The sequence below is a fragment of the Aegilops tauschii genome, chromosome 3 (assembly GCF_002575655.3).
Source record: "Aegilops tauschii subsp. strangulata cultivar AL8/78 chromosome 3, Aet v6.0, whole genome shotgun sequence".
Classification (NCBI taxonomy): domain Eukaryota; kingdom Viridiplantae; phylum Streptophyta; class Magnoliopsida; order Poales; family Poaceae; genus Aegilops; species Aegilops tauschii.
This window is the reverse complement of record NC_053037.3, coordinates 227288730-227360818: the sequence shown is the minus strand read 5'-3', so window position 1 is coordinate 227360818 and position 72089 is coordinate 227288730.

Genomic DNA, 72089 nt, shown 5'->3' with positions numbered 1-72089 from the left:
ATCTCCCGTCAACTAGCTATTTCTGTCGCCGTTTATTTTGCAATCTTTACTTTCAATCTTTATCGTCAAAATACCAAAAATATTATCTTATCATCTCTATCAGATCTCACTTTTGCAAGTGGCCGTGGAGGGATTGACAACCCCTTTATCGCGTTGGTTGCAAGGTTCTTTTTTGTTTGTGTAGGTACGAGGACTTGCGTGTGGCCTCCTACTGGATTGATACCTTGGTTCTCAAAAACTGAGGGAAATACTTACGCTACTTTGCTGCATCACCCTTTCCTCTTCAAGGGAAAACCAACGCATGCTCAAGAGGTAGCAGAAAGGAAGGGGAGAGGGAGAAGAAAGGGGAGGAAGGAGGGGAAAAGTGGTAGGTGGCTGGCGACCATAGTAGTAGTGCGGGGCGCCAAAGCACGCTACTGCTATGAGTGCCAGCCAAAATATCTACTGGTAAGTAAAACTAGCTATAGCGCTTTTACAGCAACCACGCTACTGGTATAAGTTTACCCATAGAAGAAATAGCAGTAGCGCGTCTAGGTGCACAGGCGCTACAACTATTTTCTTAACAGTAACGCTGGTTAGACTACAAACGCTGCTAATAGTTTTTGGTCGGGTGGTGTGCTGTGGCAAACTTACCAGTAGCGTGGCCTCCAGAATCCCACGTTGCTGCTATGTTGTACCAGTAGCGCACTTTATAACAGACGCTACTGGTAATTATCAGTAGCGTAGGGTCCAGAACACACGCTACTGGTAAACTTCTATGTATAGGCCTTTTCCTAGTAGTGCACCCCTTACTTGGAATTCTATGCACTTATGATCGGAACTATTAGCAAGCATCCGCAACTACTAACGTTCATTAAGGTAAAACCCAACCATAGCATTAAGATATATATGGGTCCCCCTTCAATCCCGTATGGATTAATTTATATGATGGCCTCAAGCTGCTATCACCCTTGCCCTCCAATACATAGTCCTATCAACATACAACTAACCCTATGGTGTGATCCACACGTGTGCTCATATGATGGGCACCAAAGGACGACAACATAACCACAAGCAAATTAAACCAATCATAGCAATTCACCAATCGCCGATAGGACAACAAAAATCTACTCAAACATCATAGGATGGCAACACATCATTGGATAATAATATGAAGCATAAAGCACCATGTTCAAGTAGAGGGTATAGCTGGTTGCAGGAGAGTGGACCGCTGTAGATAGATTGGGGGAAGGTGATGGAGGTGTTGGTGAAGATGAGGGAGTTGTTGGAGTAGATCGCCGTCACACGATGATTGCCCCGACGGCGTTCCGGCGCCACCGGGAGAGAGGGGGAGAGAGCCCCCTCCTTCTTCTTCTTCCTTGCCCCCCCCCAGATGGGAGGAGGGTTTCCCCTCTGGTCCTTGGCCTCCATGGCGGCGGAGGGGCGGGAGTCCCTCCGATATTGGATCTCTCCCTTAGTTTCCTTCTATTTTTGTGTTCCCAGATGCTGCCTTTCACCCTTTCTTAAATTCCTGGAGATCCATAACTCCGATTGGGCTGAAATTTTAACACGATTTTTATCTGGATATTAGCTTTCTTGCGGCTGAAGAAGGGCACCAACTGCCATAGGGGTGGCCACAAGCCTCCCAGGCGCGCCCAGGGTAGGGGGCGCGCCCTAGGGCTTGTGGGCCCCTCGGGCTTCGTCTCGCGTTGATTCTTTTTCCCAAAAAATCACATATATTCCAAAAACAATCTCTTGAAGTTTTTATCACATTTGGACTCCCTTTGATATGGATTTTCTGCAAAACAAAAAACATGCAACAAACAGGAACTAGCACTGGTCACTGGATCAATATGTTAGTCCCAAAAAATGATATAAAATGTTGCCAAAAGTATATGAAATTTGTAAAACATTGGCAGGAAACAATCAAAAATTATAGATATGATGAAGACGTATCACCCAGGTTCGGGCCACCTTGCGGTGTAAAAACCTACTCCCTCTTTATGGTGGATTGGCCTCACGAGGAGTCTGAAGATGAAAAGCCTCACGAGGGCTCAGGAAGTGAGGGTGGAATGGATTCGATCCCCTTCTACGGTGGAGGCTAACCTATATTTATAGTGGCCTTGGTCCTCTTCCCTCGAAACTTAGGCGGGAAGGGATCCCACAATGGCCAATTTGAAAGGGGACAAGTAGTACATGGTATCCCGACGAAAGGTGGTCTTTGCCTGCAAAGCTTCTGGCCATGACGCGGCAATGGACTTGGCGATGACTTCCGTCCTACCCAGCTCATGGTCTTCGTCACACCGGAATGGAAACTTTTGGGGGATTCCTTGGGAACCCGCATTCGTCCTTGTCTCCTTAGCACCAAAGGGGAAACTGCCTCCTCTGCGCCCGCTGGCTCCCGCCTGGCCTCGGTTGTCATGGCTCATGTCATCACAGCCTCGTGAGGCTGGGTGCGTGCATAGGAATCTCCGCTCCTCGGGAGGCAGGCTCGGAGAGCTGTTCCTCAGGAGGTCTTGGCGTCGTTCTCCTCACGAGGCTGGGGGGCCCTCACAAGGGTCTGGACTTGGAGGGTCCTGTAACTGGGCCATACCAAGTTGTGCAAGGAGGCACGCCATGGGCCGCATGCAGGCAAATCTGGGAACCCCAAAACCCAGAACGCTGACAGAACCGAGTTGTACTTGTGCAAGGGCCAGGGCCAATCGGTGGGACCGAAAATCTCAATTCGGTCGATCCAAGATGAGTTCGGCGGAAACATAACCCTAAAATTTTCCTTCGAATCTATTCTGACGAATTTGTCTGCTGGATAGATGAATATCAAATGTGGCAAGATACTAGGCAAATTCCTTGTGCATTGAATCGGAGAAAGAAAGAACGAGGAGATTGTATCTCACCCTAACTCGGTGAAGATCCTCTACGACGGCAACGATGGAGTAGATTCTTCTTGAGCTTGTATTTTTTCCCTTGAAGAGGAAATGGTGATGCATCAAAGTAGAGATAAGTATTTCCCTCAGTTAAGAACCAAGGTATCAATCCAGTAGGAGGCACAAGCAAGTCTCCAATCTATGCACCTGCACAAACTAAGAAACACTTGCACACAATGCGAAAAAGGGGTTGTCAATCCCTTCACGGTCACGAACAAGAGTGATATATTATAGAGATAGGTATAAAAGGTAAATAAAAGAGCAAACTAAAGTAAATATAAATAAATTTCAGCAAGATATTTTTGGGTTTTTTGGTTTATAGATCTGAAAATATATGATGGAAAATAGGTCCGGGGGCCATAGGTTTCACTAGAGGCTTCTCTCTTGAAAGAAAACATATGATGGGTGAACAAATTACTGTCAAGCAATTGATAGAAAAGCGCAAAGTTATGATGATATCTAAGGCAATGATCATGAATATAGGCATCACGTACGTGTCAAGTAGACCAAAACGATTATGCATCTACTACTATTACTCCACACATCGACCGCTATCTAACATGCATCTAGAGCATTAAGTTCATAAGAATGGAGTAACGCCTTAAGTAAGATGACATGATGTAGAGGGATAAGCTCAAGCAAATGATAAAACCCCTATCTTAATATTCTTGATGGCAACAATACAATACGTGCCTCGCTACCCCTACTTTGTCACTGGGTGAGGACACCACAAGATTGAACCCAAAACGAAGCACCTCTCCCATTGCAAGAAAAACCAATCTAGTTGGCCAAACCAAACCGATAATTCGAGGAGAATACAAAGATATTAAATCATGCATAAAAGAGTTCAGAGAAGACTCAAATAATATTCATAGATAATCTGATCATAAATCCACAATTCCTTGGATCGCGACAAACACGCCGCAAAAGAATATTACATCGGATAGAACTCCAAGAACATCGAGGAGAACATTGTATTGAAGATCAAAGAGAGAGAAGAAGCCATCTAGATACTAGATATGGACCTGTAGGTCTATGGTAAACTACTCACGCTTCATCGAAAGGGCAGCAAGGTTTGTGTAGATGCCTGTCGGTGTCAAAACCGGCGGATCTCGGGTAGGGGGTCCCGAACTGTGCGTCTAGGGTTGGTGGTAACAGGAGACGGGGGACACAATGTTACCCAGGTTTGGGCCCTCTCTATGGAGGTAATACCCTACTTCCTGCTTGATTGATCTTGATGAATATGAGTATTACAGGAGTTGATCTACCACGAGATCGTAATGGCTAAAACCCTAGAAGTCTAGCCTGTCTGACTATGATTGTATATATGTTGCCTCTACGGACTAAGCCCTCCGGTTTATATCGACACCGGAGGGATCTAGGGTTACACAAAGTCGGCTGCAGAGAAAGGAATGTTCATATTTTTTTGAGGGTTAGGAATCTTCATATTCGGTCGCCAAGCTTGCCTTCCACGCCAAGGAGAGTCCCATCCGAACAAGGGTAGAGTCTTTGGTCATTATATCGTCTCAGCCCATCAGTCCGGCCCATGGCTAACAGGCCGGACGCCCGAGGACCCCTTAGTCCAGGACTCCCTCAGTAGCCCCCGAACCAGGCTTCAATGACGAGGTGGCTGGCGCGCAGATTGTCTTCGGCATTGCTAGGCGGGTTCCTCCTTTGAAGACTTCAAAGTGATGTATTCGGCCTTCCATTTAATGTCGTACCCATCGGCTTCTGTGTATCAACAACTTCAGCTTCCACGTGTCAAGCGAGTGCGAGCGGTCAGGGTACTTTTGCACATTACACCCCGGCCATGTAAGAAAGAGTGTCTATTTAAAGAGATTGGATCTTAGATCCATTCGGCACCACACGGAAAAATCCTCAGAGATTGCTAGGGAAGACCACTCCGACATGGCTAGCGCTCCCAACTCCTCCCGACCCTGCGTCCCAGAAAAAGGCGATTCGGAGAAATGTTCCGTATCCCTTGGTCAGCTAGAGAAGCTGCAAACACAGGGATTTCTTCCCCCCGCGGATCTGGTCCCTGCTCGGGCAGGGTTGACCTCCTTCAACGACGGGGTCCAGGCGGAGGATTTCCCCATTCCATCTGGGGGGAACGAGTGTGCTTCATCCCCGATTTGCTAAGAGGTATTGGATTTCCAATTCATCCGTTCCTCCGAGGGCTTCTGGAGTATTATGGCCTCCAACTGCACAATTTCACTCCCGCCTCCATCCTGCATATCGCGGGCTACGTCGCTCTTTGCGAGCTATTCGTGGGTTGCGAGGCCCATTTTGAATTGTGGAGAAAGCTCTTCTGTCTCGTCCCGCGCAACCACGAGGGATCAATATTTGATGTGGGCGGAGCCGAAATATGGTGCATCGCCGGGACTGAATACCTGTCCGGCACACCAAAGAAGGCATCTGAAAATGGTCTTCTGAATGGTTCTACATTGAGGACGTCGCACTTCTTGACCTAGTTCGGAGGGGTCTTCCCGAGTTCACAAGCGTTACTTTGAAGAAATGCCACAGCTGGCGCCCTCGGAGCCTTGAGGAGGAAGATAGTGCGGAGGTTCGTCAACTTATGAGCAAGATAAGCACGCTCGCCCAGTCCAGATTATCAATAGTAAAGGTGATGGCGACTTCCATAGTACGGGGGGTTTAGCCACTCCAATATAGACGTCTTCCCATGTGGCACTACAATGGGGAGGATGACGCCTCCCGCTGCGGCCGAAAGGGTCCGGACACCCCTGCCGCTCTGGCCAAGATATTGGCCGAACTATTCATAGGGGAGGAAGAGGAATTTCTTCGTATCAAGCGCAGAGATGGATTTTCCATGTACAATCCTCCCAGCTGGGTAAGTTCCAACCCCTCTACTCTACTCACTCCACTCCGAGAATCACTTTCAATGAATATTAATCCGTCCATTTGTAACAGCACTGGCGAAAGATCTCCCAGGGGCTTTACAGCCCTGCCTCGCAACCATAGGGCCATAATCGGGACCTTGACCCTGGATTCAAAGAGGATCCGGACATATTCGTGGTGCTCTAGGACGGGGTGTTTTATCAGGCGAGCTATGACGGCCATCACCACTGATTATCCCGGTCTTCTCCCTTCTTCACACGTAAGTAATCAGGAGGCATCTCCTCCGAAAAAGTTTCCTTGTTCTACCACACCCACCGCACTGTCTCGTGCTCAAAACACTACAAGGAAAAGGGCTATAGATGGAATGGCTACTAATGGCGCACCAGACATGTGGTGCGCCACTACTATCTAGCAGTGGCGCACCACTGTCTGGTGCGCCATTAGTGTGAAAGACACTAATGGCGCACCAGACGCAAGGTGCGCCATTAGTAACAATTTTTTTTCCTAACATACTAATGGCGCACCAGGGCACAGTGCGCCATTACTAGTACTAACTAGTAATGGCGCACCAGCCTCACAGTGCGCCACTACTATATTTTTTTATTTTTTATTTTTTTGCAAAACTACTAATGGCGCACGAGGGAACAGTGCGCCATTACTAGTTTAAACTAGTAATGGCGCACTGTGCCCTGGTGCGCCATTAGTGTTTTTTGTTGTTGCAAAAGTACTAATGGCGCACCACCAGCAGGTGCGCCATTAGTAACCAGGGTTACTAATGGCGCATTTGTTGCTGGTGCGCCATTAGTAACCTGGGACGAGCTAGATATTTTTGACAGCCACACCTACCCAGTCACTTTCCCCACTTCATTCTCTCCACCTCCTCCTCCAAGCTTGTCTCGGCTGCCTCGTCCTCCTCACCTCATTTGCACCATAAATTCATCCAAATTAAGTGGTTAAATTACCTTTTTTGATAGGTAAGTAAGGGGGAAGCTATCTTTATGTTGTTGTCCCTCCAACAACGTGCACATGCATTTTTTATGGCCTAGCTAGATCTATGTATGTTTGTGGTGTTGCATATATGTTTGTGTTTGCCGGTACCGGTATTTGAAATGCGATAGTTGCCAATATTTTGCCGGAATGTTGATTCATTTCCGTTTCGGCGAGAATTTTGGCACTATGCATTCTTTTTGGTCCTATTTTTAGGGAATGTCATGCCAAATTATTTCTTGGTTCTAAAATATCATTTTGCTCTACCCCGCAGGCGACCATGGTCCGCACGATGACCGAAGGCATCATGAATAGGTTTTTGAGCTCCGCGAAGGCCGAGATGCTTGAAAAGAACGAGACAGAGATAAGATGTCCGTGTCGAAGATGCAAGCTGAAGAGCCTTATTGCGGACCCGGATTTCGCACAGGTGCGGGACCACCTGCTCTTGCGTGGTTTCATGGATGGTTATCGGTGGCAAGGTGATGAAGATGACTATGAAGTCGTCCATGGTGTCCGGGCAAGAAATGAGGAAGGGTAGCAAGACAACCACCGCGTCTCGGGCGGGCGAGAAGACGAAGAATCTCCAAGACATGTTCACGACGGTGATGCTGTACACAGTCATCATGTAGAAGATGCCGGACATGATGATGAGGAAGATGCGGGAGCAGACGAAGGGCATGATCATGAAGATGAAGATGCCGGCGGAGCAGACGACGATGGACCATCGATGGGCTGGGTGCAGGACCCTCATATTAAAGAGCTGCTTCTCAAGCAGACGGATAACGCAAGAGCTGCCGCCCGAGAGAAAGCCAAGCTGGATCAACTGGAGATAGACGCGGTTACTCCATTGTATGAAGGATGCAAGCCCGAGGATACCCGCCTGAAAGTAACGCTCATGGCTCTGGAGATGAAGGTAAAACACAAAATGACCGACGCGTGCTTCGACGAGAACATGTCATTCTGGCACGAACGTCTTCCCAAGGGGAACAAGTGCCCGACCAGTTTCGAGGAGGTGAAGAAAATCGTGTGTCCTCTGGATTTACTGCACGTGAAATACCATGTGTGCATGAACAATTGCATCATTTATCAGGACGAGCACGCGGAGTCTACCATATGTCCGGTGTGCGGCGTCACTCGATACAAGAAGAGGAAGAAAGCTCCTCGAAAAGTGGTGTGGTACTTTCCGATCACTCCTCGTCTGCAGCGGTATTTCGCGGACCCTAAGGTAGCAAAGCTCCTGCGTTGGCACGCGGATAGGGAGGAGAAGAAGCGAGAAGATGACGCAAATGATCCGGAGATAAATAAAAAAGACAAGATGCTGAGTCACCCTAAGGATGGGAGCCAGTGGCAAGCGTTGAACTTCGAACACCGAGAATTTGGGAAGGATCCAAGGAACATCGTGCTGGGCGCCAGCACCGATGGATTCAATCCATTTGGTAGCCAGAGAAGCACACATAGCACCTGGCCTGTGTTTGTGTGGATGTACAACCTTCCCCCCTGGTTGTGCATGAAGAGGAAGTACATTCACATGAGTATGCTAATTGAAGGGCCGAAACAACCACAGAACGACATCAATCTGTATCTGGGGCTGCTGAAAGAGGAGCTAGACACGCTATGGAAAACGCCAGCCAATACGTGGGACGCCGCAGAGAAAGAATATTTCCCTATGAGAGCCGCACTGCTCACGACGGTGCACGACTATCTCGGTTACGGATATCTCCCGAGGCAGGTGGTCCACGGATTTTCTGGATGCGTCAGGTGCATGGATGACACAACATATCACCAGCTAGATAGAGATCCCGGGTCTTCAAAAACCGTGTTCATGGGACATCAAAGGTGGCTTCGCGACGATGACCCGTGGAGGAAACGCAAGGATCTGTTCGATGGTGAAACCGAACCCCGAAGACGCCCGCGTACGAGGAGCGGCGAGGAAATAGACGAGCTGTTGAAAAATTGGAAAGATTGCCCACTGCCGGGAAAGAAGCAAAAGGCGCCAGAGCCGGGAAAGAAGCGAAAGGCGCCAGAGCCGCTGCTGAAGGTATGGAAAACGAGGTCTGTTTTCTGGGACTTGCCGTACTGGAAGATCCACCGTGTGCCTCACAGCCCTGATGTCATGCATAGCACAAAGAACGTGTGCGAGAGTCTGCTTGGTACCCTGCTCAACATGCCAGAGAGGACCAAACATGGGCCGAAAGCAAGGGCAGACTTGAAACAAATGGCTGTCAGGGAGGAGCTTCACGCTAATGATGATGATGATGATGAGGCGAAGCAGGACACGGAAAGTCGTCGCAAAGGCAAAAAGGCCAAGAAGACCGGAAATGACTTCCCTCCCGCGTGCTTCACTCTAAGTCAGGAGGAGATCGATAAATTTTTCACCTGCCTCGTAGGAGTAAAACTTCCTTACGGTTACGCGGGGAAGATAAGCAGATACCTAGACTCAGCGAAGCAGAAGTTCAGCGGGATGAAGTCTCACGACTGTCACGTGCTGATGACGCAGATACTTGCAGTTGCAATCCGTGGGATCATGGACGCGCACGTCCGTGAAATGCTATTTGGCATATGCAACTTTTTCGACGTCATCTCTCGGAAGTCGGTTGGCGTGAGGCAACTCAGAAGGCTACAGGAAGAGATCGTGGTGATACTATGCGAGCTTGAGATGTACTTCCCGCCCGCATTCTTCGACGTTATGGTGCATCTACTGGTCCATATCATGGAGGATATCATCCAACTCGGGCCGACGTTCCTGCACAGCATGATGCCGTTCGAAAGGATGAATGGTGTCATCAAAGGATACGTTCGCAACATGTCACGTCCAGAGGGAAGCATAGCCAGGGCTTTTTGACCGAAGAGTGCATCTCCTACTGCACGAATTATCTAGGCATCGAGAACCCCGTTGGTCTGCCCGTCAACAGGCACCTCGGCAGGCTCGCTGGATGGGGTCACCGTGAGGGTCGCCGCGAAATGCATGTCGACTTCGATGGTCGACTCGCCGACTTTGAAAGAGCAAACCTAGTCGCGCTACAACACATAGACGTGGTCGATCCTTGGGTGGTAGAGCGGAAAACCTTTATTGAGAAGACGTACAATGACCGAGGCCAACAGAGGACGGACGGAGATATAATAAAAGAGCACAACTCATGTTTCACGTGTTGGTTCAAGCAGAAGCTTCTGTCGTACCCTTTACATGAGGATTCTTCCGCGGAAGAACAACTCATATTCGCCTTGTCACAAGGCGCCGAGCACAACCTGATGACGTATGAGGCGTACGATATCAACGGCTACACATTCTACACCGAGGACAAGGACATGAAGAGCGATGGTTATCAGAACTCCGGGGTAACGATGGAATCCTACACCGGTAACGACAAGGACAGATACTATGGAAGGATCGAGGAGATCTGGGAGCTGAGCTACGCTGGAGAGAAGGTCCCGATGTTCCGCGTCAGATGGGCCAAGTGCATCATAAAAGAAGACCGGTATTTCACCACTATGGTTATACCTGAGGCCGAATCCAAGATCGCAGGCGTGAACGTCACCGCGAAAAATGAGCCATGGGTACTGGCTTCCCAAGTGGACCAATGCTTCTTCTTTAGCGACCCGTCAAAGCCCAGTCGTGTTGTCGTGAGGAGAGGCAAAAGGAAGATCATCGGAATGGATGGAGTCGCCAATGAGCAAGACTTCGACAAGTACGGCGACCCGAAGATGGAACATGACGACGACGATGAAGTATCAGCATACACCACAAGAAGAAGCAGGACCACCCTACCTAAAGGACGTCCGTTCAAGAGAAGAACTCCATTTACGAAAAATAAGGGCAAGAAGATTGTGAACAGATAGCTAGCTAAGATCGATTGTATTTAAATTGTAGCCTTCATTTCTCGATTGTATTTCATGGGCACTTTTTGAACTCATGAATATTTTTAAATTTCATGGACACTCGATCTCGATCCCCCTCCATCTCGATCGCTATCCCACCTCGCCAGATCCGGTCCCCCTCGCCGCCGAGCACCCCCCGCACCCTCCCCGGCCCGCTCCACCGTCACAAATGAATGCAACTAAAATTGCAAAAAAACAAATTTGATTATATTTTCAAATAATAAATTTGATGATTTTTTTTCATATTCATAAATATTTTCAAATAACAAATTTGATTATATTTAAAAAAAATCATTACTGTTTTTATAAAAAATTATTACTGTTTCATAATCATATTCATTTTCTAAAAAATTATTAGATGCAACAAAAAATAATAATAATAAAAGATTACTAATGGCGCACCTCTAGCTGGTGCGCCATTGCTATATAAAAAAAGTTTACTCATGGCGCACCGATCGTGGGTGCGCCATTGCTATATATAAAAAAAACATTCTAATGGTGCACCGCTTCTGGGTGCGCCATTAGTAAGTTCCCCCCCTATAGCTAATTCCTCCCTCTCCCTCGCCAGTTCCCCTTCGTCCCTCTCCCTCGCGCCAGTTCCTCTCCGTCCGCTCCCAATCCGCGCCCCCGCCACCTCCCTCTCCCCATCCTCCCCTTCCTCCCCTCCGACCCCAAACCACTCTCGCCGGAGTAGCGCCGCAGGGCCGACACCAACCTCGCCCTCGCCCGCGCGCGCCGCAACCTCCGCCTCGCCGAGTCCGAAGCTGCTCGTGGAGGAGATGTGGCTAGAGGCGCTCTCCGAGGAGGTGCCCGTCTACCCGCCGCCCTCGAGCGCCAGTTCGTCGCCCTCGAGCGCCTGCACGCCAAGGTGCCCGTCTACCCACCGCCCCACCTCATCTTCCACGCGCTCCACTATGCTGTTAGGGTTAAGATTTTTTTAGTCCCCACACCCGACTCTGCTGCTGAAATTACCGTTGAAATCGAGGTAAAATCACTGTTGAACTGGGTGTAAAATCACTACTGTTGAAATTCAAATTTAAACTTGAAAATGAAAATTGAATTGGAGAATTAAATCACTATTTTTAGTCCCCATTTCTGAACCTATCCTAAGTATGGCAATGCCACAGAGTATAAGAAGTACTCCTGCATCTTACACAATGATAGGTCTAATTTATGCTACTCAACGAAAGAAGAGGAAAAATGCACTGGATATACACTTAAGAAAAATGCACTGTATCATCGGGTAATTGTCCATGGTTTATACCTGAAAATAAGTTTATCTCACGGCATGAATGTAAGTATCTGTTCCGCATTCATGGGCTATCTACCCAAGGTAAACCTAGAAAATGAGTTATATCCAGGACAAGCCACTGTCAATTAACACTCTATACACTGCCAACTGTATTTAGTTAACATTACACTGCCACTGCTATTCAGCACAAACGTTTGATCATCTCACTCTACTTACTGTCAATTGACACTGTATAACTGTCAGCTCCATTCACTAGCATCAGCCAGCACTTCTGAATCTAATCTTTCTTGGGCAAGCTCGGCTACTTGTTGTTACTCATTCACTAAAAGATCCTCAACAGACTGCATGCATCTCCTTTGCACTTTATCACTTCAATCTGCTGCTACCTCAAACTTCTCGTTTACACTTGTGCCAAGTAACATTTTTTCCTTGTATAATTATATGTTGGTTGACTGAGCTGCTACTTTTTCCTTGTAGAAGATCGCAGGTCGAGTGGGAGGGATCCAGTTGCGACGACACCGAATCACCAGCAAGGCAGCTGCCTAGAATAATAGGTTGACTCACCTATATATACTACTATCTTGCATCTCTCTCTTGTTTCTTCTTCTACTACAATACAAAGAGAGTCATTTCAGTTACTTGTCTTAGTGTGTGGTGTGGCTGTTTATTGTTCAACACCAGCAGCTAGCTCTATTTAGGTCCAGTAGAAACGACATGGCTGTCCAATTTTTAAGTAATCTTGCATATAACTTGGATATACCTAATGGAGTTGTAACCGTTCCTCTTGGTGCTTAGGTGCATTTTCTTTGTGTAACTTGGTTTAAAAATGTGATTTGGTCTTTTGTGGCATTTGGATGCCTAAATCCCATTTTCTTAATCATATTGCTATGAATCTTTTGGTTATCTCCTCTCAGTGATGAAATAATTTATATGTACTGCACTTTTTTCATAATTAGGTAATAACATTGGTTACAGTTTTGGTAGTTCAAACGGGATGTATCTCATTTTGTAGACAGGTTATTTCTAGAATATCATATATTCAAATTTGTAATGAATGATGGCTTCTACCTGAATTAGTAGACTCTGTGGTGTTAGTTTGTTCTAAATACAGTAAGATAATTTTAACAACTGTAGAACATGTTGAGATTGTGGTGCTAGTAGAGGCACATTGTGGCCTTTTCATCCATATGAAAGTAGAGGCACATTGTGGTGCTAGTTTGCTGGGTTTTGTCTCCGACCATCGTGTCGTGATGATTTTGCAGGTACCCCGAGAGGCCCTTGAGTCTGCCGGAATGTCGATTAACTTCCGTTCCGGCAAATTCGGGTACTCCATATGTCCTATTTTCAGCAAAGGTCATGCTGAAATTTTCCGTGAATTTTAGCATGACTTTGCTAAAAATAGGACATATGGGGTACTTGCGACTAATGCATGGGCCGGGGTATCTTAGTAGTTAATTAAGTAGGATCAATTGCCCCTTTATTCTTGCTGCATTAAACCATAGGTGGCAATAGAGCCAAGTGATGAGGCCCAAATGATGAAAGCTTAGGCTTGTAGGGTGCCTTGGCGTCGACAAACCCTAAATGATAAAAGCTTAGCTTTTAGGATGCCTCTCGGTGTCGACAAACCCTAAATGATGAGACGATGATCTTGTTCCTTGACAATAACCAACTTTTTGACCAAACTTTTTTCCTATTTAGAGCGAAACATGGCCCACAACGATGAGGCCGGCGGTTCGGGCGGCAAGCAATTCTGGGAGCTGTCCCAGGAGCTGGAGGAAGAACCTCACCGCTATCGGGACGATGCCGCGGAAGACACCGATCCTGACTACACAACCCCTAGTGGGGTCGGGGATGACACCATTGTTGGTGCCGCCGAGGATGCCACCACTGATGATGGCGGCGCATGCACAGATGGCAGCCAACCGAAGAGGCAACGGAAGGACCGGCGCCCGAACGTGCTCGGCACCGTCAAGGAGGAATTTACTGAAGTGAACTCCGACGGGCATCCAACGGTGCCCAAACAAGTAGTCAAGGGGTACTCGGTTCAGCTCGGGTGCATTCTCCGGAGCACCATCTCGATCAACACCGAGAACCTAAGGCATAAGGACCGAGGGAATTTGCGCAGCCTCCTCTTCACGAAGCTGCACGAACGATACAAGTTCCCCGCTGAGTTTGCAAACACACGCCTCTCAGGGAATAAAGTGAACAGTGCCGCCCTCACGAGGATGAGCACGACCCTGTCTACGAGAAGAACGGTGAAGGCAATGATTGAAAAAGGTGATAGTTATGAGAAGATCAAGGCGAAATATCCTTTCATGAGCGAAGATGACTACAAGGAGTTCAAGATCAAGTGCGAGAGCAGCGCAACCTCCGAATCAAGTCAGTGGGGGAAAGAAATGCGGGAGTTGAACTTAGGGGTCCACCAACTCGGTCCCGGCGGTTATAGAGTGGCGGTGCCTATATGGGACAAGGAGGACGCGGAGCGTGCTGAGCAAGGCCTACCGCCCCGCTTCGAGAAATTACGTGACAAGCAGACCAGGAACTTTGTCAGGGCCCGGTACAAGGAGGACCCAGTAACAAAGGAGCTTACCATGGATCCAAAGACCAGGGCGCTTGAGCTTGTTCTGGTAAGGAATACACCCCCGCGTAATTAGCTCCATATGGTTGCATTCTAATTAATGAAGCCAAATTTCTAAATGCTTCACATTCCTTCCGCAGGAGGCTGAAAGCAGTAGCGCAGGGTCGTCTCAGAGCTCCCCTTTTGACACCCCTTTAAATAGGGCGTTGAATGTAATGAAAAACAAGGATAAGCTCAGTAAGCCGTCGTCAGCTGGTCGTGTGGCCGGCAAAGGCTTGTCCACAAAATGGTCGTCATACTATACCGCTGGTGGGCGAAAGGAGAAAAAGACCAGCTCGGAAAGCCAGTCGCGCGAGGTTCAAGAACTCAAGGCACAAGTGGCGCGGATTCCGGAGATTGTCCAAGAGCAAGTGCAACAACAACTGGGAACGACGCTCACCGCCATAGTGCCTACCTTGATTCAGGGGCTGACGACGTGGATTGCGGGCGGCCAACAGGAGCCTCCCCCGGTTCCCAGCTTCACGGCCAGCAACTCACACAACGCGCAGGCGGCGCCATTGGTGTCTCCGGCGGAGGCGGTATTCGTGTCTCCGGCGCCGGCACGGGCATTGGAGCTTAATGCACTCGGGTGTACGCCGGCCGGCACCTCGCCAGCAAGCGGCCCCTCCGTCAGTTGCACGCCCGCCGTTGGCGGTGCCTCGACATTAGCCGAGCTCGACGGCATCACGATAACTAACCCTCTCGGCCAATGACTTCATCTCCTTGCCTTTGACTGGGCATCCCTGACGCCCTACATGTTTTCGCAGGGCGCCGCCGACGTTCCTTTCACTCTCCTGCACATCATGGGCGGCGAGTTGGTCGATGTCGCCAAGGGCAGAATCGTTCAACCGGGCAACCGCGTGTTCCATGGTAATCCGATGCCACCCAACTTGTATAGGGTTGAACTGGTTCGGGTGCTGCCAGGCTGCGACGAGTCGTTACCTCCGATTCGACCCGCTGGGGCCGACGAAGATGATGTGATGACCCTCAGCGCCTGCGTAAGCTGGCCCCTGCTTTGGCCGAAGAGCCAGATTCGTTTGGCGGCGGGGGACACCACCCCACAGACAAGACCGCCAGTCGTGCCAGCGCCAAGCCATGGCAAGAATGCCGCAATGCTACCGGACATGCCGGACATCCCTATGGCACAGGATCCGGACATGCATATGGCACAGGATCCGGACGACGACGACAACGACGGCGGTACATTTTCCAACGTCGATAAGTACTTTGCCGAACATGGGTACGATGACGAGTTCTGTGGGCCTCCTTCTCAAGAACCCAACCCTGAAAAAGACGACCGTGATCTAGCTGGTACGGCGGAGAAACCCAATTGCAACAGGCGTCGTCTGGCGTTCAGTTCTCAGGAGACGCCTCCAGCTGCCGCCTTCACCGAGCCTCAGATAGCTGAGGTGCGAAATATTATCAACCCCAACACGCTCAAGAAGGCGGTCTGTGAGCAGAACTTGATCCTATTACAGCAGATCAGGAAGAAGGGACGGAAACGAAAGACTAACAAGGGCGCCAGTGCGAGCCAGCCGGCACCGAGTACGATCCTTGCTCAGGACGGGCCACCTTCACCTAAGGATATCTCGAGGAGGGTGCATGTGGCGGGTAGGGCGATGCTACCGGCAAATATGCTCAATGCTGCAACCGGTGCTATGCGGAGTCTGCATGACAGTGTTCTTTCTTTGGAGAAGCGGCGTCTCAGAGAGAATGATGTGGCATACCCGGTTTTCGTGGCCAAGGTGCCAGAGGGCAAGGTCTTTGTCGATAGCGCCTTCGGGGTTACGATCGTCCTGCGGTTTGATGACATCTTTGCTATACTTAACCTTCATCCGCTCCACTACACCTTCGTTCGGCCGTTTTCGCTGAGTATGGAGATGCGGATCATTAGAGACAAGACCCCGGACATTGTGATAGTCGGCCCCTTCTACATGCGTGCCAAGATCTTGGGCAGCGCTGGGGACCGGCAAGTCGCGAGTTCACACCTCGAAGGCGTCATTCTGGCAAACCCAGATAAGGATAACTTCCTCGTGCCTTACTTTCCCGAGTAAGTCATCCCCTAACCGCCTCGTAACATATGATTTCTTAGATTTCGATCGTTCTTTTTTTTCTAACATTCCGTGTTCTGTGCGGTGACACACATTGCACACTCATCCTCTTAAGCCCGAAATATTCCATGGCCACGTATTTCGACCCGGACCGTGACTCCAAGATAGACTACACAAATATCAAGAAAGTTCTTGATGATGCTCTCCCCGGCTACGCCGCATCTGGAGGCACCTTTAAGAGGCCAGCTCGTAGGTACGGCAGGCACGTGTTCACCCACAATACGATGTTCCCCTGCGTCAAGCAGCCGCCTGGCGGTCAGAAGGATGCCTACTACGCCCTCCATCACATGCGGGCGATCGTACGGGACCATAATCACCTTCTGCTACCAAATAATCTCAAAGATTGGGCCGCAAGCTTGGCGGCAATCCAGGATGCGGACATCCGACAAGAATTCTTTTGCATCCAGTTGGAGTTAGCAGAAATCATCCATCAAGATGTCCTTCGTACCTCGGGGCAGTTCTACCTCAAATTTCCACCGTCCAACAGTGAGATAGACACAACGCTACAAATGCAAGCTGACAACGCCCGCGACTTCATGACCATCACGACAGACGGCGGCTTCATCCATGCTCCGGTCCCATGAGTCGAGTCGAAAGTAGTGATGCTATGTGTAGTTCTGAAACATTGATTAGCTCATGTTGTAATTAAACTTTAATGAACTTGTATGTCTCTTTGGTTTGGTCAGTCGTTCAACTTAGATGTAATCGATGCTATTTATTAGTGGGACCATGAATCATGCTATTAATGTTTTGCTTTTCTCTTCCGATCCTTTTGTTACATACTTATGTATTGTTTGTTGTTTGGCTAGTGCATAGAGATGCCGTCGTATGTCGTGTACAATGGTAAGGTTCCCGGAGTCTACGACGACTGGGAGGAGTGTCAGAGACAGGTTCACCGTTTCAGCGGTAACAATTACAAAGGGTACACCACTAGGGCGGAGGCGGAATCTAGATACGCGCGCTATCTAGCGGGAGAGAGGAGGGAGCGTTGGAGGAACCAGATGAAGACCAGTTTTGTCGCGATGATGCTCATCGTGATGACCGCAGCTCTCTTCTATGTGATGGTAGTTTAGATGATCGATATCGACTTGTAATGTGAAGACAAACTCGCTACTCGCGGTCTCGAGACTTGTAATGTTCTATCTTTGTTCGGTCTTTTGAATTCGGAGACTAATATGATGAATTGTATTCGGAGACTAATCTTCTATTGTATTCGATGAATCTGTTGTTGCTGTGTGGTGCTGTTTATATTCTGTCCTATAATATATTTTGTAATCTGTGCAAATATCAGAAAAGAAAAAAATCCCTAATATACATACTAATGGCGCATCACTCCCACGTGCGCCATTAGTATGTCAAAGGATACTAATGGCGCATCACTCCAACGTGCGCCATTAGTATGCCAAAGGATACTAATGGCGCATCACCCCGAAGTGCGCCATTAGTATGGCAAAGCACATGGGTAAATATGGCCCCCTGGGAGGCATACTAATGGCGCACCGTGGGCTATACTAATGGCGCACTGCCTGGTGCGCCATTAGTATACCAGATACTAATGGCGCACCAGTGGTGCGCCATTAGTAAAAAATACTAGTGGCGTGGTGCTAGTGGCGCACCAGTAGTGCGCCATTAGTAGGCAAAACTGGTGCGCCACTAGTAAGCCTTTTTCTAATAGTGAAAGGGGAGGCGTTCGGCGCATCCTGCTACCCAAGAGGCGACTCCGAAGAGAGCGGCGCCCATGCCGGGCAAGCCTTCGAAGAGGAAGGGAAACAAAGATACGAGTGAGTCTTCATCGAAGAGGTATGGCTTTAAAATATGCCCTTTGGCAGTCACATCCAAATGTGACATTATCCGCCATGTCTTATCAGGAAAAGTGTTCGCCGGACTATGTCCGAGAATCTTACCGATCGCGATTCCACAAGTCAAGTTCCCGACACTGCTTTAAAGGCGAGGGCTGATACGGGAGTGACACCGGATTGTCCTTCTGTAGAGGAGTCAGATGATGTATCCGACACAAACTCGGAAGTGGAGAGCGCCATGAATCATCGGTGCCGGAGAGCCGTTCTACGCGACCCTGGCTTTTCGAACGAGGCATTCAATGCCTTCAGCTCGGCTGACGCATATATTCAAGCTGCTCGAGACGGGCTTGCCAGAGCCACAAACCAAAATGTAGAAGATATATGGGTACGTTTATTGTACAAAACTAATAATTATATACCAGTAGCCCCTGAGACTTGAAGCAGTTGATACAACTGATTTAAGGATCTTTGTATAACCAGGTGTTATCGGAGAAAAACAATCTATTGTCTCAGAAACTAGAAAAGTGTCAGACCCAGCTAACTGCTGCCACCGCCGAACTGGAGAAATCCAAGAAGGCATCACCTGGTAATGCTTCCCTCCATCGAGAAAACATAATTAGATACCGGCAATGCTAACACTATTGCTCAACTTATGGAAGGATCATCAGATCAACTGAAGGAGCAACTGAAAGCCGCCCAAACGGAAGAACAAGAAGCCAAAAGACTGCTGGCCGCGGGTGAACGTGTGCTGAAATGAGTCAGACATGAGAAAAGCAAGCTGCAGGATGCCCAGACCTAGCTGGGCGAAGAACTGAAAGATGTACGGGACCAGCTGGCTGACTCCGTTAAGGAAAATAAGAGGCTGCGAGGCGGCATATTCAGTATGTGGTCGAACTTACCTTAGAATAATTCGGAGATAAAGGGGACTGACAGAGTTATGTCTGCAGGTATGCTGACCGGTCGTCCCAAAGAGGAGATGTCCGGATTCTCTGGTGATCTGCTACAAGAGCTGTCGCAAATGCATGAGCAGGCTCGGCAGGCGATGCGAAGTGTTGCCAAGGCCTTGTGGCCATCTGCCTCCCCTCCAGGAAAGATGGAGGAGCTCATAGAGCTATTCAAGGGAGCGCGGCGGCGCTTTCGATTGTGGAAGATATCGGCCTGCCGGGAAGGTGCACGAGAAGCCTGGGCCATGGTGAAAACGCGGTACACCAAGCTTGATCCGAATCATATGGCTCGGGTCGGACCTCTAGGGTCAGATGGAAAAGAAGTTCCCGTTAATTTGGTATATGACCAAGTAAAAGTAGCCGCCAAGTATTCCCAGCAGGATTGTAAGTTAGACAGCCTGCTGGACGGCATAGAGGAGGAATTGTTTTAGTCCAAGTGACTATGTACTTTCCTTCTAGCTGAACTGTAAAACGATTGTCATGGCAGACCTTTTCGCTTTGACCTCTGGACCCGTAGGTGCAGAGTCTTTCCGAATACCTGAGCGGTAAAATAGACCGGGGTATGCGTGGAAACCAGGCATAGGGGTCATAGTTGCTTGAACAGAAAAGTTGTATCCGGCTTGTTATGTTATATTACATTATGATTGTAAGAAACATCTTCCAGAGAGAATAGTTCCGTTAAGCATTCCATTCCCTGGGTGTGCATGCGTAAAAATGCATGTCCGAACTGTGATTGGAACAATCGCAGTATAAGTAACATATGGGGGTTCACAATGGGGTGAATGCAAAAACATCTTTAATCCACAGACCAAATATTCCCTTAAGAACGCTAGCTTTCGGCTTCACGTAGTCTCAGGTACACATCCGGATGACCCGGTAGTAACAATCACAGAGGTGCTCCCTTTATGCCCTAGCCGAACTAACGGGAACGTAGGGCATAAGCACAGGAGCCAGGCAACCCAGCTTGGCCAAAACTTAAGTCATATCGATGCATATAATGGTGAAGAAAAGGTACATATGGGGAAAACGCGCATATGTGATAACCCAGCACGGTTGAGCCGCACGAAAAGCTTTAAGGCTAAAAAAGGAAAAAAAGTGAAAAAGAGGAAAAAACAATGGGAACAATAGGGAGAAGGAGACAAACAAAGAGTTCAGCGCTAGGCATAGAATCTTCGGAGTCTGGCCGCGTTCCAGGGGTTCGCTCTAGGCGATTGTCTGACGCATCACGCAGGCGGTACGCTCCTCCAGTGAGAACTTCGTCAACAATGAAGGGACCCTCCCATTTGGGATTGAGTTTGTCCTTTTTCTTCTCCGGCAAGCGTAGAACGAGTTCGCCAACAGTATAAGTCTTGGCCCGTACTTCTCTGCTTTGATATCTGCGGGCATGTTGTTGATAAAATGTGGGACACCAACGATGAAGGGACCTCATCGGCTGTGAAATTGGAGCCGTTGTCGGTGATGATGCTGTGTGGGACACCATAACGGTGTGCAACGCCGGATATAAAGTCTATCATTGGTTCGGCTTCGGCCGTTTTAACTGGTTTGGCCTCTATCCACTTAGTGAATTTATGCACCATGACCAACATATATTTTTTATTATGGCTTCCTCATTTAATGGGTCCGACTATATCAAGCCCCCAGACCTCCTTTAAGACCTCTATCACCATCCGTGATCGAATCCCCCTCCGGTAGGGTGCCGGAAAAGGCCCCAAGATAGTATCTCACGGTAACAGAGCCTTGCGGCGGCGGAAAAGTATTTTGGTGGATGCTTTTGATGTTTGGGGAATATTTGGGAATTTATGGTGCAAAGATTAGGGTTGGAGGACTCCCGAGGGGCCCACAAGCCCTCAGGGCGCCCCCCTGGGGCGCACCTAGGAGGCTTGTGGCCTCCTCGGGAACCTTCTGGCCCCTTCTCCAAGTCCTCTAGATGTCTTCTGGTCCAAGAAAAATCACCGCGAAAGTTTTATTCCGTTTGGACTCCGTTTGATATTCCTTTTCTGTAAACTCAAAACAAGGAAAAAACTAGAAACGGAACAGTGGAAGTTGCATGGCAATATATCTCGGAATGGCTATGAAAATGCCATAATATGTAGGTATAGTCGCTGTTTTGAGGAAGGTATATGGTGGGTTTAATGCACCGGCGAGAGTTGCGAAGTACTAGAGAGGCTAGCAATGGTGGAAGGGTAAGAGTGCGTATAATCCATGGACTCAACATTAGTCATAAAGAACTCACATACTTATTGCAAAAAATTATTAGCTATCTAAACAAAGTACTACAAGCATGCTCCTAGGGGGATATATTGGTAGGCAAAGACCATCGCTCGTCCCCGACCACCACTCATAAGGAAGACAATCAAAAAAAATCATGCTCCGACTTCATCACATAACGGTGTTTGGTAACGTAGTAATAATTCAAAATTTTCCTACGTGTCACCAAGATCAATCTAGGAGATGCTAGCAACGAGAGAGAGGGAGTGCATCTTCATACCCTTGAAGATCGCTAAGCGAAAGCGTTACAAGAACGCGGTTGATGGAGTCGTACTCGCGGCGATTCAAATCACGAAAGATCCGATCTAGCGCCGAACAGACGGCGCCTCCGCGTTCAACACATGTACAGCCCGGGGACGTCTCCTCCTTATTGATCCCGCAAGGGGAGAGGAGAAGTTGAGGGAGAACTCCAGCAGCACGACGACGTGGTGGCAATGGAGCTCGTGGTTCTCCGGCAGGGCTTCGCCATGCACTACGGAGGAGGAGGAGATGTATGAGGAGGAAGGGGTTGCGCCAAGGGAAGGGTCTGGCTGCCCTCCCACCCCCTCACTATATATAGGGGGAAGGGGAGAGGGGGTCTTCCCCTCTAGATGGATCTAGAGGAGGAGGCGGCGGCCAGGGGAAACCCTAGATGGGTTTGGGCGCCCCCACCCCCTAGGAAACTTGCCCCCCCAAGTCGGGAGGGGCGGCTGCCCTAGGGGTGGCGCCCCCACCTCTCCTGGTTACGTGAGAGGGGTTGGGAGGGGCGCACAGCCCCTTAGTCGGCTGGTTTGCCCCTTCCCCTTGGCCCATAAGGCCCCCCCAATGCTTGTCGGGGCCTCCGAAACACCTTTCGGACATGCTGGCCATAGCCTGGTACCCCCGGAACAATTCCGGACTCCAATACCCTTCATCCAATATACCGATCTTCACCTCCGGATCATTCCGGAGCTCCTCGTCATGTCCGGGATCTCATCCAGGACTCCGAACAACCTTCGGTAACCACATACTATTTCCCATAACAACTCTAGCGTCACCGAACCTTAAGTGTGTAGACCCTACGGGTTCGGGAACCACGCAGACATGACCGAGACACCTCTCCGGCCAATAACCAATAGCGGGATCTGGATACCCATATTGGCTCCCACATGTTCCACGATGATCTCATCGGATGAACCATGATGTCGGGGATTCAATCAATCCCGTATACAATTCCCTTTGTCTATTGGTATGTTACTTGCCCGAGATTCGATCGTCGGTATCCCAATACCTCGTTCAATCTCGTTACCGGCAAGTCTCTTTACTCGTTCCGTAACGCATGATCCCGTGGCTAACTCCTTAGTCACATTGAGCTCATTATGATGATGCATTACCGAGTGGGCCTAGAGATACCTCTCCGTCATACGGAGTGACAAATCCCAGTCTCGATTCGTGCCAACCCAACAGACACTTTCGGAGATACCTTTAGTGCACCTTTATAGCCACCCAGTTACGTTGTGACGTTTGGTACACCCAAAGCATTCCTACAGTTTCCGGGAGTTGCACAATCTCATGGTCTAAGGAAACGATACTTGACATTAGAAAAGCTCTTAGCAAACGAACTACACGATCTTGTGCTATGCTTAGGATTGGGTCTTGTCCATCACATCATTCTCCTAATGATGTGATCCCATTATCAATGACATCCAATGCCCATGGTCAGGAAACCATAACCATCTATTGATCAACGAGCTAGTCAACTAGAGGCTTACTAGGGACATGTTGTGGTCTATGTATTCACACATGTATTACGGTTTCCAGCTAATACAATTATGGCATGAACAATAGACAATTATCATGAACAAGGAAATACAATAATAACCATTTTATTATTGCCTCTAGGGCATATTTCCAACAGTCTCCCACTTGCACTAGAGTCAATAATCTAGCTCACATCACTATGTGACTGTAATGAATCCAACACCCATGGGGTTTGTTCATATCTCGCTTGTGAGAGAGGTTATTAGTCAACGGGTCTGAACCTTTCAGATCCGTGTGTGCTTTACAAATCTCAATGTCATCTTGTAGATGCAGCTACCACGCGCTACTTGGAACTATTCCAAATAACTGCTCTACTATACGAATCCGGTTTACTACTCAGAGTCATCCAGATTAGTGTCAAAGTTTGTATCGACGTAACCCTTTATGATGAACTCTTTTACCACCTCCATAATCGAGAAAATTCCTTAGTCCACTAGTTACTAAGCATAAGTTCGACCACTGTTATGTGATCCATTCCTGGATCACTATTGTACCCCTTGACTAACTTATGGCAAGGCACACTTCAGGTGCGGTACACAGCATAGCATACTGTAGAGCCTACGTCTAAAACATAGGGGACGACCTTCGTCCTTTCTCTCTCTTCTGTCGTGGTAAGGTCTTGAGTCTTACTCAATACTCACACCTTGTAACACAGCCAAGAACTCCTTTGCAGATCTATTTTGAACTCCTTCAAAATCTTGTCACGGTATGTATTCATTTGAAAGTACTATTAAGCGTTTTTGATCTATCCTTATAGATCTTGATGCTCAATGTTCAAGTAGCTTAATCCAGGTTTTCCATTGAAAAACACTTTTCAAATAACCCTGTATGCTTTCCAGAAATTCTACATCATTTCTGATCAACAATATGTTAACAACATATACTCATCAAAAATTCTATAGTGCTCCCACTCACTTCTTTGGAAATACAAGTTTGTCATAAACTTTGTATAAACCCAAAATCTCATCAAAGCGTACATTCCAACTCCGATATGCTTACTCCAGTCCTTAGAAGGATTGCTGGAGCTTTGCATACTTGTTAGCATCTTTCAGGATTGACAAAACCTTCTGGTTGTATCACACACAACCTTTCCTCAAGAAAATCGTCGAGGAAACAATGTTTTTTGACATCCTATCTGCAAGATTTCATAAATAATGCAGTAACTGCTAATATAATTCCAACAGACTCTTAGCATCGCTACGAGTGAGAAAATCTCATCGTAGTCAACTCCTTGAACTTGTCGGAAAACATCTTAACGACAAGTCGAGCTTTCTTAATGGTGACACTTAGCATCATTGTCCGTCTTCCTTTTAAAATCCATCTGCACCCAACAGGCTTACGACCATCAAGTAGTTCTTCCAAAGTCTATACTTTGTTTTTATACATGGATCCTCTCTCGGATTTTATGGCCTCGAGCCATTCATCGGAATCTGGGCCCACCATCATTTCTCCATAGCTCGTAGGTTCATTGTTGTCTAGCAACATGACTTCCAAGACAGGATTCCGTACCACTCTGAAGTAGAACGCATCCTTGTCGACCTACGAGGTTTGGTAGTGACTTGATCCGAAGTTTCATGATCACCATCATAAGCTTCCACTTCAATTGGTGTAGGTGCCACATGAACAACTTCTAGTGCCCTGCTACACACTAGTTGAAGTGACGGTTCAATAACCTCATCAAGTCTCCACCATCCTCCCACTCAATTCTTTCGAGAGAAACTTTTCCTCGAGAAAGGACCCGTTTCTAGAAACAATCACTTTTGCTTCCAGATCTGAAATAGGAGGTATACCCAACTGTTTTGGGTATTCTATGAAGATGCATTCATCCGCTTTGGGTTCGAGCTTATCAGCCTGAAACTTTTTCACATAAGCGTCGCAGCCCCAAACTTTTAAGAAACGACAGCTTAGGTTTCTCTAAACCATAGTTCATACGGTGTCGTCTCAACGGAATTGCGTGGTGCCCTATTTAAAGTGAATGCTGATGTCTCTAATGCCTAACCCATAAACGATAGTGGTAATTCGATAAGAGACATCATGGTATGCACCATATACAATAGGGTGCAGTTATGATGTTCGGACACACCATCACACTATGGTGTTCCTGGCGGTATTAGTTGTGAAACAATTTCCACAATGTCTTAATTGTGTGCCGAACTCGTAACTCAGATATTCATCTCTATGATCACATCATAGACATTTTATCCTCTTGTCACAACGATCTTCAACTTCACTCTGAAATTACATGAACCTTTCAATAATTCAGACTTGTGTTTCATCAAGTAAATATTCTCAGCATCTACTCAAATCATCTGTGGAGTAAGAACATAACGATATCCACTGCGTGCCTCAGCAGTCATTGGACTGCACACATCAAAATGTATTACTTCCAACAAGTTGCTATCTTGTTCCATCTTACTAAAAACGAGGCCTTTTCAATCATCTTGCCCATGTGGTATGATTTGCATGTCTCAAGTGATTCAAAATCAAGTGAGTCCAAACGATCCATCTGTATGGAGTTTCTTCATGCATATCTACCAATAGACATGGTTCGCATGTCTCAATCTTTTCAAAAATGAGTGAGTCCAAAGATCCATCAACATGGAGCTTCTTCATGCGTTTTATACCAATATGACCCAAATGGCAGTGCCACAAGTATCTGGTACTATCATTACTATCTTATATCTTTTGGCATGAACATGTGTATCACTACGATCGAGATTCAATAAACCATTCATTTTAGGTGCAAGACCATTGAAGGTATTATTCAAATAAACAGAGTAACCATTATTCTCCTTAAATGAATAACCGTATTGCGATAAACATAATCCAATCATGTCTATGCTCAACGCAAACACCAAATAACAATTATTTAGGTTCAATACAAATCCCGATGGTAGAGGGAGCGTACGATGTTTGCTTACATCAACCTTGGAAACACTTCCAACACATATCGTCATCTCACCTTTAGCTAGTCTCCGTTTATTCCGTAGCCTTTTATTTCGAGTTACCAACACTTAGCAACCGAACCGGTATCTAATACCCTGGTGCTACTAGGAGTACTAGTAAAGTACACATTAATATAATGTATATCCAATATACTTCTGTCAACCTTGCCTGCCTTCTCATCTACCAAGTATCTAGGGTAGTTCTGCTTTAGTGACCGTTCCCCTCATTACAGAAGCACTTGGTCTCGGGTTTGGGTTCAACCTTGGGTTTCTTCACTAGAGCAGCAACTGATTTGCCGTTTCATGAAGTATCCCTTCTTTCCCTTGCCCTTCTTGAAACTAGTGATTTTACTAATCATCAACAATTGATGCTCCTACTTGATTTCTACTTTCGCGGTGTCAAACATCGCGAGTTGCTCAAGGATCATCATGTCTATCCCTGATATGTTATAGTTCATCACGAAGCTCTAATAGCTTGGTGGCAGTGACTATGGAGAACCATCACTATCTCATCTGGAAGATTAACTCCCACTCGATTCAAGCGATTGTAGTACTCAGACAATCTGAGCACAAGCTCAACGATTGAGCTTTTCTCCCTTAGTTTGCAGGCTTAAGAAACTTGTTAGAGGTCTCATACCTCTTGACATTGGCACTAGTCTGAAATCCCAATTTCATTCTTAGCAACATCTCATATGTTCTGCGACGTTTCAAAAACGTCTTTGGCGCCTCAATTCTAAACTGTTAGCATTACGCACGGAACTACCACGTAGTCATCAAAACGTGTATGTCAGATGTTCGCAACATCCACAGACGACGCTCGAGGTTCACACACCGAGCGGTGCATTAAGGACATAAGCCTTCTGCACAGCAATGAGGACAATCCTCAGTTTACGGACCCAGTCCGCATAATTTCTACTATCAACCTTCAACTAAATTTTCTCTAGGAACATATCTTAAACAGTAGAACCAAAGCGTAAGCTATGACATAATTTGCAAAGTCCTTTTGACTATGTTCATGATAATTAAGTTCATCTAAATATTTAATGAACTCCCACTTAGATAGACATCCCTCTAGTCATCTAAGTGATACATGATCCGAATCGACTAGACCGTGTCCGATCATCACGTGAGACAGACTAGTCATCAACGGTGAACATCTCCATGTTGATCGTAACTACTATACGACTCATGTTCGTCCTTTCGGTCTCTTGTGTTCCGAGGCCATGTCTGTACATGCTAGGCTCGTCAAGTCAACCTAAGTGTTTCGCATGTGTAAATCTGGCTTACACCCGTTGTATGCGAACGTTAGAATCTATCACACCCGATCATCACGTGGTGCTTGAAAACAACGAAACTTCGCAATGGTGCAAAGTTAGGGGGAACACATCCCTTGAAATTTTAGTGAGGGATCATCTTATTTATGCTACCATCGTTCTAAGAAAATAAGATGTAAACATGACAAACATCACATGCAAATCATAAAGTGACATGATATGGCCAATATCATCTTGCGCCTTTGATCTCCATCTTCGAGGCGCGGCATGATCACCTTCGTCACCGGCATGACACCATGATCTCCATCATCATGATCTCCATCATCGTGTCTTCATGAAGTTGTCTCGCCAACTATTACTTCTACTACTATGGCTAACGGTTAGCAATAAAGTAAAGTAATTACATGGCCTTTTTCATTGACACGCAGGTCATACAATAAATTAAGACAACTCCTATGGCTCCTGTCGGTTGTCATACTCATCGACATGCAAGTCGTGATTCCTATTACAAGAACATGATCAATCTCATACATCACATATATATAATTCATCACATCCTTTTGGCCATATCACATCACATAGCATACCCTGCAAAAACAAGTTAGACGTCCTCTAATTGTTGTTGCATGTTTTACGTGGCTGCTATGGGTTTCTAGCAAGAACGTTTCTTACCTACGCAAAAGCCACAACGGTGATATGCCAATTGCTATTTACCCTTCATAAGGACCCTCTTCATCGAATCCGATCCGACTAAAGCGGGAGAGACAGACACCCGCTAGCCACCTTATGCATCAAGTGCCTGTCAGTCGGTGGAACCTGTCTCACGTAAGTGTACGTGTAAGGTCGGTCCGGGCCGCTTCATCCCACAATGCCGCCGAATCAAGATAAGACTAGTAACGGCAAGCAAATTGAACAAATCATCTCCCACAACTACTTTGTGTTCTACTCGTGCATAGAATCTACGCATAGACCTAGCTCATGATGCCACTATTGGGTAACGTAGTAATAATTCAAAATTTTCCTACATGTCACCAAATCAATCTAGGAGATGCTAGCAACGAGAGAGAGGGAGTGCATCTTCATACCCTTGAATATTGCTAAGCGGAAGCGTTACAAGAACGCAGTTGATGGAGTCGTACTCGCGGCGATTCAAATCGCGGAAGATCCGATCTAGCGCCGAACGGACGGCGCCTCCGCGTTCAACACACATACAGCCCGGGGACATCTCCTCCTTCTTGATCCAGCAAGGGGAGAGGAGAAGTTGAGGGAGAACTCCAACAGCACGACGGCGTGGTGGCAATGGAGCTCATGGTTCTCCGGCAGGGCTTCGCCAAGCACTACGGAGGAGGAGGAGATGTATGAGGAGGAAGGGGCTGCGCCAAAGGAAGGGTCTGGCTGCCCTCCCACCCCCTCACTATATATAGGGGGAAGGGGAGAGGGGGCCGGCCCCTCTAGATGGATCTAGAGGAGGAGGCGGCGGGCAGGGGAAACCCTAGATGGGTTTGGGCGCCCCACCCCCTAGGAAACTTTCCCCCAAGCCGGGAGGGGCGGCTGCCCTAGGGGTGGAGCCCCCACCTCTCCTGGTTACATGAGAGGGGTTGGGAGGGGCGCACAGCCCCTTAGTGGTCTGGTTTGCCCCTTCCTCTGGGCCCATAAGGCCCCCCCAACGCTTGCCGGGGCCTCCGAAACACCTTTCGGACATGCTGGCCATAGCCTGGTACCCCCGGAACAATTCCGGACTCCAATACCCTTCGTCCAATATACCGATCTACACCTCCGGACCATTCCGAAGCTCCTCGTCATGTCCAGGATCTCATCCGGGACTTTGAACAACCTTCGGTAACCACATACTATTTCTCATAACAAGTCTAGCATCACCGAACCTTAAGTGTGTAGACCCTACGGGTTCGGGAACCATGCAGACATGACCGAGACACGTCTCCGGCCAATAACCTATAGCGGGATCTGGATACCCATATTGGCTCCCACATGTTCCATGATGATCTCATTGGATGAACCACGATGTCGGGGATTCAATCAATCCCATATACAATTCCCTTTTTCTACCGGTATGTTACTTGCCCGAGATTCGATCGTCGGTATCCCAATACCTCGTTCAATCTCGTTATCGGCAAGTCTCTTTACTTGTTCCGTAACGCATGATCCCGTGGCTAACTCCTTAGTCACATTGAGCTCATTATGATGATGCATTACCGAGTGGGCCCAGAGATACCTCTCCGTCATACGGAGTGACAAATCCCAGTCTCGATTCGTGCCAACCCAACAGACACTTTCGGAGATACCTGCAGTGCACCTTTATAGCCACCCAGTTACGTTGTGATGTTTGGTACACCCAAAGCATTCCTACAGTATCCGGGAGTTGCACAATCTCATGGTCTAAGGAAACGATACTTGACATTAGAAAAGCTCTTAGTAAACGAACTACACGATCTTGTGCTATGCTTAGGATTGGGTCTTGTCCATCACATCATTCTCCTAATGATGTGATTCCGTTATCAATGACATCCAATGTCCATGGTCAAGAAACCATAACCATCTATTGATCAACGAGCTAGCCAACTAGAGGCTTACTAGGGACATGTTGTGGTCTATGTATTCACACATGTATTACTGTTTCTAGTTAATACAATTATAGCATGAACAATAGACAATTATCATGAACAAGGAAATACAATAATAACCATTTTATTATTGCCTCTAGGGCATATTTCCAACAAACGGTTCACTAGTACAGCGAGGTGCTATACAAACGGTTTTTAAGCCCTTTCCGCGACGACATTTGGAACCTTCACCTAGTGAGTGTGGGTGATAGGGGGTCGTTCCCACACGACCCAGAACCCGTCGGTGATATGCCCTCCTGGCACACACGCTCGGCAAAATGAGGTCGTGTGCGACCGGCGAGCGATCAAGTACGGTTATACGTAAAGTGGTGCTAAAAAATAAAATTATATAGGCGAAATCATTTCCGGTCGTAAGTACATCCCACACAGTCAGTCCCCGCTAAACTTTTTCGTTCGTATATACATCCCACACAGTCGCTCCAAGGAAAACATTTCTGTTCGCAGGTACATCACACACAATTTTCCCCGTTAAATCGTTTGTGATAGACACACGGTATTAACAATTTTATCCTTTGCGTTATTGAATGCATCACACATGGTGCATAGAAGAAACTATGTGGCAAAGGCTGTCCATCACACACAGTTTTAATGTGGTAAACGTTTGCGCCAGGTGGCCTAACGCAAACAGTTTTCAAGAGGATGTCGTGTGTGATTGTTCATTAACCCAACACGGTTTATTCTTAGAAACTGTGTGCGTTGCCTGAGGTCATTTCCCCTAATGTTTTCTCAATAACCGTTTGCAATAGAAAAAACCCAATTAGCAGGCTAATTATCCTATTGTTAATAATCCATTTATTAATCTAATTGACATTTCGTATTCAGCACACAAAATATTTCATTTTCATAATTGAAATACATCAGAGTACAACATCATATAGCTTCAGCACTCAGCTACCCCATTACACAACCGCACCAGCACCAAGTTTCACATGCAACATCTATAACCTTTCGAAATTAGCATCATAGACAGTACATAGACATATGTATCTCATCTGGAAAACTGCTGAAGCAGAAGGCGAATATTGAGCCTTCATTGATGTTGAAGGTCTTTGCAACTTTAGGCCAGTGCCTGTGGATGATTGACCGTCCATCCTTCGTCCTCTTCAGGAACACTTCAGTATTGAACCGTGGGTGTTGTATGAATACCTTCCTCGCCTCATGACCATACCGGTGGTTTGAGAGGTAATCATCAGTGAACTGCTTCGGAAAGGCCTGGAAACAAGGATGTGCATAAATATCTTCTCTATATTGGAAATGGGGCAAAGGAATAAAAAAGGCAAGGTATAATAGTTAGTACCATCTTGTAGTGAGCTGATGTCTTCTTCATTGTGCAATCAAAGATCTTGTTGTTTATTGTCGCTAATTTCTTTATCCTAACAATCTTTCTTAGTTTCTTGACTTGACTGATATTCATGGACAACTCATTTCCCCATATGCAAAAAGGGTCGAACAGTGGGTCAAAACCTCTGACAGCAGGACCTACATGTGCAAGACCAAATTGTTAAAAGCCTAAATATTAGAATGGTTCCTGCAATTGCACAATAATGTGCTATTAGACAAAGGACCATGCATGTGCAAACCTCGATTGTTAACCTCAGTGCTCCCATTGTTTCCCTGCAACACATATAAGGTAGTTAGTCATCAGGTTAAGTAAGGGCTCGCATGCTATTAGTAAAATATGTTGATGAAAAATAAGCACATTGCAGATTCATCAGATTAATTCAAGCCACATGGAAAACCCATTTATCCAAACCAAGCATGATTAAGAAGTAGGAAATATAGCACTTGTATATGTTTCTCATGCATTAAGTGCAGCAAAATTCGATTTATTCCTCACATGCACAACAATACAAAATTCTACCCATGATAATTGCACATCGCATTGCAGAATTGGACCAAGCACTTTACTAAACACCACAACAAATGAGCCAAACAGTAACTGAGCACCACATTGCACAATATAACATACTCCTAATAGAAGATCAGACAGTTAACCAAACCAAGCATGCTTAACAACTTGGAAATATAGCAATTGTATTTGTTTCTCATGTATTTAGTACAACCAAATTCGATTTATTTCTCACATGGTATACAATAACAGAATGCACCCACAACAATTGAACATCGGATTGTAGAATTGAACCGAACAGTAACTAAACACCACAACAAATGTACCAAACGGTAACTAAGCACCACATTGCACAATGTATAACATGCTAGAAGATCAGACAGTTAACCAAACCAAGCATGCTTGACAACTTGGAAATATAAAAATTGTATTTGTTTCTCATGTATTTTGTAAAGAAAAATTCAATTTATTTCTCACATGGAAGACAATACAAAATTGCACCCTGAAGAATTGAACACCACATTTGCAAAATTGAACCAAACTGTTAACTGAACACGACAACTAATTAACCAAACAGTTAATAAGCGAGCACCACATTGCACGACATATAGAACATATAGACTAGAGCAACAGATAGCATGGTAAAAGTAGATAGCACAATTCACTAGAATTTGTTAAGGAAAGGCAGTAGCTAGCAAACTGAACATGGGTCCTTATAGTGAGCTAATAAGACAAGCTACTCCTCATTGTCGGAGATATCGATGACGATTGGCTCCTTTGACATGGAAGAGGGTGAGGGCTCCGCATTGTGGGTGCCCTCGTCGTAGTGGTGAGTTGCTTGAGCTGCTCCGGGCACCAACCTGCTGGCTCTCGAGATGAGCTAAGCACGTGCACGCTGACAAAACACCTCATAGTCTTCGTCGAAGGCACCGAGGGTGGGCTCGAGAAAATGCCATGAACTGTCACTTAAAGCAGTCAACCGCGTCGCAGCGTCAGCGCGAGGCGTCGAAGGTGAGCTGCTCCTCCAAGATCTTGGAGTCGGCACGAATGGCAGCCATCGTGACCTCATCCGCGTGTGCGGCCGCGATTTGCTTCTCCGCTGCCAAATTCTCCTTGAGCTCCCGGTTATACTGTGTGCACCATGATTAGGGCGGCGCTTATTTGGTAGAGGGGTCGGTGATTTGGGTGGAAGGTGTCGCGCCGATAGTTGATACATCTCCAACGTATCTACTTTTCCTAACGCTTTTCCTCTTGTTTTGGACTCTAATTTGCATGATTTGAATGAAACTAACCCCGGACTGACGCTGTTTTCAGCAGAACTACCATGGTGTTGTTTTTGTGCAGAAATAAAAGTTCTCGGAATGGAACGAAATTTTGCCAGGATTTTTTTTGCAAAATAAGATAATTTCTGGAGCCAAGAACCACCGGAGGGGGGCACCTGGGTGGGCACAACCCACCAGGGTGCTCCCCCCTCCAGGCGCGCCGAGGTGGGTTGTCTCCACCTGGTGGCCCCGCAGACCGTCAAACCGACACTATAAAATCCTATTTTTCCAGAAAAAAATGGGGGAGAAAGAATTATCGCATTCCATGAGACGGAGCCGCCATCACCTCCTGTTCTTCATCGGGAGGCCAGATCTGGAGTCCATTTGGGGCTCCGGAGAGGGGGATCTTCAATCTTCGTCATCACCAACCCTTCCATCGCCAATTCCATGATGCTCCCCACTGGGAGTGAGTAATTCCTTCGTAGGCTCGCTGGTCGGTGAGGAGTTGGATGAGATTCGTCATGTAATCGAGTTAGTTTTGTTAGGACTTGATCCCTAGTATCCACTATGTTCTGAGATTGATGTTGCTATGATTTTGCCATGCTTAATGCTTGTCACTTTGGGCACGGGTTCCATGATTTCAGATCTAAACCGTTTATGTTATCACCATTATATCCAGTTCTAGATCCGATCTTCCAAGTTATAGTCACCTACTACGTGTTATGATCCGGCAACCCCGTAGTGACAATAGTCGGGACCACTCCTGGTGATGACCGTAGTTTGAGGAGTTCATGTATTCACTGTGTGTTAGTGCTTTGTTCCGGTTCTCTATTAAAAGGAGGCCTTAATATCTCTTTGTTTCCAACTGGACCCCACTGCCACAGGAGGGTCGGACAAAAGATGTCATGCAAGTTCTTTCCGTAAGCACGTATGACTATTTACAGAATACATGCCAACATTATATTTATGAACTGGAGCTAGTGCCGTATCGCCCTAGGTTATGACTGTCACATGATGAATATCATCCAACAAATTACTGATCCAATGCCTACAAATTTATCTTATATTGTTTTTGCTAAGTTACTACTGCTATCGCTACTATTTCTGCTGCTACTATTATCAAAAGTATCAAATCACTGTGCTACTGATCACTTTGCTACAGATAATTAATCTCCAGGTGTGGTTGAATTGACAACTCAGCTGCTAATACTTACAAATATTCTTTGGCTCCCCTTGTGTCAAATCTATAAATTTGGGTGGAATACTCTACCCTCGAAAACTATTGCGATCCCCTATACTTGTGGGTTATCAGGACCTTTTTTTGGCGCCGTTGCCGGGGAGCATAGCTATATTTGTTGAGTCACTTGCGATTTTTATCAATTTATAACTATGAAGAATCCGTAGGATGCTAAGACTAAGATTTATCACTCTAAGACGAGGGGAGGTAAGGAACTGCCATCTAGCTCTGCTTTAGATTCACCTTCTGTTATAAGTAAACTTGCAACACCACCACATGCTATTAATCCTGATATGTCGCAAGTTACTGATAATGCTACTTCCGCTATGAATGATACTATTGATGATGCTAGTACCTTGCTTGATGATGATGTGCCACTAGGTGATTTTCTTGATGAACAAATTGCTAGAGTAAGACAACATGATGTTGTTGAAACTGATGATGAGCTTGAAACTGAAATCTTGAAACACCTACTAGAACTAGCCTTCCTAGATATGAATTGCCTAAGGTACCGGAAGGTTATGTTATGAATGATGAGACAACTAGAGATATTCTTGCTTGTAAGGATAGAGATGATCTAGAGAAATTATTATGCAAGTATAAAGAAAAATCTTTGAATGCTAGAATGCAATATGATCCTAAGTTTGCTAATTCACCTATCTTTATTGATGATAAGGATTATGAATTCTTTGTTCACCTAGAGTTAATTACTTTGGTTGAATCTGATCCTTTCCATGGTTATGAAACTGAAACTATTGTGGCACATCTTACTAAGTTGAATGACATAGCCACCCTTTTTACTCATGATGATAAACCTCGCTATTACTATATTCTCAAATTATTTCCATTCTCATTAAAGGGTGATGCTAAAGCTTGTTACAATACTCTTTCTCCTAGTTGTGTGCGTAGTCCCCATGATATGATTTATTACTTCTCTGAAAAATATTTCCCTGCTCATAAGAAACAAGCTGCCTTACAGGAAATATTTAACTTTGTGCAAATTAAAAAAGAGAGTCTCCCACAAGCTTGGGGGAGGCTTTTCCAATTGCTTAATGCTTTGCCTGATCATCCTCTTAAGAAAAATGAAATACTTGATATCTTCTATAATGGACTAACCGATGCTTCTAGGGATTTCCTAGAAAGTTGTGCTAGTTGTGTTTTCAGGGAACGAACTATTGGGCAAGCTGAAGAATTATTGAATAAAATATTGAAAAATTATGATGATTGGACTCTTCCTGAACCACCGCCTAAACCCACTCTGAAGAAGAGGGGTATATGATATCTCAGTCCTAAACATATGCAAGAGGCAAAGAAATCTATGAAGGGAAAAGGTATTAAAGCTGATGATGTTAAAAATTTACCTCCTCTTGAAGAAATACATGGGCTTAGTACACCACCACTGCCTGAGGTGGTAGAGGTAAATTCTCTAATGAAATTCAATGATAATGACAATCCTCACAATATGCACCCTAGTCAATGCCTTTATGAGTTTGAGAATTATATTAGAAAGTAAGATCACTTCAATGCAAATGTTATGAAACAATTGAAATACAATTCTGATATGATTGCTCGCTGAAGTGACTTGTTATTTAGAATCTCAAATGATGTTAGAGGTGTAGGGAAGCATGCTTCTATGGTTCAAACTCAGTTAGAACAAGTTGCTTAATCTCAAAGAGAGTTGCTTGACGAAATGAATAATAATATAAGTGACTTTGCTGTTAGAGTAGCAACTAGAGGAGGTAAAATGACCCAGGAACCACTTTATCCTGAGGGACACCCAAAAACAATTGAACAAGACTCTCAAAGAGTTAATACTGATGCACGTAGTCCTTCTAAAAATAAAAGAAGAAGAAAAATGATAGGACTTTGCATGCCTCTAGTGAACCTGAAGTAGGAAAACCTGCTGATAATGATAATGAAATTTCTATCTCTAATGCTGAAACTCAATCTGGTAGTGAACACTCACCTTCGTATAATGAAAAAGATAATGATGAGGTTCATGAATACACTCAAACAAATAATAAAGAACCAGACAATGATGTTGAGATAGAACCAGCAGTTGATCTTGATAACCCACAACCTAAGAATAAAAGATATGATAAAAGAGACTTTGTTGCTAGAAAACACGGTAAGGAAAGAGAACTGTGGGATCAAAAACCTATGCCCTTTCCACCTAAGTCAACTAAAAAGAAAGATGATGAACAATTTAAATGCTTTGCTGAAATGCTTAGGCCAGTCTTTTTGCGTACTCGCTTGACTGATATCTTAAAAATGCCTCCTTATGCAAAGTACATGAAACACATCATCACTGATAAGAGAAAAATACCGGAAGCTAAAATCTCCACCATGCTTGCTAATTATAATTTTAAAGATGGAGTACTTAAAAAACTTGGAGATCCGGGAATACCAACTATACCTTGCTCCATCAAAAGAAACTATGTGAAAACTGCTTTATGTGATTTGGGAGCTGGTGTTAGTGTTATGCCTTTCTCTTTATATAAAAGACTTGATTTGAATAAACTCACACCTACTAAATTATCTTTGCAAATGGCTGACAAATCAACTGCCATACCTATCGGTATTTGTGAGGATGTGCCCGTTGTTGTTGCTAATGTTACTATTTTGACTGACTTTGTTATACTTGAGATGCCCGAGGACGACAACATGTCAATTATCCTTGGTAGACCCTTCTTGAATACTTCAGGGGCTGTTATTGATTGCAATAAAAGCAAGGTCACTTTTCATAGCAATGGTAATGAGCATACGGTACACTTTGCGAAGAAACAATTCCAAGCGAATGGTATCAATGTTATTGAAAAATCTCCGACAATCACTATTGGAAGTTTTCAACTACCTCTACCTACTGTTAAAAAGAAATATAAAATGCTTATTTTTGGGGACTTTCATATCCCCGTCGAGGTAACTTAGTGATTTACGAAAGTTCTTCAGTTTCATGCTAATCGAAACTGGTTGTTAATAAGACTTGATCAACCTTATTAATGGATGATTTTTTAGAGGTATGAAGTTAATGAATTTAGTAAGCACTACCTTCTGTCCTTCTTTTTGTTTTCTATTTTATTATTTAAATAAAATAAAATGCCATGTTTTGTCTGTTTTCTGAATTTCCCACGCAATAAAAAATGACCCAAAAATAAAAGTTCTCCAAATGCCCTAAAAAATTAATACGCTTTTTTCTGAATATTTAAGAATTTTTGGTGTAAATAACATCAGTGGGAGGTGCACCAGGTTGGCATAACCCACCTGGGCGCGCTAGGACCCGCAGGCACGCCCTGGTGGGTTGTGGCCCCACGTGGGCCCCCTCACTTATCTTTCATACCACTTCATCACCTACCTCCAAAAAAACACCATTGCTCTCTCTCTCTCTCTCGTGTTCTTGCTCTCAAACCCGCGGATTTCCATCTCTTTGCTCGAAGCTCCGTTTCCGAAATTCTTTTGGGGGATTGTTGCTTGGTATGTGACTTCTCCGTTTGTCCAATTAGTTTTTGCTTTAGTGGTTTATATTTTGAATAATTAGCTACTCTTGGTGCTGCTATAGATGAGCTTGCATGTTGAATTCTTAGAGTTCTAAGTAGTTTGAATGCTTGCTATGGCCTCTAGGCATCCCTATGAGTAGTTGCTATAAATCTTGTAAAGTTTTGTTGATAAATTTTTGACAACCAAAATTTTTCAGAAAATTGTAGGCGAACATGATGAACCACTATGGAAGGAGGTCTTCGAAGAGGAGATCCTCGGAGGAATCTTCTAGTGACATTTCCGTTCGTCGGTCTTATGTTGAACCAAGTGAAATTTCTATACGACATGCTTATGGCCGTGCGACGATTATATGGTGCGTGTGGGTACCAAGGAGGAATTTGAGCAATATGTTCACAATGCCGGTCTCGGTCCCTACATTTAAGATAAATGCAATCAACACCATACTTTCACTGAATCATTTGTCAAAGGATTTAAATTCCATCCCCGTGAGTCTAGGGTGTCATTTAAATTGTATGAAAATTTATTTACCATATCACTAGAGAGATTTGCTCACCACTGTAGAATCTCATTCTAGTGTTCGCTTGACGAACCACCAAGGTCTGAGTTCCAAGCATTTCTGACTAACCTTTGCTATGGTGAGACGAGGGGAGTGACGCAAGGTAGAATAAAGAGTATTCATTTTCCGGTAATTCAGTACTTTGCATTATTTAATGGGAAATGTATAGTAGGCAAACAAGACTGTAGTACAATTTGTGCTCCAGACTTGAGCCTCATACGCACTGCTCTCACCGGTGACAGAAGTTATAATCTTGGAGCGGCTGTTACACGCAAGTTGCAACACAACGCTAATAGTGGTTATTTCTATGGTGGAATTTATGCCACATGTTTAGCAAGGGAGCTAGGTGTTTCACCTTTACCCTATGACCCTATTCTACCCACACAGTATTTAGATTTTGATGCTATGAAACGTCATAAGATCCTTAGAGGTGACCCCACTAATTTCACCTATAAATTGATGTTTAACCAAGAATCCTTGGTGTACACATATTTGCCTGCGCCTGCTCTCTTTGATTATCACAGCAAGGGAACATATTTTGTTCTGGAGAAGGAGGCCTGAGCTCATAACATGGCGGTTGTGGCCGCACGGCAGGCTGAGGCATCCGCACCGAGAGCCTCCGTGAGCTACCACCCCGACTATTATCCAAGGTATTGATTGATTACCAAGATAGGCCACTAAGCTTGGGGGAGTACGTATTCCCACCGACATTACATTCATGTTCACACATTTCATTCCGGTGTCGGTGTCCACACTTTTTATTGTATTATCCATGTTAAATTTATTTTCTCGCTTTCTTCTTGTGTGTTTGAAAAACTTTGAGAAAATACAAAAATATTTCCCGCATCTTTTTGATTTTTCTTTCTAGAGTAGTTAGTTGTAGCACTAAAAAGAAAACCCAAAAAGATTTCCTTGTTCTTCTTTTGCTTGTTGCGAGCTTTCCCGTGTAAATAATTTTTCTCGTTTTTGCTTTTCCCTTTTATTTGCTTGTTCAAGAAAACCAGAAAACTCCAAAAATATTTCAGTGTGTTTCTCTGAATTTCTTTTGTTTTTATTGAGTCGTACCGAGGAGAAGACCACGATGAAAATGTTTAGTGGATCTCATATGCATAATTGTTGATCTAACAAAGAGCCGATTTTGCCTTGTCTTCTCCTGTTGAATAAAATGTTTGCAGATTCCAGCTTGGTCCACGGCACTCTTGCACTATTATTATTTTCATATCGTTTGGTCGTGCAAGTGAAAGGCAATAATGAAGATATTTGATGAACTAGCCATGGCAGAGAGAAACGGGTATGAACTCGACTTGTTTTGTTTTTGTAAATATGTTTAACCTAGTATCCATGATTCAACTCATTATGATTAAACATGTTTGCAATGACAATTAGAGATTATAGTTTCTCATGCCATGCGTAAGTAGCTAGGAGTGGATAATGATTTATCTTGGATGTCAACATTGCATTAAAATGATTGTGATGCAGTATGATGATATGGTATCCTCCTCTGATTGTTCGAGTGGCTTGACTTGGCACATGTTCATGCATGTAGTTGAATCAAAACCAACATAGCCTCTATGATATTTATGTTCATGGTGTTCATATCCTACTCATGCTAGTGTCCAATGTCACTTATGCATAATGCATGTTCATGACCGTTGTTGCTCTCTAGCTGGCCGCTTCTCAACCTATTTGCTAGCCTTCGCCTATACTAAGTGGGAATTCTGCTTGTACATCAAAAACCTTGAACCCAAGTTATTCCAGTTGAGTCCACTATACCTACCTATATGAGGTATTACCCTGCCGTCATAAGTAAATTTGCATGTGCCGCCTCTAAAAACTTCAAATAAATATCCTATTTGTGTGCCTGGATCGTTCAGGGAATGACAGGAGGTAGTCGGTATCTTCCATGCTAAGCGGGTTATTCTTAGGATGAGTGTTTATTCACTCACCATCACATGAGAAAAGGGCGGAAATAGGGATGCCTAGTCCCGTACTGCAAAAAGAATTGATCTTTCAAATAATCAAACAAAAACTTCAAACGGAGTGATAACCTTTACTTTATCGCTTGGGAACCGCCACTAGCGTGCTTAGCATGGAAGATATTGATAACTGATGGTCGTGTAGTAAACAAGAAGGGTGCATGTCTCAAAATATCATTTACCTCTATTTTAAAAACATGACCTCTGGCACCGCTGCAAATCACTGCTTCCCTCCACGAAGGGACTATCTATTTACTTTTATGTAGTGTCATCACCTTCTAAAACAAGCGCGAGAACCTAAGAGCACTGTTGTCATGCCGATGCATTGTGTGTAGCTAATGTTGGGTGCATCATGACTGGATCTTTTCTACATTGAATTATAATGTTTAGTCGCGGCTTGGACTTTGGAGGTGCTTTGCATTTATATTTTGCGGCAGAAAGGGCTAGCGAGATACCACTTTTTTCATATTATATCATGGTTGTTTTGATAATGTGTTGCTGTTTGAGATATCTTATTATTGCTCGCTAGCTGATTATGTCATTGATATGAGTTAGTATAATTTTTAAGAGTTATTGTCAGCATGGTTACTTATAATGTTGGCTGGAAACCTGGGTGCTGTTTATGCTTATTTATGCAAACAAGAGCAAAAGAGTTCGTAAAAGTTTTTCTCTTTCACTTTCAGTTTATCAACTGAATTGCTTGAGGACAAGCAAAGGTTTAAGCTTGGGGGAGTTGATATGTCTCCAACGTATCTTCTTTTCCTAACGCTTTTCCTCTTGTTTTGGACTCTAATTTGCATGATTTGAATGAAACTAACCCCGGACTGATGCTGTTTTCAGCAGAACAACCATGGTGTTGTTTTTGTGCAGAAATAAAAGTTCTTGGAATGGAACGAAACTTTGCGAGGATTTTTTATGCAAAATAAGAGAATTTTTGGACCGAAGAACCACCGGAGGGGGGCACCTGGGTGGGCACAACCCACCAGGGCGCGCCCCACTCCAGGCGCGCCCAGGTGGCTTGTCCCCACCTGGTGGCCACGCAGACCCTCAAACCAACGCTATAAAATCCTATTTTTTCCAGGAAAAAATGGGGGAGAAAGAATTATCGTGTTCCACGAGACGGAGCCGCCGTCACCTCTTGTTCTTCATCGGGAGACCAGATCTGAAGTCCGTTTGGGGCTCCGTTGAGGGGGATCTTTCATCTGCGTCATCACCGACCCTTATCCATCGCCAATTCCATGATGCTCCCCACCGGGAGTGAGTAATTCCTTCGTAGGCTCGCTGGTCGACGAGGAGTTGGATGAGATTCATCATGTAATCGAGTTAGTTTTGTTAGGACTTGATCCCTAGTATCCACTATGTTCTGAGATTGATGTTGCTATGACTTTTCCATGCTTAATGCTTGTCACTTTGGGCCCGGGTGCCATGATTTCAAATCTGAACCGTTTATGTTATCACCATCATATCCAGGTTCTAGATCCGATCTTGCAAGTTATAGTCACCTACTACGTGTTATGATCCGGCAACCCTGGAGTGACAATAGTGGGGACCACTCCTGGTGATGACCGTAGTTTGAGGAGTTCATGTATTCACCGTGTGTTAATGCTTTGTTTTGGCTCTCTATTAAAAGGAGGCCTTAATATCCCTTAGTTTTTGTCAGGGTCCTGGGAACGTGGGTACGCAGACTTGCCTGCCTGCGGCCCGTGGCGTGGCTCCATCAACGGCCCGGTACGGCCCAGCTTCAGCAGCAACAGCTCAAGACCCTCGTGAGGCGGACGACGCCAAGATCTCCCTGGGGCGGCCTCACCAGGCTGGCTCCCGAGGAGCGGAGATATCTATGCAAGGTGCACCTCCCGAGGTTCACGTGACGTGAGCCATGACGACCAAGGCCAGGCGGGCGCAGTGTACGAGTTTCCTCTTTGGTGCTAAGGAGACAAGCACAGGCGCGGAGTCCCGAGGAATCAGGCAACGGTCTCCATTCCGGTGCAACAAGACCAAGACCGCCCGGACGGCAGGACGGAGGTCATCACGGAGCCCACTACAGCGTCACAACCAGAGCCTTTTGCAGGCGAAGACCACTTTTGTCAGGATAGCTTGTACTAGTTGTCTCCCTTCAAATTTGGCCGTTGTGGGATCCCTTCCGCCTACACTTGGGAGAGGACCAGGTCCACTATATATAGGACTTAGCCACCACCATCTTGGGGGGGGTCCATTCCACCCGAACCACCTCACCATCTCATCGAGCTCAAGAACACCTCGCCTCTTGAGGCTATTTGACCACTGTACTAGTTCATCCTCAGCCCCTCGAGGCAATCCACCACAAAGCTGGAGTAGGGTATTACACTGCAAGGTGGCCCGAACCAAGATAAATCCTTGTGTCCCTTGTTCTTTGGGTTCGTCTAGCTAGGCCGTGGGATCGTTGAGCGAGCAGGCTGGGGAGAGAGTGTTCTTTGTGCGCACCCCAGAATTCGAACCTCTCAAGGGTCCGTGGAACCCCGAATCTGACATTTGGCGCTCCACGTAGGGGTGTGCCGGAACCTCTCTTCTGTCGATCGACGCACCACCGCTCCACCGCTTCCATGGCTGATGCTCGTCGAGCCCGTGCTGAGCGCCGAGCCGCTCTCAACACTCGCGTTGCCCAGATAGCGCCCATCAGTGGGTGTCCCCGTTGCTCTCCATCACCTGCTGCCAACGTTGCCACCGTCCCGGCAGGGAACGAGCAGCAAGCTTCGTCGCTGGACCCCTTTGTGCGGCGGGACGGATGCACTGCCAGCACGTCGCTGACTCCGGCCGGCTCGTCGTCCCACACTCGTCGCGGGACCACGGACGCGTAGGCCGCGCTGCTCATGGCGCGCGAGCTCCTGCTCTACCGCCCTGTCGATGACCTCTACGAGGATTGGCTGGACCGCATCGCCGAGCTCGTCAGTGCCACTGGGGAATCTCCTGCACCGTCCCTCTCGCTACCTCGCCCGCCTCCCGCAGCGGGCGACGTAGCCCACGAAGCACTTCCACAACCTCCCCGTCAAGACGTCGTCCTCGGACCAAGACTCACGGCCCACGGCGTGACCTGATACGTCCATTTTGCATCATGCTTTTATATCGATATTTATTGCATTATGGGATGTTATTACATGTTATGTCACAATACTTATGCCTATTCTCTCTTATTTTACAAGGTTTATATGAAGAGGGAGAATGCCGGAAGCTGGAGTTCTGGGCTGGAAAAGGAGCAAATATTAGAGACCTATTCTGCACAGCTCCAAAAGTCCTGAAACTTCACGGAGGCAGTTTTTGGAATTAATAAAAAATACTGGAGAAAGAATTAGCCAGAGGGAGCCCACACCCTGGCCACAAGGGTGGGGGCGCGCCCTACCCCCCTGGGCGCGCCCCCCTGCCTCGTGGGCCCCCTGGCAGGCCTCCAGTGCCGATCTTCTGCTATATGAAGTCTTTTACCCTGGAAAAAATCATAAGCAAGCTTTCGGGAAGAAACACCGCCGCCACGAGGCGGAACCTTGGCGGAACCAATCTAGGGCTCCGGCGGAGCTGTTCTGCCGGGGAAACTTCCCTCCGGGAGGGGGAAATCATTTCCATCGTCATCACCAACGATCCTCTCATCAGGAGGGGGTGAATCTCCATCAGCATCTTCACCGACACCATCTCCTCTAAAACCCCAGTTCATCTCTTCTATCCAATCTTGGTCCCAAAGCCTCAGATTGGTACGTGTGGGTTGCTAGTCGTGTTGATTACTCCTTGTAGTTGATGCTAGTTGGTTTATTTGGTGGAAGATCATATGTTCAGATCCTTTATGAATATTAATACCCCTCTGATTATGAACAAGAATATGACCCTTGAGTAGTTACGTTTGTTCCTGAGGACATGGGAGAAGTCTTCCTATAAGTAGTCATGTGAATTTGGTATTCGTTCGATATTTTGATTAGATGTATGTTGTCTTTCCTCTAGTGGTGTTATGTGAACGTCGACTACATGACACTTCATCATTGTTTCGTCCTAGAGGAAGGCATTAGGAAGTAATAAGTAGATGATGGGTTGCTAGAGTGACAGAAGCTTAAACCCTACTTTATGAGTTGCTTCGTAAGTGGCTGATTTGGATCCATATGTTTCATGCTATGGTTAGGTTTACCTTAATACTACTTTTGTAGTTGCAGATGCTTGCAATAGGGGTTAATCATAAGTGTGATGCTTGTCCAAGAAAGGACAGCACCTAAGCACTGGTCCACCCACTTACCAGATTATGAAAGTAACCAACGCGAATCATATGAGCATGATGAAAACTAGCTTGACGATAATTCCATGTGTCTTCGGGAGCACTTTCCTTTATATAAGATTTTGTCCAGGCTTGTCCTTTTCTACAAAAAGGATTGGGCCATCTTGCTGCACCTTATTTACTTTCATTACTTGTTGCCCGTTACAAATTACCTTATCACAAAACTATCAGTTACCGATAATTTCAGTGCTTGCAGAGAATACCTTACTGAAAACTGCTTGCCATTTCCTTCTGCTCCTCGTTGGAGTCGACACTCTTACTTATCGAAAGGACTACGATAGATCCTCTATACTTGTGGGTCATCAAGACTCTTTTCTGGCGCCGTTGCCGGGGAGTGAAGCGCCTTTTGTAGGTGGAATTTGGTAAGGAAAAATTTATATAGTGTGCTGAAATTTACTGTCACTTGTTACTATGGAACATAAACCGTTGAGGGGCTTGTTCGGGGTATCTTCACCCCGGCCAGTAGAGCAAAGAGTTGCTCCTCTACCTACTGAACTTACTGACAATGTTTACTTTGAAATTCCTTCGGGTATGATAGTGAAACTGCTAGCTAATCCTTTTGCAGGAGATGGAACATTACATCCCGATTTGCACCTAATCTATGTGGATGAAGTTTGTGGATTATTTAAGCTTGCAGGTATGCCCGAGGATGTTATCAACAAGAAGGTCTTCCCTTTTCTTTGAAGGGAAAGGCATTGACATGGTTTAGGCTATGTGACGATATGGGATCATGGAACTACAACCGATTGAAATTGGAATTTCATCAGAAGTTTTATCCTATGCATCTTGTTCATCGTGATCGTAATTATATATATAATTTTTGGCCTCGCGAAGGAGAAAGCATCGCTCAAGCTTGGGGGAGGCTTAAGTCAATGTTATATTCATGCCCCAATCATGAGATCTCAAGAGAAATTATTATTCAAAATATTTATGCTCAGCTTTCTCTCAATAATCGCTCCATGCTCGATACTTCTTGTACCGGTTCTTTTATGATGAAGACTATTGAATTCAAATGGGGTTTATTGGAAAGAATTAAGCGCAACTCTGAAGATTGGGATCTCGACGAAGGTAAGGAGTTAGGTATAACACCTAAGTTTGATTGTGTTAAATCTTTTATGGATACCGATGTTTTCCGTGAATTTAGCACTAAATATGGACTTGACTCGGAGATAGTAGCTTCTTTCTGTGAATCCTTTGCTACTGATGTTGACCTCCCTAAGGAGAAGTGGTTTAAATATAATCCTCCCATTGAAGTAAAAGTAGTTGCACCTATTAAAGTTGAAGAAAAGACTATCACTTATAATGTCGATCCTATTGTTCCTACTGCTTATATTGAAAAACCACCTTTCCCTGTTAGAATAAAGGATCATGCTAAAGCTTCAGCTGTGGTTCGTAAGATTAACACTAGAACACCTACACCCCCTGAGCAAATTAATGTTGAACCTAGTATTGCTATGGTTAAAGATCTCTTGGCTGATAATATTGATGGGCATGTTCTGTGATGAAGCTGCTAGAATTGCTAGACCTGGTACTAAAAATAAACATAGACCTGTTGTAGGCATGCCTGTTATTTGTCTTAAAATACGAGATCATTGTTACCATGGCTTATGTGATATGGGTGCTAGTGCAAGTGCAATACCTCATTCCTTATACAAAGAAATTATGCATGATATTGCACCTGCTGAGATAGAGGAAATCGATGTTATAATTGAGCTTGCCAATAGAGACACTATTTCACCAGTTGGGATTGTTAGAGATGTTGAAGTCTTGTGTGGGAAAGTTAAATATCCTGCTGGTTTTCTTGTTCTTGGTTCCCCACAAGATAACTTTTGTCCCATTATATTTGGTAGACCCTTCTTGAATACTGTTAATGCGAGGATAGACTGCAAAAAGGATGTTGTTACTATTGGTTTGGGGGATATGTCTCATGAGTTTAATTTTGCTAAATTTCGTAGACAACCCCATGATAAAGAATTGCCTAGTAAAGCTGAAATTATTGGTCTTGCCACTATTGCCGTGCCTCCGAATGATCCTTTAGAACAATATTTGCTCGACCATCAAAATGATACGTTTATGAATGAAAGAAGGGAAATAGATGAAGTATTCTTTAAACACGGACCTATTTTGAAACACAACTTGCTTGTTGAAATCCTAGGGGATCCTCCTCCACCCAAGGGTGATCCTGATACTCTTAAATATGCTTACCTTGATGAGAAGACCGTTACCTGATACTCTTAAATATGCTTACCTTGATGAGAAGAAGATATATCATGTTATTATTAGTTCTAACCTTTCAGAGCATGAAGAAAAGAAATTATTGAAAAATCTGAAGAAGCACTGTGCTGCTATTGGAATTACTCTTGATGATCTTAAGGGCATTAGTCCCACTCTGTGCCAGCACAAAATAAAATTGGAGAAAGACGCTAAGCCAGTTGTTGATCACCAATGACGGTTAAATCCTAAGATGAAAGAAGTGGTAAGAAAAGAAATACTAAAGCTTCTGGAGGCAGGTATAATTTATCCCGTTGCTGATAGTCAGTGGGTGAGTCATGTCCATTGTGTCCCTAAGAAGGGAGGTATTACTGTTGTTCCTAATGATAAAGATGAATTGATCCCACAAAGAATTGTTACAGGTTATAGAATGGTAATCAATTTCTGCAAATTAAATAAAGCTACTAAAAAGGATCATTACCCTTTACCTTTTATTGATCAAATGCTAGAAAGATTATCCAAACATACACATTTTTGCTTTCTAGATGGTTATTCTGGTTTCTCTCAAATACCTGTGTCAAAAGAGGATCAAGAAAAGACCACTTTTACTTGCCCTTTCGGTATCTTTGCTTATAGACATATGCCTTTTGGTTTATGTAATGCACCTGATACCTTTCAAAGATGCATGATGGCTATATTCTCTAACTTTTGTGAAAAGATTGTTGAGGTTTTCATGGATGATTTCTCCGTTTATGGAACTTCTTTTGATGATTGCTTAAGCAACCTTGATCGAGTTTTGCAGAGATGTGAAGAAACTAATCTTGTCTTGAATTGGGAGTAGTGCCACTTTATGGTTAATGAAGGTATTGTCTTGGGGCATAAAATTTCTGAAAGAGGTATTGAAGCTGATAAAGCTAAAGTTGATGCTATTGAAAAGATGCCGTGTCCCAAGGACATTAAAGGTATAAGAAGTTTCCTTGGTCATGCCAGTTTTTATAGGAAGTTCATTAAGGACTTCTCTAAAATCTCCAGGCCTCTGACTAATCTCTTACAAAAAGATATTCCTTTTATCTTTGATGATGATTGTGTAGAACATTTGAAATACTTAAGAAAGCATTGATTTCTGCACCTATTGTTCAGCCTCCTGATTGGAATTTACCCTTTGAAATTATGTGTGATGCTAGTGATTATGCTGTAGGTGTTGTTCTAGGAAAAAGAGTTGATAAGAAATTAAATGTTATCCAATATGATAGTAAAACTCTAGACAATACCCAGAGAAATTATGCTACTACCGAAAAAGAAATTTTAGCAGTTGTATTTGCTTGTGATAAGTTCAGACCTTATATTGTTGATTCTAAAGTAACTGTTCACACTGATCATGCTGCTATTAAATACCTTATGGAAAAGAAAGATGCTAAACCTAGACTTATAAGATGGGTTCTCTTGCTACAAGAAATTGATTTGCATATTATCGATAGAAAGGGAGCTGAGAACCCCGTTGCAGACAACTTGTCTAGGTTAGAGAATGTTCTTGATGACCCAATACCTATTGATGATAGCTTTCCTGATGAACAATTAGCTGTCATAAATGCTTCTCTTATTGCTCCATGGTATGCTGATTATGCTAATTACATTGTTGCCAAATTTATACCACCTAGTTTCACATACCAGCAAAAGAAAAAGTTTTTCTATGATTTAAGACATTACTTCCGGGATGACCCACACCTTTATAAAGAAGGAGTAGATGGTGTTATTAGACATTGTATACCTGAGCATGAACAGGAACAGATCCTACGCAAGTGTCACTCCGAAGCTTATGGAGGACACCACGCCAGAGATAGAACTGCGCATAAGGTATTGCAATCTGGTTTTTATTGGCCTACTCTCTTCAAAGATGCCCGTCAGTTTGTCTTGTCTTGTAATGAATGTCAAAGAATTGCTAATATTAGTAGACATCAAGAAACGCCTATGAATTATTCACTTGTTATTGAACCATTTGATGTTTTGGGCTTTGATTATATGGGACCGTTTCCTTCCTCTAATGGGTATACACATATTTTAGTTGTTGTTGATTACGTTACTAAGTGGGTAGAAGCTATTCCAACTATTAGTGCTGATCACAACACCTCTATTAAGATGCTTAAAGAAGTTATTTTTCCGAGGTTTGGAGTCCCTAGATACTTAATGACTGATGGTGGTTCACATTTTATTCATGGTGCCTTTCGTAAAATGCTTGCTAAGTATGATGTTAATCATAGAATTGCATCTCCATATCACCCACAGTCTAGTGGTCAAGTAGAACTGAGTAATAGAGAGCTCAAATTAATTTTGCAAAAGAATGTTAATAGATCTAGAAAGAATTGGTCCAAGAAACTTGATGATGCATTATGGGCTTACAGAACTGCATATAAAAATCCTATGGGTATGTCTCCGTATAAAATGGTTTATGGAAAAGCATGTCACTTACCTCTCGAACTAGAACATAAGGCATATTGTCAATTAAAGAGCTCAATTATGATTTCAAACTTGCCGGTGAGAAGAGGCTATTTGACATTAGCTCACTTGATGAATGGAGAACCCAGACCTATGAGAATGCCAAACTGTTTAAAGAAAAAGTTCAAAGATGGCATGACAAAAGAATACAAAAGCGTGAGTTTAATGTAGGTGATTATGTGTTGCTATTCAACTCTCGTCTAAGATTATATGCAGGAAAACTTCTCTCTAAATGGGAAGGTCCTTACGTTATCGAGGAGGTCTATCGTTCCGGTGCCATAAAAATCAACAACTTCGAAGGCACAAATCCAAAGGTGGTGAATGGTCAAAGAATCAAACATTATATCTCAGGTAATCCTATAAATGTTGAAACCAATGTTATAGAAATTGTAACCTCGGAGGAATACATAAGGGACACTTTCCAGAACGTTTCAGACTCCGAAAAGGAATAGGTATGTGGTACAGTAAGTAAACCGACTCCAAAATAGTTCTAATGGTATTTTTTTCTCCGTTTTGGAATATTTAAGAAAATAGGAAAATAAGAAGTAGTCCGGGAAGGACACGAGGCATCCACGAGGATGGAGGGCGCGCCCCTGCCTCGTGGGCACCTCGTGTGCTCTCTGGACTCCGTTTTCTTGCACGATACTTCTTTTGGTCGGTAAAAATTCATTATATAGTCTCCCGAAGGTTTTGACCACCGTACCACGCAAATATCCTCTGTTTTTGTTTCAAGCTGTTTTCTGCCAGAGTTGTCAAGGGCAGGCATCATGTCGTCCCCCTCCTCCAACAACGAGGGCAACGATGCTTGGCTAATGAAGATAGAGCTGAAGAGAGAAGAACCCGGGGAGATCAACAAGGATGATGGGATCAAGTAGGAGATGGAGGACCAAGCTCGGCAGCAGAAGACGAAGACATCCTCCAACCTCATCACAATATTCTTACCCCAACGGAGATTGAAGCTTTCAAGATGATTGAGTTAGCTCACATACAAAATAAGTATCTCACACATGAAAATATTTTGTTGAAGGAGCATATCACGGCACTCAAGGGCATTATCCGCAAATTTGAGGATCTCCTGCGCTCGATGTGCGACTATCCATCATCACCACCATCTTCTTCATTAGCAAAGGAGAACTGAGTATCGGGTATGGGCACTCCCCTTGGCAACTGCCAAGCTTGGGGGAGGTGCCCTGGTATTGTATCACCATCACACTCCTATCTTTACCGTTTTTCTTAGTTCGATCCTTTTAGTAATATCTTGATCTAGTAGAATGAAGTTTTAGTATGATTTAGTTTTGAGTTTTGCTTTATGATCCTTCTCTGTAAGCGAGTCCGTGAGCTATATATAATAAAGATTAGTGTTGAGTAAAGGGCTTGATTATCTTGCTATGATCTTGAGGGAATAAAAATAAAATAAAAGAGAAAGAAATAAAGAGATCATATTGATCTTATGGAGAGTAATGACCTCACATATAAAGAGTATGATGAATAAAAATTGTTGAGAGTTGACGAACATAGTTTTGGTCATCGTTGCAATTAATAGGAAGTGATAAAGAAAGAGAGGTTTTCACATATAAATATACTATCTTGGACATCTTTTATGATTGTGAGCACTCATTAAAATATGCAATGCTAAAGAGTTGATGTTGGACAAGGAAGACAACGTAATGGGTTATGTTTTCTTATATCTGAAATAAAGTATATTGTCTTGGATCATCCAACATGTTGAGCTTGCCTTTCCCCGTAATGCTAGGCAAAATTCTTTGCACCAAGTAGAGATACTACTTGTTCTTCCAAATAGCCTTAAACCCAGTTTTGCCATGAGAGTCCACCATACCTACCTATGGATTGAGTAAGATCCTTCAAGTAAGTTGTCATTGTTGTATGCAATAAAAAATTGCTCTCTAAATATGTATGACTTATTAGTGTGGAGAAAATAAGCTTTCTACGATCTTGTGATATCGATGCAATAAAAGCGACGGACTCCATAATAAAGGTCCATATCACAAGTGGCAATATAAAGTGACATTCTTTTGCATTAAGATTTCGTGCATCCAACCATAAAAGCACATGACAACCTCTGCTTCCCTCTGCGAAGGGCCTATCTTTTATTCTTGTCTTATACCTTATACAAGAGTCCTGGTGATCTTCACCTTTCCTTTTTACACTTTATCCTTTGGCAAGCATAGTGTGTTGGAAAGATCCTGATATATATACCCAATTGGATGTAAGTTATCATGAACTATTGTTGTTGACATTACCCTTGAGGTAAAAGGTTGGGAGGCAACACTATAAGCCCCTATCTTTCTCTGTGTCCGATTAAAACTCTATACCCATAAGTATTGCGTGAGTGTTAGCAATTATGAAAGACTAAATGATAGTTGAGTATGTGGACTTGCTGAAAAGCTCTTATATTGACTCTTTCCGATGTTATGGTAAACTGCAATTGCTTCTATGACTGAGATTATAGTTTGTGGGTTCTCAATGAAGTTTCTGATTCATACTTGACATTGTGAATAGATTGTTACTTGAGCATAAGAAATCATATGACAATATCTATATATGTTGTTGTTATAAGAATGATCATGATGCCCAAATGTCCGTATTTTATTTTATTGACACCTCTATCTCTAAACATGTGGACATAGTTTTCGTTATCGGCTTCCGCTTTAGGACAAGCGAGGTCTAAGCTTGAGGGAGTTGATACGTCCATTTTGCATCATGCTTTTATATCGATATTTATTGCATTATGGGCTGTTATTACACGTTATGTCACAATACTTATGCCTATTCTCTCTTATTTTACAAGGTTTATATGAAGAGGGAGAATGCCGGCAGCTAGAGTTCTGGGCTGGAAAAGGAGCAAATATTAGAGACCTATTCTCCACAGCTCCAAAAGTCCTGAAACTTCACGGAGGTAGTTTTTGGAATTAACAAAAAAATACTGGAGAAAGAATTAACCAGAGGGGGCCCACACTCTGGCCACGAGGGTGGGGGGCGTGCCCTACCCCCTGGCCGCGCCCCCTGCCTCATGGGCCCCCTGGCAGGCCTCCGGTGCCCATCTTCTGCTATGTGAAGTCTTTTACCCTGGAAAATATCATAAGCAAGCTTTCGGGAAGAAACATCGCCGCCACGAGGTGGAACCTTGGCGGAACCAATCAAGGGCTCCGGCGGAGCTGTTCTGCCGGGGAAACTTCCCTCCGGGAGGGGGAAATCATCGCCATTGTCATCACCAACGATCCTGTCATCGGGAGGGGGTCAATCTCCATCAACATCTTCACGAGCACCATCTCCTCTAAAACCCTAGTTCATCTCTTGTATCCAATCTTTGTCCCAAAGCCTCAGATTGGTACCTGTGGGTTGCTAGTAGTGTTGATTACTCCTTGTAGTTGATGCTAGTTGGTTTATTTGGTTGAAAATCATATGTTAAGATCATTTATGTATATTAATACCCCTTTGATTATGAACATGAATATGATTTGTGAGTAGTTATGTTTGTTCCTGAGGACATGGGAGAAGTCTTGCTATAAGTAGTCATGTGAATTTGCTATTCGTTCGATATTTTGATGAGATGTATGTTGTCTTTCCTCTAGTGGTGTTATGTGAACATCGACTACATGACACTTCACCATTGTTTGGGCCTAGAGGAAGGCATTGGGAAGTAATATGTAGATGATGGGTTGCTAGAGTGACAGAAGCTTAAATCCGAGTTTATGAGTTGCTTCGTAAGGCGCTGATTTGGATTCATATGTTTCATGCTATGGTTAGGTTTACCTTAATACTTCTTTTGTAGTTGCGGATGCTTGCAATAGGGGTTAATCCTAAGTGGGATGCTTGTCCAAGAAAGGACAGCACCTAAGCACCGGTCCACCCACATACCAAATTATCAAAGTAACGAACGCGAATCATATGAGCAGGATGAAAACTAGCTTGACGATAATTCCCATGTGTCCTCGGGAGCGCTTTCCTTTATATAAGAGTTTGTCCAGGCTTGTCCTTTGCTACAAAAAGGATTGAGCCATCTTGCTGCACCTTATTTACTTTCATTTCTTGTTGCCCATTACAAATTACCTTATCACAAAACTATCTGTTACCGATAATTTCAGTGCTTGTAGAGAATACCTTACTGAAAACCGCTTGTCATTTCCTTCTGCTCCTCGTTGGGTTCGACACTCTTACTTATCGAAAGGATTACGCTTGATCCCCTATACTTGTGGGTCATCATGACCCACCGTGCAGGGTGCCCGGGCGTGAAGAAGAAAGCTGCCAGGAGGTCCAGCGGCCGCGAGAAGATGCTCCTGCGCTCCCAGCACCGCCGCGTCAAGACCGCGTGCCGCCGAAGGCGGCGCGTGGGTGCCTACACAAGGCTCCACATCCACAACGAGCTCCATTGACCACAGCGGGCTGCCGTGCCTTCACTCCCAAACTGCGCGGCGTCATCTGGCTGGGGAAGTTCAAGCCTGACCTGCCTCCGCGCTACGATGGCACCCTCGACCCTGCTGAGTTCCTACAGCTCTATGAGCTAAGCATCGAGGCGGCCAACGGCAATGGGAAGGTCATGGCGAACTGGTTCCCCATGGCCCACAAAGACGGCGCACGCTCGTGGCTCCTGAACCTACCCATGGGATCGATCTCCTCCCGGGGCGAGATGCGCGAGCGTTTCATCGCCAACTTCCAGGGTACTCGCGATCAAGCAGTAGCCAGGGGAAACCCTGCAGAAGTACATCCAACGCTTCAACAGCGTTCGCCTCAAGATCCCCAAGCTGACGGACGATGCCATCATCTCAGCACTCTCTGATGGCATCCGCGATGTCATGATGAAGGAGGAGCTCGCCATACATGAGGACCTGTGCATGGCTGTTGAGATGTCCAACATGGCGACCAAGTGTGCGAGAGCTGAGGAGGGACGCCTCTCCCTTCTCGAGCTTCCAGCTACCGACCTAGAAGACAAGAAGGCCAAGACCAAGGACGTGAAACGCAAGGGGGTGGCTGTGCTCGTGGTTGAGCCGGAGATGAAGCACGGCCGCGACCACCTGGACTCATCCAAGGCCAGCCGCCCGTTCTGCGCCTTCCACAACGTACACAACCACAACACCAACGACTGTCAGGAGCTCAGGGCCATCCGCGACGAGTGCTTCGGTCGATGCCCCGAGCGTAATGATTGAGGCTACGACAGTGGAGGAGGACGAAGTGGAGGACGCTGGGACGACCGGGGCCCCCGCCAGGAATGGCGCGAACAACCTCGTGAGGACCGCTGGCAGGACCAGCCTCGCGAGGGCGCCTGGAGGGACCAGCCTGGTGAGGACCGTCCTCAGGGCAAGGCCGGCCTCCCTCCACTCCGCCACCACCAAGAAGGAACGACGACCAGGACGAGGGGGCTGGGGGCTTCCAGGAACCGCGCGCCATCGCCTGCATCTTGGGCGGCGTTCAGGCCCCAGCCTCCCAGCGCATCTTCAAGAAGTTCGCCCGCGAGGTCAACGCGGCCCTCCCCAGGCTCGAGGCCACGCGCCCTCTCAGATGGTCCAAGTGCACCATCACCTTCAGCTCGTCTGGCCAGCTCAAGTGCACGGCAACCGTCGGCGCCCTCCCGATGCTCTGCTCACCCGTCATGAGCAATGTCCTTGTCACCAAGACCCTCATCGATGGCGGTGCGGGGCTCAATTTTCGACCGCCTGCAAGTGCCATATGATCAGCTGCCATCGATGAGGGTCTTGGTGACAAGGACATTGAGCCCCGCACCGCCATCGATGAGGGTCTTGGTGACATATGGCGGTCGGTGCGAGGGTCCACCTCACAGTTTTGTTGGCATGCCGTTCGGCTTGCCGAATGCGGCTGTTACCTTCCAGCATCACCTGCGGAGCATTGTGACGGCTCAGGAGGCCAGGCATCACGCGGTCCTGGTGGAGATGACGACGGTTCTTCATGAGCCTCCTGAGCCCCAAGAGCCTCCCGAGAATCAGGACCCAGGCGGCTCGTGAGGAGCCGCTTCTTCAGCACGCGTCTTCAGCTACTTGAACATTTCTTCCAGCAACGGTGCCAGGTGACCCTTTTCAGTTCACTCAGTTGGGGGCGCCCCTTGGGCTGCATTATCCCCAGGTCGCATGCCTGTCCCCTTGACATGTATCCTTTTGCATCTTTAACTTACTCTGTTGGCGGCGCCCCTCGGGCTGCATCATCCCCAGGCCGCATGGATCCGTCCCTGCGGCATGTATCATTCTTGCATTCATCTGAACTAGCTTGCCTCCTCCCATGAGTTACTTTATGATTATCACCTGCTTGCATGTTGCCCCTTGCGGCCTCCCGCGTTGCTGACCGGCCTCCTGCTCATCCCGCAACGGGGGCTACACATGCTGGCACGACGCTTGTGCTCGGGTCCATCCCTGCAATGCTGACAAACCTGAGAGATCGAGCTCTAGCTCGCGGCCCGTGATACGTCTCCATCGTACCTACTTTTCCAAACACTTTTGCCCATGTTTTGGACTCTAACTTGCATGATTTGAATGGAACTAACCCGGACTGACGCTGTTTTCAGCAGAATTGCAATGGTGTTATTTTTGTGCAGAAATAAAAGTTCTCGGAATGACCTGAAACTTCACGGAGAATATTTTTGGAATTTATAAAAATACTAGTGAAAGAATCAAGACCAGTGGGTCCACACCCTGTCCACGAGGGTGGGGGGCGCGCCCCCTGCGTCGTGGGCCCCCTGGTGCTCCACCGACCTCAACTCCAACTCTATATATTCATGTTCGGGGAGAAAAAATCAGAGAGAAGGATTCATCGCGTTTTACGATATGGAGCCGCCGCCAAGCCCTAATCTCTCTTAGGAGGGCTGATCTGGAGTCCGTTCGGGGCTCCGGAGAGGGGAATCTGTCGCAGTCGTCATCATCAACCTTCCTCCATCACCAATTTCATGATGCTCACCGCCATGCGTGTGTAATTCCATCGTAGGCTTGCTGGACGGTGCTGGGGTGGATGAGATTTATCATGTAATCGAGTTAGTTTTGTTAGGGTTTGATCCCAAGTATCCATTATGTTCTGAGATTGATGTTGCTATGAGTTTGCTATGCTTAATGCTTGTCATTAGGGCCCGAGTGCCATGATTTCAGATATGAACCTATTATGTTTTCATGAATATATGTGAGTTCTTGATCCTATTTTGCAAGTCAATAGTCACCTACTATGTGTTATGATCCGGTAACCCTGAAGTGACAATAATCGGGAGAACTCCCAATGATGACCATAGTTTGAGGAGTTCATGTATTCACTAAGTGTTAATGCTTTGGTCCGGTACTCTATTAAAAGGAGGCCTTAATATCCCTTAGTTTCCAATAGGACCCCGCTGCCACGGGAGGGTAGGACAAAAGATGTCATGCAAGTTATTTTCCATAAGCACGTATGACTATATTCGAAATACATGCCTACATTACATTGATGAACTGGAGCTAGTTCTGTGTCACCCTATGTTATAACTATTGCATGAAGAATCGCATCCGACATAATTATCCATCATTGATCCAATGCCTATGAGATTTTCACATATTGATCTTTGCTTAGTTACTTTTCCGTTGCCACTGTTACAATTACTACAAAACTGCTACTGTTACTTTTGCCACCGTCACCGTTACTTCCATACTACTTTGCTATTAAATACTTTGCTGCAGATACTAAGTTTTCCAGGTATGGTTGAATTACTCAACTGCTAATACTTGAGAATATTCTTTGGCTCCCCTTGTGTCGAAGCAATAAATTTGTTTGAATACTCTACCCTCGAAAACTGTTGCGATCCCCTATACTTGTGGGTTATCAAGACTATTTTCTGGCGCCATTGCCGGGGAGCATAGCTCTATTCTTTGAGTCACTTGGGATTTATATCTGCTGATCACTATGAGGAACTTGAAAGACGAGAAAACCAAGATTTATCCCTCAACTACGAGGGGAGGTAAGGAACTGCCATCTAGCTCTGCACTTGATTCCCCTTCTGTTTTGAGTAAACTTGCGACACCTAAACCTGCTTCTGTTATTAATTCTGATATGTCGCATGTTATTGATGATGCCACTTCTGCTATGCATGATACTTATGATGAAACTACTTCTATGCTAGAATAAAAGGATGTTCTATGAAGTTTTCTTCATCCATAACATAACCCTCAGGCACGACAGCCAATTCATATCTAGGGGGAGAATCTTCACCAATTTTTTTAGAGCGAGTTGAAGGAGTAGGTTTTATTAGCGGAGAAGAAGATGGTTAGCTGTTCACGGATTAGCTGTACTGGAATGACAACACATATGAGAATCGGTACACGATACAGAATAACGACACGACACGCAATCTTATGACTACAATATGGCCTTCATCTTTGACAACAATCATGACAGGCCGCGGTATTAGCGTGAGAGAAAGGAAAGGACTTGAGGTCCGTCCACCTACAACTAATAAAGCTCAGCCTTTGGGGACTACTACAACAGATAGGCATTTGAAGGACCAAACCAACCTGAGTAGCATGGGGCACATGGAATCCCGTGTGAATCAGCAAGGACCACCTTGCAAGGCTAAATACTCCTGGGTGACCGATAGCGAAGTAGTCGAGTTCCTTTTGGATTGCCTTTTTGATCAATTATAACCGCAACATTGTCATCATAGCGGATTATTATACCGTCTTCGCATTTGAACTCTTTACATGTACGTACAATTACATCTCGAATTACTTCGAGTCTTTCTAGAGGCATTTTGGGAAATGCGTCTTTGATTACAGCAACAATAACATCACCAATCAATACTATAATTAAGCAATTGTTTTCTTTTAATATCCTTTTCAAATCTCCAATCCACAATGGGTTTTCATTATTGTGAATCCACTCCAATCGAATATTGAATAATCAAAATTTTCAATTCAAATTCAATGTTTTCGAGATCTTTAAAAAACTGGATTAATCGGACGAGGACCCGGCTTACGAATATATACCAACTATCAAGGAATTCCTAAAGTTTTGGGTGGAATGGGAATTGCTATTCTTTAAAGAAACATTACAAAATATCACCCTTTGATGAGAGATATGAGCAAGAGGCTTCAAGAAAACCTTCTTCTGAGCAAATAAATGTAGTATTTAGTCCAACCAATCATTGGTGAATCTATGTCTTTCGTGAAAAGTGGAGTATTTTCCTTGAAAGAATAGGTTTTTTGCATCAAGAGGCTATGCGGAAATAAGTAACATAGTTAATGAGAAGCACTTGCCATTCGTTGGTTATTAGAAGCATCCCAAAAGCGTCCGGGTCGAAATATGGCTTTCAAAGTTCCAACCGATCGTCTACTTATGTTCGAGAGAGTTTTCAAAGCACAAAAGCGTATCCTTTTTTATTCAAGATATTTAATTTAATCTTCTTAACCTGAAATGAAGGGGTACCCCCGGGAAGAGATCCAATGGAGACAGCTAGGCCTATAGCTCAGAGGATTAGAGCACGCGGCTAATTTTTTTTCTTCCTTTTCGAGTTAGAATAAAAAGGAAACAATTTAGCATCTTTGGTACAATCTATATTTTCACGAAATGGATCATAATAAAATGGACTTTAGGTATCTAGGGAAGATTCGCTTGGAAGTAACTATTTCCTAGATACCTATGGTACTTCATGGTTGAATGAATCAAAAATATCTAAAAAAGACCTAAAGTTAATGATTTATAAATGGGTAATGTTATCCCTAGAGTAACTTTTATCCATTGAGCGACGACCCTTCCACTCGGCACCGTCGGATCACTAAGGCCGACTGCCTGTTTCCTTGTAGTTGGATCTCCCACTTTTTGGAATGTTCCAAATTCCCAAGCCTTGGTCCCACAACGGACCGAAATGGCCATCAGAAACCAGATTCATTTTATGATTGAAAAAGAATCTGCTTTCTTCTCGCACATGTATTTTTGAAAGGACTCCATCTTTGGAAAAGCTCGTTTGCACCTTGCATCGAATTAAACCACTCATTTCACCGCCCCAGGAATGGTTGAAGCCATACCCAATCAAAAAAGGGTATTATCCAAACGCATTTCAAGTAATTCTAGTAAAACCTGGCCTATTGACCTTTTTGCTTTTCCAGTGAAAGAACACTTTTTTTAGGTCTAGAGATTCGTTGAAGGGCGCGATCTTGCTCGCGAAGGTAATGAAATTAATCGATTTCGTTAGGAATCGAGGATCTTTTAACAATACCCTCTAAGGGATGGTTAGTCCAAGACGCGGAACAACAGAGTTTTCTTTTGGAGAAATAAGAATTGGAATAATAGAAAAAATATCCTTCGCCCCTTATCTCTTCATCATCGTCGGTTCCGTCACTTGTGGTATTCATTTAAAATCTTGTTGACCCAACTTGCTTACTCCTATTTTCCTTATTTCTTTTCTACATAATTAATTAGAACTTTCTTGAAAGAATGTTAAGATATCTCTGATAAGGGCTATAGCTCAGTTCGGTAGAGCAACTCGTTTACACGTGCGCCAATGCTATTCAAAGGAGCTTATTATGCAATGAACTTAATCGATCTTATTGCAAAATCAATGTCTTAATTCATAGATACGAGAGAATAGGAGAACAGTGGCCTGACAAACAGTCGGTTCAGTCCGATTCAAGTGCCAATTCAGGTGGCTAATCAAATAGAACCCTTATGGATTTGCTAGTTGATAAGGTAAATATCCAGCCCACTAAATGCTAGGCGTAATGAGGATAAGGGCCTCCACAAAACTTCTTTTCATTCTATGAACTTTAAGGTGTATGAAATTATTAGCTAAGCTGAAAGAAAAGTCTTTGAATGCTAGAATGAAATATGACCCTACTTTTGCTACTTCACCTATCTGTATTTCTGATAAGGATTATGATTTCTCTGTTGATCCTGGGATAATTACTTTGGTTGAATCTGATCCTTTTTATGGCTATGAATCTGAAACTGTTGTGGCACATCTTACTAAATTAAATGATATAGCCACCCTATTCACTAATGATGAGAAAACTCGCTACTACTATATCCATAAATTATTTCCGTTCTCATTAAAGGGTGATGCTTAAACATGGTTTAATTCTCTTGATCCTGGTTGTGTGCGTAGTCCCCAGGATATGATTTATTACTTCTCTGCTAAATATTTCCCCGCTCATAAGAAACAATTTGCTTTAAGGGAAATATATAATTTTGTGCAAATTGGAGAAGAGAGTCTGCCATAAGCTTGGGGGAGGCTTCTCCAATTACTTAATGCTTTGCCTGATCATCCTCTCAAGAAAAATGAAATACTTGATATCTTTTATAATGGACAAACCGATGCTTCCAGAGACCACCTGGATAGTTGCGCTGGTTGTGTTTTTAGGGAAAGAACTGTTGATCAAGCTGAATTGCTATTGAATAATATGTTGACTAATGAAAATAATTAGACACTTCCTGGACCAACTCCTAAGCCAACTCCGAAGAAAAGGGGTATTCTATTTCTCAGTCCTGAAGATATGCAAGAGGCAAAGAAATCTGTGAAAGAAAAGGGTATTAAATCTGAAGATGTTAAGAATTTACCACCTATTGAAGAAATACATGGTCTTGATAACGCGACACATGTAGTAAAGGTAAATTCTCTCTATAGATTTGATGAAGGTGATATTCCTCGTTATAAGTCTGCTAGCCAATGCTTAGATGAGTTTGATAATTTTATTGTTAAACAAGAAAACTTCAATGCTTATGTGGGTAGACATTTGAAATGCAATGCTTATATGATTGAACACTTGAGTGATTATATGTCTAGAGTTAAAGGTGAACTCAAACTTATTAGTAAACATGCTTCTATGGTTACCACTCAAGTACAACAAGTGCTTAAAGCTCAAAATGACATGCTCAATGAATTAAATAATAAGAAAAATGATAATGTTGTTAGAGTTATGACTAGAGGGGGTAAAATGACTCTGGAACCGTTGTATCCTGAATGCCACGCTAAGAGAATTGAGCAAGATTCTCAGAGAACTAATGTTGATGCACCTAGTCCTTCTAAGAAGAAGAAAAAGAAAAATGATAGGACTTTGCATGCTTCTAGTGAACTTGTTGTTGACGCACCTGAGAATCCCAATGATATTTCTATTTCTGATGCTGAAACACAATCTGGTAATGAACATGATCCTTGTGATAATGTTAATGATGATGTGCATGTTGATGCTCAACCTAGCAATAACAATGACGTAGAAATTGAACCTGCTGTTGATCTTGATAATCCACAATCAAACAATCAACGTTATGATAAGAGAGACTTCGTAGCTAGGAAGCACAGTAAAGAAAGAGAACCATGGGTTTAGAAACCCATGCCTTTTCCTCCTAAACCATCCAAGAAAAAGGATGATGAGGATCTTGAGCACTTTGCTGAAATGATTAGACCTATCTTTTTGCGTATGCGTTTGACTGATATGCTTAAAATGAACGCTTATGCTAAGTATATGAAAGATATTGTTACAAATGAAAGAAATATACCGGAAGCTGAAATTTCCACCATGCTTGCTAATTATACTTTTAAGGGTGGAATACCAAAGAAATTAGGAGATCCCGGATTACCAACTATACCATGCTCCATTAAAAGAAACTATGTGAAAACTGCTTTATGTGATCTTGGAGCCGGTGTTAGTGTTATGCCTCTCTCTTTATATCGTAGACTTGATTTGAATAAGTTGACACCTACTGAAATATCTTTGCAAATGGCCGATAAATCAACTGCTATACCTGTCGGTATTTGTGAGGATGTGCCTGTTGTGGTTGCAAATGTTACTATTTTAACGGACTTCGTTATTCTTGATATTCCCGAGGAAGATAGTATGTCGATTATCCTTGGTAGACCCTTTTTGAATACTGCAGGGGCTGTTATTGATTGCAACAAAGGCAATGTCACTTTTCATGTTAATGGTAATGAGCATACGGTACACTTTCCGAGGAAACAACCTCAAGTCCACAGTATCAATTCTATAGAAAAAATTCCAACGATTACTATTGGAGGTTTTGAATTCCCTCTTCCTACTGTCAAGAAGAAATATGATATTCCTATTATTGGGGACATGCATATCCCCGTTGAGGTAACCTAGTGCTATTCGAAAATTCTCCGGTTTCATGCGATTCGGAAAGAGTTTGTTAACAAGACTTGATCAACCTTGTTAGTGGATTCCTTTTGATGAGCATGAGATGGATGAAGTTAGAAAGAACAACTCTGTGTACCCTCCTTTTACTTTCTATTATTTAGATTAAATAAAGCAAAAATAGTATTTTCTGGCTGTTTTCTGAATTATCCTTGCAATAAAAATACCCCGAAAATAAAAGTTCTCCAAATGCCCTGAAATTGAAATATGTTTTTTTGTAGAATATTTAAGAATATCTGGCACTGAGAACAAACCAAGGGGAGCCACCACCTGGCCACGGGGGTCCAGGGCACGCCCTACCCCCCTGGGCGCGACCCCTGCCTCATGGGCCCCACGTGGCCCCCCTCCACTTATTCCAGCACCTACACACTTCGTCTCCCTCTAGAAAAAATCACCACACAGCTCAAAGCCGTGTTCTAGCTCGTTTTGCTGTGATTTTCGATCTCCTTGCTCAAAGCTCCATTCACAAAACTGCTTTGGGGGATTGTTCTTTGGTATGTGACTCCTCCAATGGTCCAATTAGTTTTTGTTCTAGTGCTTTATTTATTGCAAAATTTTGTTGCTAAGGTCACCCTGTTCTTGAGCTTGCATGTCAAATTTATTTGGTCCCAAGTAGTTCCAATGCATGATATAGTCTCTAGGCACTTGTGGGAGTATTTGCTATCAATCTTGTTGAGTTTAGTTCACTTTTATTTTGAGTCACCAAAAATTTCAGAAATTTGTCACAGGAAGAAATATGTTTAGGAAAATGTACCAAGGCGGTTCTTCAAGGAAGCAAGGACCTAGACCTGCAATACGTGACCTGGACCATGAACGACCAAGAGATGCTCAAGTGCGGCCTTGTGAATGGCGTCAGAAAATTTCATGGTACAAGCAGGAATTAAGGATGCATTTGACGCGTATGTGCGTAATGCTGAACTCGAGGGCTTCGTGTCAGATAATTGCCCCCAACATTACTACCTAACTGACTCCTTTGTGACAAGGTTTAAATTTACAACATCACGCAATTCTCACATGGTCCTGTTTGATCTTTATGATAAATCTTATACCATGGATTTAGAGGATTTTAATACTGCTTGTAAACTCCCGCAGTGGGGTAGTGCTAGTGAACCTCGCAAATCTGAATATAAAGACTTTCTTGCTAGTATAACTGTGGGGGAATCTAGGGAAATCACGCAAGCTACCATAGGGAGTATTCATTTTCCTGCCATACATTATTGTCCTCTCTTTATAGGTAGATGCATTAACGGTAAGGATGAGGCGTGTCACATGTGCGTTTCCGATCTTAGTGTTCTCAAGAGTGCTGTATTAGGAGATAAACAATATAACTTGGGAGCTATTGTTGTATGAAGGTTGCATCATAACAATATTAGCGGAGATTTGTCTGGTGGAATTTATGCAACCCGTTTAGCTAATTTTCTTGAGGTACCCATTCGTGAAAATGATATGGAGTTGCCTCCTGCTTATCTAGATTATAATGCTATGGTTCGTCATCAGTTTGTTGACAGGAATGAACAATTCCTCCAATACGAAGGCTCCACCCTCCACCTCCACCACCTCCTCCACCACCAACTCCGGCGCCCTACCACCCCTCCGGAGAACATGATCACCTTGCTTGCTTCATGGAAGGACTACTCCATTGGGACTTTAACCCCGGCCTCAAGGTCAAGGACCAGGTTCGTCGGCGTTTCGAATCGACGGTGCACTTCTCTCCCTCTCCTACCTCCAAGGAGTTCTTCTTGGTGGTCACCTTTTCTTCAGCCTCTTTCCCCCTCTCGTGTGATTCGGTTGGTTTGGCCTTGCAATGCTGCATTGGAGGTATTGCCTCTGGTTTCAATGTGTCTCAGATTGGTGCAAAAACCTATCGGTTCTCTGTGGCCTCAAATAAGGTGGGCCATTTCATCTATGCCCTATGGGATAGAGTTTGGCCGGATTTTATATGTCATTTTGGTTTATTCAAACAGCCCTGGAAGGCTCCATTTGTTGGATTTGAGGGTTGGACGACGCCACATGAGATCAATGAATTAGGGGCCAGAGCACCCAAAGCCGTTCGTTCCAATCTGGGTTTTCTTGAACACAGTGCTGCTAAAGATACCTCTACTAACTGTGAATTGGCGAAATTTGGTTTTGCTAAACAGTCTTCTGCCAATCTTTTACAATCTTTTGATGAGGTTTATGGTCATTCAATTGATGATCGTGATGATCCTTGTTCAGACGAGTCTCAGGCCACTGCCACAGTTCAATTTGGTAGTTTGGAAATTCCCCTTTTGTCAGGAAATCATCATTCTCTTGCCAAAAAATTCATTGGAAAGGATCACCGTGAGCGCAATTGGGGGCACATTCCTTCTGCTGTCTTCGAAGAGATCTTGGACTTTCGGCAGGCTCATTATGACGAGATAAGTATCCGAAAATATTGTACCTTAAATGAATTGCCATCTACGGAGATGATTCATGATATTTTGGGTCGTTGCATTAGATGTGGTGCGCCGGACCACAATGTGTCGAATTGCAATGCACAAGTTTGTGGATCGTGTCATAATTTTGAGCGGGCATGTTTCTGTACTACGATCCCCGCCGATCAACCCACCAGGGCCTGTGATATTTGCAACAATCCGGCCCATCTTACGGCCTCCTGCCCCGGTCTTGTGTGCTGCTCACGCTGTTCATTCTTGGGCCATGGCCCAAATCGCTGCGCGGGGAAATATACTCGTCGTTTATTTTGGCGCGTGAAGAAGCTGGAGCGGCACGATACCAGTAGCTCACATCCTAGGCCTGTGACACGTATGCGGCATCGTTACTTTCCAAATATAAAAAAGATTTGGAGGCCAAAAAATAAGCCAGAATCTGGGGCCCTTCCTTCCACTGGCATTGGCTTGACGACTCCGCTTCCACCCCCGCGCCAGTTCCCTATTCTGCCACCCCAGTCGACCAGCGAGAGGCAAGGAAACTCTCCTCTCTGCTCTCCGCCTCCATTGTCTGCGGCGGTTCACTCCGTCGAGCCCTCCACCGCCATGGCCAACTTCCCGGTCCGTCCGTTTGAGTTCGTCCCAATGGGTGCTCAGATTGAGCGCGGCCCCGATCATCGTCAGGCACGCAATATGCTAGTGGTGGATGACCCGCCACTAAGTCATGAAAGGTACGCCCTAGTCAGTGCTACCCCTCCGGTGCCAGATCATCAGAAGCAGATGGTATTGAATGAGATAGTTCGCATCATGTCTGAAGATTTCCATCTTGAGGTGCCAGATGCTTTTGTATATCCTATTGGGGTTGGCATGGTCGCGTTTGCGGATGTAGTTCTGAGGGATCAGTTTATTAAGGAAAGCCCGCATCAATTAGATCATGTAGATGACGAGATGACTTTTTCATTGTTCCGCATGATCAAGGAGAGAATATGCATCACTGCCCTCTTCAATATGTCGCCTGGGTTCTGTTCTTACCTTTCCCTATGGATTATCAAACGGACCATTACATAAATAAAGTTGTCTCCTGCTTTGGCAAATTGGATCTTTGGCATAGGCCAGGTCAGAATAAGGAGAGGGTTTTAGTCCGTGTCATCATTTGTAACGCCCACGATGCGGCTATATCTCCCACGTGTCGAGGCACGACTTAGAGGCATAACCGCATTGTGGTTTTGTCGCAAGAAGGGTCATCTTCACACAATCCCATGTAATGAACAAGAATGGGATAACGAGAGTTGGCTTACAATCGCCACTTCACACAATACATAAATATAATTCATACATCATCCAAAATCCACACATAGACCGACTACGGTCAGGATCCAAATGAAAATAAGATAACCCCAAATTCTAGATCCCCGATCGTCCCAACTGGGCTCCACTACTGATCATCAGGAAAAGAAACATAATAACGACCACGTTCCTCGTCGAACTCCCACTTGAGCTCGGTTGCATCATCTGCACTGGCATCGTCGGCACCTGCAACTGTTTTGGTAGAATCTGTGAGTCACGAGGACTCATCAATCTCACACCCGCGAGACCAAGACTATATAAGCTTATAGGAAAGGATGGTGTAATGAGGTGGAGCTGCAGCAGGCACTAAGCATATATGGTGGCTAACATACGCAAGTGAGAGCGAGAAGAGAAGCAACGCACCGGTCGCGAAGCTAGAAATGATCAAGAAGTGATCCTGAAACTACTTACGTTCATGCATAACACGAACCGTGTTCACTTCCCGGACTCCATCGAGAAGAGACCATCACGGCTACACACACGGTTGATGTATTTTACTTGGGTCAAGTGACAAGTTCTCTACAACCGGACATCAAAAAATTCCCATCTGCCTCATAACTGCGGGCACGGCTTTCGAAAGATAATACCCTGCAGGGGTGTCCCAACTTAGCCCATCATAAGCTCTCACGGTCAATGAAGGATAAACCTTCTCCCAGGAAGACCCGATCAGTCTCGGAATCCCGGTTTACAAGACATTTCGACAATGGTAAAACAAGACCAGCAAAGCCACCCGAATGTGTCGACAAATCCCGATAGGAGCTGCACATATCTCATTCTCAGGGCACACCGGATGAGACATCCTACGAGTAAAACCGGGCCTCAAGTTTCCCCGAGGTGGCCCCGCAATCTACTCGTTTCAGACCAACACTCGAAGGAGCACTGGCCCGGGGGGGGGGTTAAAATAATGATGACCCTCGGGCTCACGAAAACCCTAGGGAAAAGGCTTAGGTGGCAAATGGTAAAACCAAGGTTGGGCCTTGCTGGAGGAGTTTTATACAAGGCGAACTGTCAAGGGGGTCCCATAAATCACCCAACCGCGTAAGGAACGCAAACTCAAGGAACTTAATACCGGTATGATGGAAACTAGGGCGGCAAGAGTGGAACAAAACACGAGGCATAAGGCCGAGCCTTCCACTCTTTACCAAATATATAGATGCATTAATTAAATAAGAGATATTGAGATATTCCAAAATATCCTGTTCCAACATGGAACCAACTTCAACTTCACCTGCAACTAGCAACGCTATAAGAAGGGCTAAGCAAAAGCGGTAACTTAGCCAAACAATGGTTTGCTAGGAAAGGATGGTTAGAGGTTTGACATGGCAAATATGGGAGGCATGATATAGCAATTGGTAGGTAGCGCAGCATGGCAATAGAACGAACAACTAGCATAACAAAGATAGAAGTGATTTCGAGGGTATGGTCATCTTGCTTGCAAGGTTCTCAGAGTTGTCAAAAACTTGATCCTCGTAAGCGTACTCAACAGGTTCCTCGTTCACGAACTCGTCTCCCGGCTCTACCCAAAACAAGAACACAAGCAACGGAACCACAATCAATCATGGGAAATGCACAAGCTATATGATGCAAAACATGTATGATATGCGGGATGTGGTATGCGATGCATATGCGTGCTCCGGAAGAAAAAGGGTGAAAAAGGTAGTAACTTGGAAAACCAAGTATGCCACTGGAAAGATGAGATGATTTCGGTCGAAATCGATATAAAGATCACCGGAAACGGATGCACGGTTTGCAAAGGGCAAGCAAAACAAGAATGACACGATTCTGCGATTAACAGCATGATAACACTTAGAATACATCAAGTAACTATGCTACAGCACCCCACATAGCAACAAAGCATATGACAGTAATCTACAGGAGATGCTTGACAAAAGATGAACACTGAGCTACGGCTAGATCACACCATAACAGGTTCAAACAAGCATGGCAAAAGTGCAAAAGATATCACGTTCACAGACTGAAATTACTGGACATGGCATAAACGGCAACAGGTAGCAATGTTTAGAGCAAGCAAAATACATGCTACAGGAACCTAACATAGCAAAACAAGGCATGGCATGAATCTACTAAATGCATAGAACAAAAGTCACTTACTGACCATAAGCCAAAAAGGACAAGAAGATATAATAGCAACCATGTAAACATAGCAAGTTCCGTTAACAGGTTTCAGACTTAGCAGAAAACAGAGCATGGCAGGAACAGACATTATGAAGGCATCTTGGTGAGCTTAATGCACTCACCACAAGGCAACGCATGACAAAACAAGCATACCTACAGCAAGATGGCATGTTTATAAAGCTATCCATGGCAAGGGCGAATACATAGCATGACTGGATCAACTACAACAACCTTGGCAAAATCGAATAACATGTAAACAATCTGCCAGAAATATTTTATAGCAAAAGTAGAGCAAGATTGAGTCATGCTATGGCACACAATAATTTCAAACAAGGGAATGAATGGATCAATTACAACAATATCCACAAAACATCCTTACTGAACATCTCCAAAAGGAGCATGGATCTCTCCGTAGACGCATGGATAGAAGGGAACAAAATAACAGCAGTCACAGACTTGGAGAAATTAGTAAGTCCCTGAAATCAGAAACATCACGAAGCCTAGTTTGCATGCTTGTGCTAGTCACCACAGAGACCACAAAAATACATGGCATACACCTCTCTAAAGATGGCATGGCATATATCAAAACACATGTAGAGCTCCTACTCAAAAGATGCACACATCAAATGTAGCAAAAATAACAATTCACCTAGTTCTGATAAGTAACAGCAGGTAACAGCAATTAGCACTCTTGCACCAGAGATTTGGGCATCAAGATGGACTCAAATGAACATTCCATAATAGAACAAAATGAAGAGCATCTCGAGGCGAACATTTCGATATATTACACGCAGGAAATGGAGCTATATGCAGAGAGTTATGATGCGATGAACATGAGCATGTATTGTAAAAATCTCAGGACTTGGAATATTTTCGGGGGGAGAAGTCAACCTCCAGAGATCTGGATCGGGCCGAGCTCGAGGTCGCCAGGGCGGCTCGCCGGAGCAGAGGCTGTGGCCGGCGTTCGGGCGGAGAGGAGGGAGAGGGCGAGGAGGAGCGGCCGGAGGGAGGCGCGGTCGGGGAGGCGGCGACGGGCGCGGCGCCGGCTGGAGGCCTGCGGGCTCCGGGCGGCGGCGGTCGACGACGGCGGCGGAGGGCGGCGAGGCGGGGCGACGAGGCGGCGGGGTGCGGCGGCGCCGGCGGAGGGGACGGGCTGCGGCGCACGGGCCGGGCGCGGAGGAGACGGGCCGGCGGGGGCCGAACGCGGGCTCGCGGGCTTCGATGGCGGCGCGGCGTACGGCCGCCACGCGTCGGGCGGTGGTTGGCTGCGGGCGGCGGCGGCTCCGTCCGGCGCGGGACGGACACGTCCGGCACGCGGAGGCGATTTTTTAGGGTTTGGTCTGTGAAGATATCGGAGGGGGGAGGTGTTTTTATACGTATAGGGAGCTAGGAGACTCCAAATGGAGCACGGTTTTCGCCCACACGATCGTGATCGAACGACCTAGAGCATGGAAGTGACTTAGATGGGTTTTGGGCTGTTTGGAGGGGTGTTTCGCTGCAACACACAAAAGGACTTTGCGATTACCCGGTTAACCGTTGGAGCGTCAAACGACCTCCAAATGGCACGAAACTTGACAGGTGGTCTACCGGTGGTATATCAAGGCCACTTGGCAAGCCTCGGTCCATTCCGAAAACGCTTAACACCCGCACACGAAAAGAAACAAGAGGGGTGCGCCGGTGCACGTGGGAGTGTCGGATTGCAAAAGGGACAACGGGGAAAATGCTTGGATGCATGAGACGAACACGTATGCAAATGAGATGCACATGATGGCAAGATATGAGATGCATGACATGAACAAAATGCAAAACGAAAACAAGACCCGACCACGAAGGGAATATCATAGCACATAGCCGAAAATGGCAAGAGTTGGAGTTACAAATATGGAAAGTTACATCCGGGGTGTTACAACACTCCACCACTACGAGAGGATCTCGTCCCGAGATCTAGGACAGAAAGAACTCCGGATATTCGGAACAGAGATGGTCCTCGCGTTCCCAGGTGGCTTCTCGGTCGGAATGGTGCGACCACTTCACTTTCAGGAATTTGATTGACTTGTTGCGAGTCTTGCGCTCAGTTTCTTCAAGAATAGCAATGGGGTGCTCATGATAAGACAGATCTTCTTGGAGGTCAATCTCCTCGAAATTGATGGTGCGCTCAGGCGTCTTGAAGCACTTGCGAAGCTGTGACACATGGAACACATATTGCACATTCACGAAGTTCGAAGGAAGCTCTGTTGGGGAACGTAGTAATTTCAAAAAATTTCCTACGTACACGCAAGATCATGGTGATGCATAGCAACGAGAGGGGAGAGTGTTGTCCACGTACCCTCGTAGATCGACAGCGGAAGCGTTCTCACAACGTGGTTGATGTAGTCGAACGTCTTCACGATCCGACCGATCAAGTACCGAACGCACGGCACCTCCGAAGTTCTACACACGTTCAGCTCGATGACGTCCCTCGAACTCCGATCCAGCCGAGTGTTGAGGGAGAGTTTCGTCAGCACGACGGCGTGGTGACGATGATGATGTTCCACCGACGCTGGGCTTCGCCTAAGCTTCGCGACGGTATTATCGAGGTGTAATCTGGTGGAGGGGGGCACCGCACACGGCTAAAATATCGTATATCAAGTGTGTTCTTGGGTGCCCCCCTGCCCCCGTATATAAAGGAGCAAGGGGGAGGCCGGCTGCCTATGGGGCGCGCCAAGGAGAGGGGGGGAGTCCTCCTCCTAGTAGGAGTAGGACTCCCCTTTCCTAGTCCTACTAGGAAAAGTAGGGGGGAAGGAAAGAGAGGGAGAGGGAGAGGGAAAGGGGGCTGCGCCCCCCTATCCTAGTCCAACTAGGACTCCTCTGGGAGGGGGCACACCACCTCCTGGCTGCTGCCCTCTCTCTCCCCTCAAGGCCAACTAAGGCCCAATACTTCCCCGGGGGGTTCCGGTAACCCTCCGGCACTCCGGTTTAATCCGAAACTTCTCCGGAACACTTCCGGTGTCCGAATATAGTCGTCCAATATATCAATCTTTACGTCTCGACCATTTCGAGACTCCTCGTCATGTCCGTGATCACATCCGGGACTCCGAACAACCTTCGGTACATCAAAACATATAAACTCATAATAAAACTGTCATCGTAACTTTAAGCGTGCGGACCCTTTGGGTTCGAGAACTATGTAGACATGACCGAGACACCTCTCCGGTCAATAACCAATAGCGGGACCTGGATGCCCATATTGGCTCCCACATATTCTACGAAGATCTTTATCGGTCAGACCGCATAACAACATACGTTGTTCCCTTTGTCATCGGTATGTTACTTGCCCGAGATTCGATCGTCGGTATCTCGATACCTAGTTCAATCTCGTTACCGGCAAGTCTCTTTACTCGTTTCGTAATACATCATCCCGCAACTAACTCATTAGTCACAATGCTTGCAAGGCTTATAGTGATGTGCATTACCGAGTGGGCCC